General features: G+C 35.4%; 2 protein-coding genes across 4 annotated transcripts; one reads left to right on the top strand and one right to left on the bottom strand.

Moving 5' to 3' along the window:
- The first annotated feature begins 8,776 nt into the window (after positions 1-8,776).
- Positions 8,777-15,484, top strand: LOC18434023 (protein CLAVATA3 INSENSITIVE RECEPTOR KINASE 5). The gene is made up of 11 exons (XM_006844098.4): positions 8,777-9,052; positions 9,248-9,380; positions 10,075-10,146; positions 10,251-10,394; positions 10,490-10,561; positions 10,800-10,859; positions 11,008-11,105; positions 11,976-12,125; positions 12,348-12,689; positions 13,894-14,273; positions 14,722-15,484. The coding sequence occupies exons 1-11, from the start codon at positions 8,959-8,961 to the stop codon at positions 15,037-15,039; spliced, it is 1,863 nt and encodes a 620-aa protein (XP_006844161.1). The 5' UTR covers positions 8,777-8,958; the 3' UTR covers positions 15,040-15,484.
- A 5,237-nt stretch (positions 15,485-20,721) lies between these two features.
- LOC18434024 (inorganic pyrophosphatase TTM2) lies at positions 20,722-42,760 on the bottom strand. Of its 3 annotated transcripts, none has more exons than XM_088848834.1 (12): positions 42,625-42,760; positions 32,462-32,823; positions 31,714-31,828; positions 31,138-31,333; positions 30,936-31,049; positions 30,644-30,817; positions 26,880-27,074; positions 24,713-24,835; positions 24,474-24,595; positions 24,199-24,329; positions 21,304-21,572; positions 20,722-21,219 (listed from the first exon to the last, which is right to left on the bottom strand). In XM_088848834.1, the coding sequence occupies exons 2-12, from the start codon at positions 32,799-32,801 to the stop codon at positions 21,004-21,006; spliced, it is 1,995 nt and encodes a 664-aa protein (XP_088704960.1). In that variant the 5' UTR covers positions 32,802-32,823; positions 42,625-42,760; the 3' UTR covers positions 20,722-21,003. The 3 variants fall into 3 exon arrangements, 2 of the variants coding, with proteins under 2 accessions (XP_088704960.1, XP_088704959.1); XM_088848833.1 differs by lacking the exon at positions 42,625-42,760 and adding an exon at positions 35,596-35,967; XR_016042072.1 differs by lacking the exons at positions 20,722-21,219; positions 21,304-21,572; positions 42,625-42,760 and adding an exon at positions 35,596-35,967 and having other exon boundaries at positions 24,230-24,329; positions 24,713-24,873.
- Between the last annotated feature and the right edge of the window lie 21,404 nt (positions 42,761-64,164).

Raw genomic sequence — 64,164 nt, 5'->3', positions numbered from 1 at the left:
TGCTAGCATTTCTGCTACTGTCCAATTTAATCATCAAAAAGATTACTCGTGTTCTTCCCTAGTTTGGCATCGGACGGTTGAAAACATGCTAGCGTAGTTGTATTAAAGTTAAATTCTAATACAATTTACAAAGTTTACAAACCCATGTTTGATATTTAGTAATTGCTAGATCTAGGTGGTAGAATTTAAAAAATGAGAAAATAGACTAATTTAAGGATAAATTAGAAAAAGAAGAAAAATGAAAATCGGAACATGAGGTCAATGTTACGTGGAATGTGATGGTTAAGAAAGTGGCAAAACAAGTTTTAGGAGAAATTGAAAGAAAAAGATACTTCGATAAGGAAACTTGGTGGTGGAGTGAAGATGTTTATAAGGTCATTAGTGAGAAAGGATTATGTTATAAAACTTGGCAATGTAATAGAAATAATCAAGACTTAGAATAATATAAAAAAACTAAAAAAAAAGCTAAACAAATAGTAAGTAACGATAAACTTAAAGCATATGATGATCTATACAGTAAAGGAACAAGGAAAGGTGAAAAGATGGGAGAGAAAAAGTGAAACGATCTAGACCATATTATATGCATTAAGAGTGAATCAAAGGGACTTGATGATAGATGAAGTGTTCAACAAAATGTGGGGAGTTTATTTTCAAAAATTATTAAATGACAAACACAATAAGAGTATAGCTTTAGAAAGAACCATTGGCATTAATGAGGGCGGAGGTCATAGATATAGTCGTAGGATTTGGATATTGAAAGTGAAAGAAGCTTTGAAGAGGATGAAGATATGAAAGGCTTTAGGACCAAATAGTATGCTAATAGAGATTTGGAAATGCATGGGGGAGATTGATTGACCGAGTTGTTCAACAAGGTGTAGATAATAAAGAAAATGCTAAATGAATGGAGGAAAAATATTATGGTACCTATTTATAAGAATAAATGAGACGTATTTGTACGAACTATCGAGGGATCTAACTTATAAGCCACATTATAAAATTATTGGAGAGATTGATTGAGCAACGAGTAAGGCATGAAATAAGTGTATCAGAAACTAATTTGGTTTTATGCCAAGGAGGTTAACAACTGAAGCTATTCTCCACTTAGACAACTAATTAAGAAGTTAAGGCAAAGGGAAAAGACTTCCATATGGCCTTTATTAATCTAGAGAAAGCTTTTGATAGAGTACCTCGAGATTTGATTCAGTAGGTATTGAAAAGAACGGAGTCTCCAGACATTATATCGACTTGGTGAGATGCATGTACGAGGGGGCACTAACTAGTGTGTGAACAATGAATGGAGAGACGAATTAGTTTTCCATGACAATATGTCTACATCGTGGTCAACATTGAACTCATACCTGTTTGTCTTAATTATGAACGCCTTAACTAGGTACTTACATGATGAGATAATATGGTATATGTTGTTCCCATAAGACATAATTTTGATCAAGGATACTTGAAACGACATTAACTCAAAGTTAGAACTTTGGATGGATACTCTAGAATCTAAAAGTTTTAAAATTAGTTAGACTAGACAAAGTATATGGAATAAAAGTTTAGTAACAATATGAGAAGAGATGATGTAGTTAAGATTGACCGACAAGAAATATAAAAAAAGCCACACTTTCAATATCTTGGGTCAATAATCCAGGAAAATGAAGAGATTGAGGAAGATGTCACACATAGAATTAAATGTGGATGGGGGAAGTGTAGATGTGCAATTAGAGTTTTATGTAATCGTTGCATATCAATGAGAAGGGCAAATTCTACAGGATAGCTGTGAGATCAGCTTTACTTTATGTAGCAGAATGTTGGGCAATCAAGGAACAATATACTCATGGAATGAGTGTAGCTGAGATGAAGATCTTGAGACGGGTGAGTGGCAAAACAATAGAGATAGAATTCAAAATAAATATATTTGTAGGATTGAGAATTTACCCTATTTAGATCCGAAACTCAAATTTCAAACCCTATCCGGATCCCTATGTGGATCCAAGATTCGAATCCGACAGGTCGGATCAAAATCCAAAATTTGGTTCCAAATTGTAATTTCGATCGGATTTGGGTCCAGGTGGATCCGATTCAGATTTGGCCCAGTTATTAAAATATTATATATTATTTTATATATACATATATGTTATATAATACTTTTTGTAATATATTATTTTATATATATGATACAATATATAAAATATTTTTTTTGGATCCTATTGGGTCCGGATCCCATGTATACTTTTTGGATCCAGATACGGATCTCAATATTCTGGATCTGATCGGGATCAGATCTGGATCCAAATCTCATATATACTTTTCGGATCCGAATCTAGATCCCAATAGACCCAATGCAAAACATGTCAGGAGGTGCAAGGTAGTTCAAGTGGAAGGCTCAAAATAGGTAAGGGGTAGGTAGGCCTAAAAAGACATAATTTGAAGTAGTATGAAAGGATATGGTGACTTATGGCCTCAATAAGTTTATAGCCGTTAAAGAGCAAAATGACGGGTCAAGATTCGTCTAGCTGACCCTAATTAGTTGAGAAAAAGCTCTAATGGTAATGATAATAAGGAGGGGAGATACTTAGGACCAATTTAATTGATCCGGACATGATTCGACCTATTTTCAAGCCTATACATTCTGGAGAATTTAGGTGTGATATCAATAAATGATAAGATGAGAGAAAGCAAACTTAGGTAGGTTAGCCATGTGCAGCGTAGACCCAATACGACACATGTTAGGAGGTGGGAGTTAGTTCAAGTTGAAAGTTAAAAAAGAACAACAAGTAGGCCTAATAGGATATGGTTGGAAGTAGTGACCAATGATATTGGGACTTATGGCTTCAATGAGTATATGACCCTTATAGAGCAGAATGAAGGACCGAGATTCATCTAGCTGACCCAAATTAGTTGAGAAAAAAATTCTGATGATGATGATGAGGGGAGATAGTTCGGACCAATTTGGGTTGACAAGTAATAATATTTGGAATACAATATCTTATCTAAAATGTATAGGGATTATATACAATAAGATCATTTACCTTTGGAACCATCCCATGTGAAATCCGATAGCTTGGGTGTGTTACAAAGTTAGAAAAAAATTCTTTTGAACTTTATGCTTGGTCAATGAAATAAATGCAGCCACCCAATTTCACATCCAATAGTTAAGATTTATTGTGACCGCCTCGTACCAAAGGTAAATGGTCTCATTATATACTTTCCCAAATTGGTATACTATGTATATTATCTTGTTGGTGGTTTAGTATCCGTCTTGTATTATGCATAATATCATTTAATTATTTAACTTTTTTGGTTATTTTTAAGCATTTTTAGCAATTTCTGGTAAGAAATATGATTTCAAGCAAATCATTTTGGATAAAATAAAAATAAATTTTTAAAAGAAAAAACAAACATACGAAATTACTTACAAGTTTATCTCAGATAACTATACGATGCCAACAAACACTTTGTTATGAGGATCAGCTTTGTTAAAACACTGAGAGTATAACAAGTACATCTAAACATGCCTTTAGTTTTCGCCTCATGATTCATCATGAAGGAGAGTGGGTTCTGACCATAACATGTGTGCAATGCATTTGGCAAATTGGGTCATGCACTCCAAGCACTATGCTCCATTGCCAGGTCTTGGATGTGAATTATGATTGAGAGAGAGTACAGCTATCTAGTCCTATGAATGGAGGGACAAAGGTGGTGGATAGAGTCATAGAGGCAAGCCATGTTTGGTGCAACATCCCAATCAGTTGCAATTGAGGCAGGTTTACTAATAAGTTTGCTTAGAAAGCTACTGAGCATAAAAAACCTGGGTTCAGGCCATATAGCAACAAGTTAGATAGAATCATGATCTTTATCACTGTAAGATATTCATTGCTATTGAACAATAAATAAAAATAAGAATAAATCTAAAGAGCCATAATGATGCTACTTTGCTAGATATGAATGTACAGGGTTTTCCTCAAATTATGGCGCCAACGGCGGGGGCGGGAAAGAGAGGGAAGTGGTTAAATATTAGAGAGAGGAAGTGTTTCAAATATGTGAGAGAGAGGGAGCTAGAGAGAGAGATGAGTAGTTCAAATGAGTATGAGAGAGAGGTTAAATATTACAGAGAGGAACTGTTTCAAATATGTGTGTGAGAGAGACAGAGCTAGAGCAGTACTACTCGGGGCGAGTACTCAGCTCATGCCCGATCTGAGTACTCGGCCCTAGTTTGAGTAACTTTCCCGGAGTAGGGCCGATTAGAATAGCAGCCAAAAAAAGGTTAACAAAATTATAAAAAACACAAAACTAAATCCAAAAAAATAAAAAATGTATGTTTAAAACAAGGTTAAAAAAAACACATCAAAATGAGGTTAAAAAATAGATTCTAAAAAATCAATTTTTGACGGGGGTGTTTTCAAAACAATCCAAAAAATATGAAAAAATATTAAAATAATTTTTTATGGCTAAAACACATTCTAATCTTTACCAAAATGATGAAAAAAATAAAAAAAATGAATTCCTTATTTTTTTTTGTTTTTTTTACTTTTTTTTTAATATCCTAAATAGAGCACCCAGCTCAGGGGAAACTCAAGCTCACCAGAGTGTTGAGCCTGGTGAGCCCGAGTACTCAGGAATCAGACCGAGTAGTCAAACAAAACACTAAGCTAGAGAGTGAGAGATGAGTGGTTCAAATATGAGAGAGAGAGAGAGAGAGAGAGAGAGCCATAAACGGTTAGAATGCGGGTGTCGGCCAACTATAGTAAATTTTCTCCTAAAATCATTAGTGAGAATCATGCGGTCATGCAAAGTTGTCGTATCGTTGCTCCTTTTGCACAGGGTGTGAAGCAACAGATGAGGGGGCCTCAATGGGCGACAAAGGGGGGGCCAATGCTTTTTCATCCTTTGATGCTTGGAGTATCATGTGTCTTGTCCAGCAATACTAATGCAAATTCAACTGCTTTATCTCTTTCTCTCTCTCTCTCTTGATAAGAATCATTTCCCACTCATTTGTTATCCACTAGTGCATGTGTGCATAGAAGAACTTAGAAGAACCATGGTCAAAAATGTTGCAACATCTTTTGACTCCTTTTAGGGTATCCATAACCATTAGCCCTCCACAACATTGAAGAGAAAACTAATCATCTAGAGACATAAGAGGGACATGAAGATTAAAAACTACTTTTATGGTACACGTACACATCATTTTGATGAGAACCATTTTCACAATAATTATCCACAAAAAAGAAAAAAAAAAAAAACCATCTTGCACATTCTTGTACACGTGAAGCGGGGCCGTTGAACTATCCAAAAAAAAAAAAAACCTGGAAAAAAAAGATGAAAAAAAGAAAAAAGAACGTAAGGCATCGCGGTTCCAAAAAATAAATGACTTGGTGACAAGCCCTTGTGTACCCAATACCCTTAGCCCTTATGGCCAAGTATTGAATCAAATGTCAAGGTAAGTGATATATTAGAGGGAGTAGGAAGGGTAATAAATATAAGATAAAGAGTCCTACAAAGAACTTCTTAATAACCTTCAACAGCTCTATTACAGCCCCTTATAAGATGGACCTTGTGGTATGGGAGTACTCTCTCAGTTAACTTCTCCCTCGGGAAATGAGGATGGGGCATCAGTGGTTGGAGAGAGGATGTGTTGACGAATATTGTGGGTTGCAAGATATTGAGTTTTTTATTTTATAAGAATATAGTTGTAATGAGCTTTGTTTACTAAAAAACAAGAATTGTAATTCTATAAATCTCTAATAAATCAGAGTAATCTCCATAAATGAGATATTGATTTACCTTCCGTAGACGTAAGCACAATTGTCATACCACGTGTACGTCTTATTGATCTTTTTCTCTTTCTCCCTCTCGTCACCATTTATCTTATTGCAAATTCTACATGATGCTTCAACATAATGTCTCACCCTCCACTCCCACCGTCAACATATCAAAAGAAAAAAAAGTGGGGAATCCTCCCATCACTCCCTACTTTTGATCAAATAGTTGTTCACATAGCAGTCGCTCCCATCACTCCTAAAAGTAGGGAATCCAGTGGATAAGAACAATTGTAGGAACATTATGATTGCCATGACTGCAGATATAGAAGAAGGCCTTCGAAGAGAATGGAAACTCAGTCCATACACTTAAAGCAAAGATTCTAGCAACAATCATATCAAGAGTGAAGGTTTGGAAGAAGCACCGGGAGGAGTACGGTAACTCAGACTTCCTTACCCACTTCAAAACTGTAGTCAAATCTTCCCTACTATTGCGAACAAGGTCAGATAGATGGGAGGCATTGCCGGTGATTCGATAAAGCTAAACTTGATAGGATCAACCAACATAATCCCGAAGTAATACCAGACATGATTAGGTTGCTAATCGTGAAAAAGACTAGAAAAGTGTCATCTAATCGACAAAATGGAGCAGCATATACCCGGCAAATTTTATCCTATCGTAAACAAAATTACATTATTATTTAAAACAAATACACTCGTGCAAAATTTAGATGTAACACCAATATGCGATAAGATAATAGGGAATAGATTTACGTGGGCTGGCCACGTGTGGTCCACACCCAGTATAGCACATGGTAGGAGGTGCGAGTTTTTTTTAAGTAGAAGGCTAAAAAAGGGTCAGGGATATGCCCAAAAGAACATAGTTGGAAGTAGTAAGGAAATATATGGGAACTCATGGCTTCAGTGAGAGTATGATCATTAATAGAACAGAAAGATGTATTAGGATTTATGTAGGCGACCCCAACTAGTTGAAAAAAAGCTTTGATGATGATGACAAGGCAAAATTAAATTAACTAAATACATTAAATCTCCTTCAATCGTGTTTAAGGGAAAAAATACTCCACAATGCGGTCGAGGAAGGTATCTCTACGGCAAACTAGCACGAGGTAACTAAGAGAGAACTGTCGGTGATCACTCTAATTTTGTATGGTTCTTGACAATATGGTGATACATAAAAGCATGTATGATAAGATTGTCTATTTTTTTATAAGAAGGACATAATTCCTATTAGCTGTTAGATTTGAAATCGTAAGGTTGGAGATAAAGCTCAAAATTTAGTTAGTTTTTTTTTTGAATTTTCTTTATGTCATATGTCATTATCATTATCATCCGAGCCTTATCCCAACTAAATATGGTATTACATGAATCTTGTTTTAACATCTTGCTCTATCAATGATTATACCTTCAATAAATCCATCAATAGCCATATCTTTTCTCGCTACTTCTATCTATGTCTTTTTGAGCATTCGTTTTACCTTTTTAGAGCCTTTTACTTAAATCAAACCACAAACTACACCTCCTAAGTGGTGTTGTATTAATTTATATTTTTTTGAACCTTCACTTTACCCTTTTAGATCCTTACATTTGAACGAAACCACACCTCCTAAATGATGTTCTATTTAGCCCATGCTGCTGCAACTTATATCACATGTCCAGCAGCCTACTTTCACATCTGGTGGTCAAGAGTGGTAGTGACTTCCATCAAATATTAATGGTCTTGTACTATACAATGCATGCACATCAATTTTATCTAATCAACCAAGATATAACTACTTTCATGCCACTCTTACTCTTAATTTGAGAACAATTTTGGTGAGAAAATAGACTAAAGCTGCTTTTTGGCGCACGTACTCAGTCTGATAGGAACCAGTAAGCACACGTACAGAGAGACACACGCGCAGAGAGAGAGAGATGGTGGTGGGGGAGGGGCATCCATGTGGTGGGGTTTAGGAATAAAAGTTAGAGAGGAAGGGGGGGGGGGTATCTTTGAAAGTGGGGTTTAAAACAGGAATGAAAGATGGCGTTAAAGCAAATCATAAATAAAGATGAGACGGCACCTAAGTAGTGATGTTCCATATGGATCTAATAAAGCACTAAAGCACAAATCACATAAATAGTAAAAGGGAAACAGACATTTTGTGTGAGAGAGAAGCAAGCAGTATTGAGGGGTGCTCTTTTACTGGGGTTAAAAGCAAATTTAAGATTGCATTTAAGGTAAAGATAAAAGTGAAGAACAAAGTATTGAGGTGTAGAGAGATAGAGGGCTAAAAAAATACAGAAGCAAGGGATCCCTGATCAAAGTATTTAACGAAGTCCAAAGCATAATAAATCGTTAATAACAATGTGTTTAGCTTAAGCTGATGCCAAATGTGGAGGTAGTTATAAACCCACCTAAATTTAGAGGGAGCCATAAGCACATTTAGAGAGAGAATCAGTACAGTGCCCAAAGGAGTAGCTACACACATTTAGAGGGTGTTACATGCAAACTAACATGAAGATTTAGAGAGAGAAAGAGAAAGAGAGAGAGAGTTGGTGTCAGGGGGTGCAGCTTTTGCTTTTCAATTCCTCTGTTTTAAAGAGTATTCAATTGGGTGGGATTCATGCTGACTCCTCATGCTTTGTTGAGGTGTTGGTATCAATAAAGCGAAGGAATAAAGAAAACCAAACAAAGATCTCATGAGATGGAACACAAATCTCTAGACCATCTAGGGATTCCCATTCATACTTTTAACAAAAATTTATACTTAAAAAAAAACTCAAAATTGGGACTCTAATGAATGGCCAAACGCAGGGAATGTTGGATTCCATAATCCCTTTCCCTTTATCTATTTCTTTTTTAAAACAAAAATTTTAATTCAAACACAGTTTTCAATGAGAAATGGATGATTGAGCCAACAAGGAATTTCATCTTTTTCTCTCATTATTCTCTCTCTCTCTCTATGGCTCGATATTTCCATTTCCCTTGAAGAAATGATTTTGCTCCTGAGCCAAGTGGGTTTCCATGATGAAAGCATGAGCCCCCCCTCTTCTTTTGTTTTGTGAATGACATCTGTGTGAAAAACCCATCAAGAATTTGAGACCAACCCATCACCCAACCCACCATTAAAACTCTTAAACAAGCTCTGACTGCTGCCCTGAAACTAACAAGCCTTTCTCTATCTGCAAGTCTACCAATATGAAGAGAGAAGGTCTCTTCTTTTGGGTGGTTTTCTTCTTTTCATGGGCTTCTTCCACTGCTTTGCTCTCTCCCAAAGGTGTTAATTTTGAAGGTAATTGAATGTCTTTGGCTTCTGCAACTTGGGTTGCTTTCATTTCTTACAAACTTTGATTAGCACTCTGTTTTTTGGGATATTTATTCCTAGCTTTCAAGCGTAAATATTTGAATTGCTTTCTCTTGTTGGAAGTGGATTTCTCTTCAGTTTCCTTTTCCGTTTACTGATATTTTTTTTTTTTTATGTATTTAGTGCAAGCTTTGATGGGTATAAAACAAGCTCTTAAGGATCCTTTGAGTGTTCTGGAGAACTGGGATGGTGACTCTGTTGATCCTTGTAGCTGGGCCATGATCACTTGCTCTCCTGAAAATTTGGTTATAGGACTGTAAGTTTCTTTCAAAACTCTCTCTTTTCCTGCTAATCCTTTATGAAAATATTTTGTTATTCAAGATGTCTGGAAACAGTCTCCATATGAAAGTCCATAATACTATCTAGGACTGTTAAAAATCTCTCTCTTTCTCTCTCGCTCATTCTTTCTTATTCAAATTAAATGGAGATGGATCTTTTCCTTCAAAATAACTGGATACAGTTTCCAAATTGTTATGGCACCTGAAGGAACTTTCATAATAACTGGATACAGTTTCCAAATTAATGCTATGGCACCTGAATGAACTCTACTACTGTTGGAAATTACTCTCTCTCTCTCTCTTCCAAATAAATAGAAATAAATCTCTTTCCTTGTATTAATTATGATGTGATGCTGAAGAGTAGTCCACTGAACTGAAAGTACACTGCAAAAATGGAAAGAACCATTTTTCTTAAGAAACAAGTTGAATTCTTCTGTAACTGAACTTACGTGCCCCATAAAAATCTTAAAGTTACTCAGATTTCCTTATTTATTCTGTCCATTAAAGAATAGTAGTATGGGCAGCTCCTGATAAACTTCTCAGATTCACTGTAAGAATTAAATGGAATGAACCATTGATGAAGGTCTAAAGAGAGAGAGACTGTTTTTGGATCACAGTGATTGAAAATGTTCCTTTTTGCTTCAAATATTTACGATATTGTAATGTTTGCAGGGGAACCCCTGGCCAAAGCCTATCTGGTACTCTCTCTCCAAGCATTGGCAACTTGACCAATCTTCAGATAGTGTAAGTCCAAGAAGCAAAGTGTATTGCTTTCATTTTTTCTTCTTCCTTTTAAGAAATCTCTGTAATTTTGGTAATAAGATAATCTTCTCTTTTTTTATTTGCAGTTTGTTGCAGAACAACAACATATCAGGATCAATTCCTCACGAAATTGGAAGGCTATCTATGCTTAAAACCCTGGATCTTTCGAATAATCTCTTTGATGATTCGATCCCAAATTCAATAGGCAATTTGAAGAGCCTTGAATATTTGTAAGTAACAGAGAAAATTGTTATCTTTCTAATTTTGAATTTTACTTTCTATATTCATAAATCTAAATTTGGTTATGAATTTGAATGGAGATCAGGAGGCTCAACAACAACAGTTTATCGGGACCTTTCCCTTCGTCTCTGGCCAACATTTCGGAGCTTGCTTTTCTGTAATTCTCTTTACCCTCCCTCTCTTCTCTAAGCTTTTCTTCTGAGAACTTCACAGTTTTGATTGTACTCTCTCTCTCTCTTCTTCTGTGAAAACTTCACACTGTTGATTTACTCTCTCTCTCTCTATGCTTTTCTTCTGTAAAAACTTCAGTCTCAATTTTAATATCTCTCTCTCCCCCCTAATTGCATGATGGAACTTGCCAGTTGGTTAACGTCTTTCTTGATGTTGAGATGCAGGGACTTATCTTACAATAATTTAAGTGGACCAGTGCCCAAATTTCCAGCTAGAACATTCAAGTAAAGTCTCTTTAGCCTGCTTTTTGTCTTTTTTCCTGTTCTAGGTTTCTTTGTCTCTTTCATTGGGTTATTCTTCAAATCTCTAACAAGAATCAGAGTATTGAATTCTGTTTTTAATGTTTTAATTATTCTTCGCCATTTTTTGCAGCATTGTTGGAAATCCTCTGATATGTGGAAATGGAGCAGAGAAAGATTGTTCGGGATCAATTTCTCTTCCTCTCTCTTTCTCAGTGAATGCAACACAGAGTGAGTATCTTGATCTTTTTGTTTCATAAAATTTCATGGTCAGCTTAAATTCTTGCTTTCTCTTTCTTGTTTCTTTCTTATAGTTTATATCTGATCTCCTTAACTCAATTCCAACCTTCAATTACTGTACAATCTTCGGATCTTTGGCCACCATTTGTTTACCTTCCTCCTATCTGAAAACTATGAATATTTCCTTATGACTCCCATCTGTTTACATTATTTTGGGTTTTGTTTGAACTTCGCTACTGAGCTTTGTGGTTTCCTATACCTGTGCTCCATGTAAGTTAGTGTTCGCAAAATTAAACCGGAACAGTTAACTGGACATGGGGCCAAAAAATTGTTGAAAAAAATAAAAAAAAAATGCAAAAAAAAATCTACTAATATATGAAAAGCATATGTATAATGGTTAAAAAAAAATGCATTCAAAGGAAGTTGAAAATTAATGAAAAAAATGGAATTTAAAAGTGAGTATCAATGACCAAAACAATTTTTAATATTTACCATAATGTATATAATATTAAAAAATATTTTGCAAATCAAATTCCTTATTTTTGGGATTTTATATGCATTTTTTTAAATTTTTATTTTTAAAATACCAGCGGATCACCAAAACGGCCCGAAACCGAAACCGGCAAGGGCCCAGTTCCGATCTAACCAGGCGGTTACCGGTTAGATCGCCTGGTTTTTCTAACAATGGTGTAAGCTTCCAAAATCCTGTATTTTATTTGTAAGTTTTATTCAATAGCATCATGTACCTTTTTCACAAGCAATTCCACTTCACTGTTTTTTTTTCCTTGTGCTCTTCTTGTTTTACAATTATGTTGTGGATCAAATGCATCAAGTGCTAATTTTGTTATCTCTCTCCTGCAGGTAATCAACCCTCAGACAGACCCAAAAGCCACAGGGTGGCACTTGCATTTGGCTTGAGTCTTGGTGGTATCTGTCTCCTAATCTTAGGATTTGGGCTTCTCCTATGGTGGAGACACAGGCATAACCAGCAGATCTTCTTCGACGTCAATGGTACACACATAATCAGCTTGTCTCCGTGAGAGAGAGTGCACTTCTTAGTTCTTCCCGCGTACACCAAAACCTCAGTTCTTTCTCCAGAAAATAAAATAAAATAAAATAAAATAAAAAGACCTACTTCTCAGTTCCTGTGTAGTTTCATCATAGAAGCAAAAAAGCAATTCAATGATCTCCATTTGAACTAACTTGGCCTCACTATATCTGGAAATTCTTCAGACCAACATGACGAAGAGGTCTGCCTTGGCAACCTGAAGAAATTCCAATTCAGAGAGCTCCAAGCTGCCACAAATAATTTCAGCTCCAAAAACATTCTTGGAAAAGGTGGATTTGGCATTGTGTACAAAGGCTATCTTCAAGATGGCTCAGTGGTAGCTGTGAAAAGGCTTAAAGATGGCAATGCAATTGGAGGAGAGATTCAATTTCAGACAGAGGTTGAGATGATAAGCTTAGCTGTTCACCGGAACCTCCTAAGGCTTCGTGGGTTTTGCATGACCTCCAGTGAGAGGCTCCTGGTTTATCCCTACATGTCGAATGGAAGTGTTGCATCTCGACTCAGAGGTGAGATTTTTCGAGTGTCACACTTGTTCTTCTCGTTTCTTGAAGTTCATCTAATTGAAAGGTTGGTTTGATGGAGGTAGTAAGTTTTCAGCGACGTTTTTGGACTCGCCCGAGTCCACTCTGACTAGGGCGAGTAACTCGCCTTGCTCTACTGGCGTGGTGAGAGTTGGGGGCATATTGCGCGGCAACTTGCCTGGCTCCATAAAATTGCAAAAAGAATACAAAAGCTAAAAATAAAAGAAAATTAGAAAACACGAATATGTTAGTTAGTGATATATGGTTATTTGATTTTGATAGTTTTTAAGATGATCTAGTAAATTTATATTTTTTTTCCTTTTTTCTAATTTTTTCTGAAAAATTCAATGTATACATAAGTTTTTCAATAGTCTATCCTTTATAGATTTTGTTCATCTTCTTTATTATTCTAATGCAATCTATTGCCTCTTTTAACTTTTATTTTATTTTTAACAATTCTCAAACAATTATTTTATTTTATTGATTTTTTACAATTTTTTGCATGAGCATGACTCAGCCAGGTTACTCACCTTGGCCAAGGGGCGTGTCCCTTGGCCGAGCCGATTTCCTAAACATTAACATTTTAGAGTTTAAAAGTGAGAGTAGATGAACTCAATCCCAAAGAACTGAAACAAATTGTATCACCTTTATTCTTCTTTGAAGATAAGTTAGAATTAAAAGGTTTTCTCTAGTAGACATTATTTTCAATCCCAAAAGGGAAAGCATAACGTATACCATTGATTCATTGTATATGGTACATGAGATGGGGATGCGCCATCTGTTCTCAATGATCAATGATGGAGATTAACCAGATGAATGTTCTGGAGGCTTGCTACTGCAATATTGCATCCATCATTGCCAATGGATGTTACACATCCAATTGATGTTCTGTATACCATACACCATTGGTGGCTGTTATACTTTCCATCACATAGATAGTATTCTTTGTCTGCAAGAGCATTGTGGTCTCATTTGTGCTCAAATAATTGCCTTAATGAATTTCAGGTGTTCTTAATATTTTAATTGTTACAACATTGTATCTAATGTTTGATTCACTGTATTTGTGGATTTTGTTTTTTTTGGGTGGCGGAAGGGGTGTGTGTGTGTGAGAGAGAGAGATGCATGAACAATAGTAGGCTCCTCTCATCTTCATGGGCAACTCATCAATCACTCACTCTTTTCAAAACAGCAAAACCTGCATTAGACTGGGGTACAAGAAAGAGAATAGCCCTTGGAGCTGCAAGAGGACTACTCTACCTACATGAACAGTGCGATCCAAAGATTATCCACAGAGATGTGAAGGCTGCGAACATACTCCTTGACGACTACTGTGAAGCCGTGGTCGGTGACTTTGGACTTGCAAAGCTCTTAGACCATAGAGATTCTCATGTGACCACAGCAGTTAGGGGAACAGTTGGTCACATAGCCCCTGAGTACCTCTCCACAGGCCAGTCCTCTGAGAAAACAGATGTCTTTGGCTTTGGAATCCTTCTTCTTGAGTTAATCACAGGGCAAAAAGCACTCGAATTTGGAAAGGCAGCGAATCAGAAAGGAGCCATGCTTGATTGGGTGAGAAGAATTTGCAGTTTAAAAATTTATTATTTTTTCTATAATAAGTTTATGAGTTAAGATGATTGAACTACTTTTGTTTGGAATTTATATTTATATTTACATTTAAGCATGACTTAGTTTTTTAAAACAATTCCCAAAAATTTAAAGGCTGGTTCTTTGTACACATTCTTTTGTTGAAAATCTCACTGTTATCTTTGCAAGATCTTAGGAAATGGAGATTTTGACATTATTATTATTTTCCATTCAAACTTTTCATTATCAACGTTTCCTTATTTTATTTTTTTCCCCCTCTGTTCATCTTTATTCAAATGAAGATGTATGACATTTACTGCTTTCCAAACACTTTTCCCCTTTTGCCTTGTTTTTCTTTCTTCAGTTTTATAACATAGCCCTTCAAATGAAGGAGAAAACAAGAAATGCAAAGCTAATATAAGTTTTGTAACAGGTGAAGAAAATCCACCAAGAGAAGAAGCTCGATCTACTGGTCGACAAGGATTTAAAAATCAATTATGATCGTATAGAGCTTGAAGAGATGGTCCAAGTGGCTCTTTTGTGTACCCAATATCTACCTGGCCATAGACCCAAAATGTCAGAGGTTGTGAGAATGTTAGAAGGAGATGGACTTGCTGAGAGATGGGAGGCATCTCAAAGATCTGATACCTCAAAATTCAGAGGCTCCGATCTCTCTTCAGAGCGCTACTCTGATCTCACCGATGACTCCTCTTTACTTGCTCAAGCAATGGAGCTCTCCGGCCCAAGATGAATACTTTCAAATGCATTAGTTTTGATTTCCTAGCTGAAAAGTGCATCTATATTCATAGTTCTTTGAATTGTTGGAGTTTTGGTGTAAGTGTATAGAGAGAGAGAGAGAGAGAGAGAGAGAGAGAGAGAGAGAGAGAGAGAGAGAGAGAGGAGTGCATGCAGTAGTGAGAGGACTGACCTGATGAAAATTACTTCTTACTGTACATAATTTGGTTGAGACTGATTTATATGAGAGAGAGAGAGAGAGGTACATGAGCTTGTAAGGGAGTGTGTTGAGTTCAGGTTGAAGCTCTGAAAATTGGGGCAGGTTGATCTGCTGAGGCTAGTTGGTGTTGTGCTATATTTCTTGCTTGGGTTTGTAAGAATAAATGTGATGATGGAAGCAGGTGGTCATTTGTTTCCCTTTATTGTGATGGTGATGTTGAATCATAATTTCAATTTGAAGCCATGCATCTTCTGTTTGAGTTGCTTTGGATCTCCTTTCTCTCTCTCAGCTACATTTTATTTCCACAAGTGGCAGATAGTAAAAGTTCGAATAACTTGAGTTTGTGTAGCGCAACTTGCTCTTGGCTTGGTAACACATGTCAACATTCTTACGATAGGCTTGCCTAGTTGAGAGCTGTATTTGAATTATAGGCTCTCTATTTGAATTATAGACACTCCTTACTCCTTATTCATACTCCTTACTCCTTATTCGTACGAGGAATGTCTATATTTCAGATATGGGATATCTGCCGTTCTGGACCTCAATGCATTTACTAGGAATCAATGCAGTATTACCTAAGTACCTTAATTTTAGGTTGGTATCGTGTGTCGACACTATCAAGATTAACAACCTTATTTTTCCATGCCATGCTATATGAGAGCTCAAAGGATAAAAAATACTTATATTTTAGACATGGGGTGTTGTCCAGGCTACCCAAAAAGGCTCCACCCTGAAATGAGTAAAAATGATGAACTCTACCATTGGGCTTATGTAATTAAATATCGATATGTTTATTGTAGGTAGAAATTGAAAATAAAAGAAGCTTTTTCAGACAAAATTAAAACAAAAAACAAAAACAAAAAAAAACAATTTATGCAATATTCTTCAAAAATTTCAAATTTCACTCATTGAAGTTAAACACGATAACTCCATATATATGTAATAACTTTCAAAATTAAGCTTGTAGCTGGTAATACATTAAGAGATTTACGTATTTATATTTAACACCAATTGTATAATATTTTTCTTTTCCTTTTATTTTTAACTGTTTAGGCTAGGATTTGTGAGTTGTAGCCTGTAACCCATGTGGTGAGCACGAGAACAAGAGCAATTCAAAATTAAATTATAATTATTCTACTTAGTTAAAATATAAGTCACTCAAGTTTTATAAGACAAAATTATGGAGCAAAACATAAAACAACAGATAATATGTATATGTTAGTAATATACTAATATGTCAGAGAATATGCCAAAACATTATCTGAGGATGAGATCTACAAATATTAATTTAAATTTTTATTGTGGCCGAGCAGTTTTTATCTTCTTTTTTTAAAAAAAATTGAAATTTTTTGTAAATTTCATATTATATATATACATCAAAAAATATAGTGCATTTAAAAATTTTATGAAAAACTAACTGTACAAATGTGTCTGCTGTGCACTAAATGTTAAAAACTTGGAACACCTACTGATCATGAGTTCATGACACCCGATGTCAGTGTTCAGTGTCCATATAACCCGCGTTCCTTATGGATTTGACCTAATTTCCATTTTATCGAATCTTTTTAAAATGACGCACCCCAGCCTCCAAGCCAAGAGTAAAACTGTCGCAAAAAAAATAGAAATAAGTAAATAACTATGAAGCTTTTAGGGGTGACATGGACCCCGCACCCAACCCGCTACCCAAGGACTAGACCCAATCTGGATGGGGTATAGATCTAAAAATTGGATTCGGTGCATCGGGTTTGCGTCCAAATCTTGAACCCAAACACTATTTAGATCAGGAATATTTTTCAATATCAATTTATAAAATATATTTAAATATAATTAAATACATAGATATTTTAATTTTTGGGTTGGATCCGGTTGGGTCTGGGTTTAGATATGGTTGGACCCAACCCGACCCAACATGATTGGTTGTCACACCTAGTAGCTTTGGACTTGTAGAGCACCTTTAAGTAGGGCTAGTGACAGGCCAGGAATGCCCTAGTCCTAGCACGACCCTTGTCCCCTAAGGTCGGCCCAAGCTCGACTAGCCCCAACCAGGCCATGGAGGCCCTCGCCCACCAAATAATTTAAGAAAAAATAGTGCCGCTGGGCCAACCAGGCCCAGCTCTCAACCACATTTTGTAGCCCAAACCCAACTTGTTTGGGCCCCAACCAAACCAATGGGCCCATTGCCAACCCTAACTAAGTGTCCAATAAGTGTACTAGGAACTACCTAAGCGCCCAATAAGTGTACCAGGCACTTTTCATTTTCTCGAGGGAAAAGTTTATATAGAGCCGAGGCTCTAAACAAAATTTGACTTGAACAGGTTGTTTTGATGCTCAAATATCTTCAAATTGATCATTTCGGCATCAAGAGGTGGACAAGAGAAAAAAAATGGGTTGCAAGTTATTGAAAATAGTGTATTTTGTAACGTATTTTTGGACCGTTAATTTTCAAGATTTTCAAATTTTCATAGATATGTCGATTGACACTATTTTTGAAGCTTTAAACTTTATAAATGACAACAAAAATATATTTTAAAGATATCACAAAGATTTTCAATATTAAAGCCATATTTCCCGATACTATTTGAAGGTAGGCTCTAATTTGATTTCTTAGAGCCTAGGCTCTATGCAAACCGCACCCTTTTCTCATAGGCTTTTGAAAAAGCCAAAGGCTTATAGAAAGGTACAAATACCATGTGGCACATATCCATCAGCAATTCCTTCAAATAGTGCTTCTTATGTTTCCCATCAACCCACAAGGACTCCTGACCCAAAAAAACGACACACAAGGACTTAGTAGAATAATATGGTACATGTACCTTAATATACATCCATTTAATGAGATATTTATCAAAATATATCTTAAGAAATTCATGTTTAACATTTTATCATTATTTTGTCTTACTTTCAAAAAGGGTGGCGAGAGCTGGGTTTAATCTTCAACATTTCTCTTCTCTCTCTCTCTCTCTCTCTCGATTGTGGGGACTATGATAATACAATTGCAGTTGTTTAAAAAATCATTGGGTTCTATTTTTCTATTTTTGAAGTGCAAAAAATGGTTTGTGTGAAATCTTAGTTGCTAGGTTGATTAGGTCACATTTTCAAAATTTAAGGTCCTAAAAACATTGCATTTTACGTGATATAATATTTTCAGTTTATAATAAAATCAAGGAAAATGGTTTGATAGGGCTGCAGCCCTTTCAAAATAAGTAGTGCCTCACCTCATAACTCATCGAAAATTGCAGTTCATGCATTAAAAACCTTCACATCTATCATCTCGACTTGAACATTATAATTGTGAAAAATTAGGATTTCAAACTATAAAAAAAATGTATATTGTAACAAATTATCTAGACCATCTATTTCGCCTTAAAAATAAGTGTTCATATATTGTCAAGATCTATACTGTTTTTTGAGTTTCAAATTTTTATAATCAGTGTTGAAAATTGATTTTAGAGCCATTGTAAATATTTATATTGCTGCAAGTACCTTCCAGGATTTGAGGTGAGGCTTTATTTTGTTATCATAAAGCCTAAGCCTTATAAAAAGCTCATCCTTTCGGCAAACTACTTTCTTGGGATATTGGTATTTTTCAATACGAAAATCTCCTCCAACATATATAATGCTTAAGAGGGACCAAAACTTAAATCGACTTGATCATAATTAACATATATTACAATAATCTCATCGTAATGCGACTGAAGTGTACATTCCAAATTATGTTGGAGACCCTTGTTAACCCCAAATTTTAATTTAAAATGACAATCTTTTGATCCAAATGAAAAATCTCAAAAAATAATAAATAAATATACAAACACATCATGAAAAGCAGTTTTAAATATCATAAATTTGATGAGATGAATAGATCCGAGTTTCATGGAGTTTTTTTACCCATATTTTTATAGATGGGCTTATCATGATCAGATTAACAATTTTGCTAGTAAGAACTTGATTTGAAGTTCTTAAAGACCTAGATCTCAATATCCACTACAAACAATAGTTCAGATCATAGTTAGCACGTTATTTATTAAAATATTATTTTTTCAAAAACCTTTGATTTTTTTTGTAAATCAATTAAGAACTCCAATTTTTCCAAAAGTTCTTCAAATATCGCTTTCTTTTTTATGGAACCAATATAAGCACCAATTTTATTGCATTTCAAAGAACATTCATATTAATCAAATTAAATCAAGAATCTTGATTTGACAAAGATAAATTATATTTATATATAAAAAAATCACTAACTTATTCCCCATTCTCAAAATAGTTATTTGCCCCAATTAACAATGTTAAAAAAGAAAATTTAATTTTGAATTTGTAAAGGCCTAGATAAGAGATAGTCGAGATTCATTTATGGAGAGCACTCATATTGACCATATCTATGGTGAAAATTGTATTTTATTTATTTTTGCATTGATTATTGAGAAGAAAAAAGTGTTTGCAAACTTTAGGACCATACAAATGCCACAAACATGATTTTCTAAAAATATGGTTTTATTTTATTACAATGACACGGTGATATGAAATCATTCCTCCAATACATATTCTATATTCCGTATGTGTGCTCTGAATTTTTGCCTCCGACATTTAGAGCAAAATAATTTAATATCATTTTATGGTCTGTATTTTCCCCAATTGATTCACTATTGGAGATCGAAACCCCAAAGGTAGTATAATATAGTTTCCCAATGATTTGACATTCCATATCCTAAAGATAAAAAAAAAAAAAAAAAAAAACGTTCAACTAAAAAGTTTAAAAGATAAAAATTACACATGAGAGTGTGCCCCTAAATTTCTATATCAGTTAGATACGTGCTTCGAAATAATGTCAATTTTTTTTCAAATCGCCCAATAATTAAAGATAATTTGATAATGTTAACCCAAAGATGCCTTGACCGAATGATAATTTGAGGCAAAATTACTCCTGGCTTCCGAACACCAACCAAGGGTAATTTGAAATCTTTTGAATATTCTTTTTTTAGGGCATCATCCTCATCATCATATCATTTTCCCAATTATTTGAAATCTACACGAATCCAAACTACCATTTTGCTCTATTACAAGTCATACATTTGAAACCATAAATCCTCATATCTTTTTGAATTACTTTTAACCACGTCTTATTGGGCTTACCTCTTATCATTTTCTGTCCTTCCACTTAAACTAACTCGCACCTAATCGATGTACTTGATCGGTGCCACAAGTGACCGAACCACCTAAATCTACTCTCTCATCTTATCGCCTATTGGTGCGATACCTAAATTCTCTCAAATTGATTCATATAAAAATGTAAAAACAACATGCTCAAAGTGTAATTTGTGAACTTTTAACGCCTTGGGTGATATTGTATTTTCCCAATAGATTCCCTCCTACAAGGAATGCATCACTTCCACCGTCTATTTCCACTTAGATGAACGTTAGTTCAACCGACCAAACAAACAAACTTATAAATATATGAGAACCAGGAAACAATCTTATTCAGAGTTTCAGACCACCAATATCATTTTTATTCAGCTTATGAAGAATTCCTCAATTTAAATATACAAAAACCTCGAAATTTTCTTTTGAATCTCAAAAAGCCCTCCTCATGGATGGATCCAATGCAATTGAAAAATACTTCAGGTCCACAACTCGGGCATTCGCGGTCGGGAAAAAAGATAATTAAAAGGAAATAGAAAGAGAACAGGACCCAAAAAAAAATATTATGGTACATCTTCCAAGAGGCTTAACCCATTAAAAAGAAAACCTCTTGCTCAAACTCTTGTATCAACTCCAATTTGTGCGAAACATGAAAATGCTGATACCTCCTATTGCCAATGCCAATAGCAAAGGGCTCCCAACTAATCCAGCATTACTCAATCTGCTAAAACCATCCGATCTGCTTGGACGAGAAGCTTTTCGCGCAATATTTTCATGGACAAGGCTACTGAGATTGTCTAACTGGTGCATAATCTGGCGTTGGCTACGTGCCATTGCTGTGATCTGAAACAAGCAAAGGATTGTGGATCGACAAATTTTTTTAACATAAAGTAAATGAAAACAAGGGAAAGAATATCCATCGTGTACCTCATCCACTAATGAAAATTCCCTTGATAATTGGTTTGATGAAGAAGATGTGTGGAGTAAAGATCCGGTCATGTTGCCATTGCCATATCCTGAACTGTAGAAAGATGGCGGTGCAGAGCCATTGCAGATCTCGGTTTGTAAAGCCAAGTTCTGTTGGCTCCCTAAGGATTTGGTGACAGTTAACTTTGAACTGAGTTCTTCGATTCGAGATGTAAACTCATCAAGCCGCTCATGTAAGGTGGATATCTGCTCTGACAGTTGAGTCATAACTCCCTGAAATGAATTGGAAGAAGATCAATCCAGCTGTACTAACAAACCTGCAAAGTTACTCCCAAAGCACTGAAAAATAGAGCCTTATTCTTTTGGAAATCAAGGAAAACTATATTTTTGAAGTAAAAATTGTTGAAACCTCACAGAAATTTTCAGATAAATATATTTTACATAATGGTTATCAAGATATTTTTTACCCCATCTTTTTGAAAGACTCAGCTAATAGAAATTTTAAGTCAGAAAAAGTATGGAAAATAGGAAATATCCAATCTTCCAAAAACTTTCAAGTTTCTTTTCCATTTCTACTGTCACACTTTTTTATCTTTGATGCCCCATAGATTTCATGTGAAAATGTCCAAAGAAAAAGCAGACTTTTGGAAACCCATGGAATTACTTTGCATGGTAGTCCCAAAGAGTGAACTTCTTGACTATCACCTCAGCCTAAAAAAGTAAAAAGTCACTAGCATTTAATTTTAGAAGAACTAGATGTTCACATGAGAAGAGAATCCTGAACCAGAGAGTAAGTTCCTCAACCAGGGAGGAAGTTAACATACAAATTTTCAGTTGAGAGTAGCCGAAATGAAGATGACTTACCAGAAAGGTGGCAACTGAGTTTGCATTTAAAAGAATAAGCATAGAATTCCACCTTTCTGGTAAGGTGGCAACTTGGGCTTGTCATAAAAAAATGTGAAATATTCTTTCAGTTATTGGCTCTTTTAAATTTTGAGTTTTTATTTCTGCTCTGATGATAACGATGATGACTTCCGATCTCCCACCTCCGCATGGGGTTTTTAAGAGGGATAAATGACTAATTTACCACTCTTTCTATTAAAATGGATTAGAATACGAACTTGGTATCTCTCTCTACATGAGCCTACAAAACTAAAGCTCCCTCTCAAAAGTAAATCTCTCTCCCTCTCTCTATCTCTGTGCATCAAACCCTAGTCTCTCACGCTCTCTGCATTAAACCCTAGTCTCTCAATGACTCATCTTCAAAACTCAAAAAATTGATCATGCATACTTAAAACACAACCAAATGGGGAAAAGGAAAGAGGTTACAGGTTGGTTTCAAGCATAAGATTGATCATGCGTACTTAAAACACAGAGAAACAAGCTTCTTTAAGGAATCATTAGAGGACCAGATAAATAGTACCTTTGCAGACTTAGGGCACTAAGACAAGGGAGTGAAGATGAGGCTTTACGCCATTGAGAACTTATGGAAGAGAGATTCAAACCACCAAGACTGAGCTCCTCTTAGTTATTGAGGCTTTGAATCAGAGTTTAGAGGTCCATGTTCACATGCTTTAATAAGTTCGAAGAGAAGAATGCAACAAAGAGGTTGAGAGGTCAATATGAACCAGCGAGGTCAATCATGAAATTTCCTTCAGGATTTCACCCCAAAAACCAGAATTGGAGAGGTTTAGATAAACTAAAATTGTCAGCTGAGGGAGGTACAAAAGACAGAGAAGCTATTTAAGCTTAGACCAAGGTTTTAAGGTGTGTTAAATTGAAGAGAGAGAAATTATCAGAAATTGGCAATTGTCATGAGCTGCTCAGGTTAAGTTTTTGGACAAAAGCAGTGAGACTGTTGCAGGTGATGCCTTCCCATTTGCAACAATATGAGTTGGGTATCCATGACTGAAGCCTTAGAGGAGTGGAAATTAACCTTTTTTTGAAATGGAGACGTACAATGTTCTAAGTGCTTGGGCTTGGGGTTGGGATCTAACTAGAGAGAGAATGAAGAAGCACAAGGGCCATCTCAGGGAGGATAGTTGATTCATTGGAAGCCACGGAGTGATTGAGCCCACTAGGAACATTGAGGGAAGGTTGTTTTGAGAGAGAGAGAGATGCAATTTCCTACCTTTGGGAAGTTGGAAATGGTTCCGTTTGAGTCTTGAGATAGAGGTGGTATGGGAATCTGGTCTACCCATGGCCACTGATTTGGCACGGTGGGAGTGTGAGGAAAATTGGAAGAGAAAATAGTTGGAAACTTGGAATGTAAAAATGAAGAGTACAGTACTAGAGGGAGGGAGAGAGAGAGAGAGAGGGTTTTGAGTTTAGACTTTTAAAAGAGAGGGACCTGACTTTAAGGAAAAAGGACCAAAAAACCACAACTAGCCTCTTTTAATGGAAGCCAATTTGCAACTACCCAAAAAAAAAAAGCAAATTTACCCCTCCAAAAACCCTACTTGGAGATGGGGGTGTCAAAGTTAAAAACTAAAATTTCAGAGGGCCAATGTCTTTCCATAAAACATCTTATATGTTTTTCTCTTCAAAATCCCTTAAAAAAATGATAAAATAGAATATAGTACGATTTCAATTTCCTTTCCTAAAATTTCAAATATTTTTAAATAGAAATTAATTATTTAACAAAAGAGATAATATTCATATTTAACATTTTTTTGAAAAAGTTATCATACATGAGAAATTTATCGAAGAACGTTGAAAATCCTTATTTCATTATGGTAAAATTCGTCAAAAAAAATTAATTGTATATATGCAAGTTTACAATTAATTTCATGAATTGGCGCTTCATACAACGCATGCGCCATTCATGTGTGTAACGAAGTGAAAATACTTTTTCTTCTAAACATAAGTTTTGAGAAGAAAGGAAGGCTCTGGAACTTGCCTGATTTGCAACTGCTGATGCAGGTGATTGAGGAGTTCTTGATTCAAACCTTTTATTGCTGACTTGGAGTTTAGTTAGATTGGAAAGATTCTTATCACGTTGAGTTGAATAGGAGTGCGACATACCACTGTAAAGACATAATCAATATATGTTTACTACATAGTCCTAGGGGCAGGGGGACGGGAGGCGGGGGGAGAGAGAGAGAGAGAGAGAGAGAGAGAGATGAATCCATAATAGTTGGTTCAAGATTCATAATTAGGTTGGCTTGAACCTCTTAAGATGCTTGGTTCTCATAGCCACTCGATCTGCAGAGGCTCGGGAAAGTGCTTCTTTGGGGCTTGAAGCCATATCATCGTTGATACTTAGCTTTGTCTTCAGATCATCTGGCAATGCCTGAGGTTCAAACAAGGTCAGTTTAGACACAATACATGATATCTACAGTACCAACAAAAAAGATAATCATGAATTCAGTTTACAAAATATGAACACCAGGAAGAGATCACCCAATACCATGACTTCATTAATGAGCTTTTCAAGCTGAATCTGCTCTATGTAGGTGCGTGCAATATATGATCCATCCAGCCCTAATCGATGTGCTACATCTTTTACAACTACACGATCTCTTCCTTGCACCTTTTGCCAGATTCAAAAAATGAAAAAATAAACATTGCCTGTGAGAAATGATTGCTTTATATATCAGTTAAATGCCTGCTATAATGTAATTAAGCATAATACAACCAAAGATATGTGGGCATCCAAAAGTAGTGACAAGTAAAAAGGGAGGAAGCCTTGGTGCTTCTATTGCTAAGATGGTAATCAATTTATCATTGCACTGATTCGGACACTTTCCAAAGAAGATTTCAAGATGGATTTGACTATTTACAAATGTAACTTGAAAAATCAATTGATTTATTAGCCAGTATTGGAAAACTCAGAACTCAGTGGCCCACTCATTCATTGCCCAAACTGAATTAACTTGCTGAGTCAAGCAGTCAACTTGGAAAAACCTGACGAGTTTTTCACATTCGCATCAAAACTTTTCTAAGAACAAAGGGGCAACGATGGGAATCGAGCCCAACTTGTCAGCCACATCATCCCCCTATGCCACTACATCTGAACAGAACATCAAACAACCAAATAAACAAGAAAATTATATTTAATGAATAAAACTCGAGACATATCCTGAGTTTCAATTATAAAACTCACCAAATGAAGGAGCTGAGTTAAATTGGCAAGATTTTCCATCTCAGAAGTTGAAATAAATTTTATTAATTGCAGAGCAGTGCCCAGAGTATTGGATGAGGAAACTTGTCATTGCAAGAATAAATGGTTAAGACATCATGGTCGGCTGGTTACAACAAGCTCGTTAGCTTGTTAATGAACAGTGTGATTGTGCATGCTTCAGGCTGACTTGTTTGCCTTACTTTCACCTATTGAGGTTGACTGTTATTCACTCAATTGGTTCTCTCTCGTGGTCTATCCCTCGTCTCTCTTCCCAGAGGTTGTGCTTAACCACCACAAGCCTGGTGTAGGACCATAAATGATAGTCCCAGTGGGATGAAGTAATCCTCTTCAATTCTACTCATGAAACAGGCGGCAGAAATTTCCCAAGGACATGCAACAAAGGTCAAGATGCCTACTCGGAAACAATGAGAAATTTAAGGGTAAATAAAAAGAAAACAGAAACATATCATCTATCCCAGATTCTATGGTCAGAGGCAGAATTACAAGCTACATGATATAGCCATGCCCTCTAAAGCAGTAAACATTTTTAAGTTTTTCAACCATCCTCCTCTCTTAGTTGAATAATATAAAGAGACAAATAAGTATGATTAAGTTTAACGTAAAACTCTAGACTTCTACCAAGTTTCATTTATAAAACTCGCCTAACGAACAAGTTGAGCTAACTTGGGCAAGTTTTTCCATCTCAAAAGTTGAACAAGTTTTTTTAATTGCACATTGGATGGGGAAGGTTGTTAATAAATGGTTAAGACAGAAGGCATCATGGGGGCTGGTTAAGATAAGCTCATTAGCTTGGTTAATGAGCAGCTCAGTAGCATGATTGTGCATGCTTCAGGCTGACTTGTTTGCCTGGCTTTCATCTATTGAGGTTGACTGTTATTCACTCAATTGGCAGTCTATCCCTCTTCTCTCTCATGGTCTATCCCTTTTCTCTCTCTTTCTTCCTGGAAGTTGTGCTTAACCACCACAAGCCCAGTGTAGGGCCTTAAATGAGAGTCGACAGTGGGATGAATTAATCCTCTTCCATTCTACTCATGAAATGGGTGGCAGAAATTTCCCAAGGACATCCAACAAAGGTCAACATATATACTTGAAAACAATGAGAATAAAAAAGAAAAAAAAAATGAATAGCTAACGTATCATCTATCCCAGATCCTATGGTCAGAAGCAGAAATACAAGCCACATGATATGGTCAAACCCTCCAAAGCAGTAAACATCTTTTAAGTTTTTCAACTATCCTCCTTGCATAGTTGAATAATACAAAGAAACAAATAAGTATGATGTTTGAAAATTCAGAATGTAGATATGTATAAGAATAGTGCACAACCATAGAAAGAAATCACATCATTATTATCTATACTTTACTAAAAAGGATACTTACGGCAACTAAAAATATGAAGAAATAAGATTTGAACAAGATGCTGGAATAAATACCTGAACGTAATGGCGATTCAGCTGCTCTAACCAATCTATTTTGATACATGCTCTATCATCAATGAAAACATGACTGCTTCTTTTTAAAATGGTTGCAATGGTATAACCCAAGGCCATAAGTCCACCAAGAAGACGCACACTGACTTCAAATGTGATTCTTGGGGAAATAATGAATGGACTGTCTGTAACCCATTCCTGAAATAAATGAAAAAATGGATGAGCTCACAAGTTATGCATGTAATTGGATCAAAGATTTCAGACATGCCAAGAAACAATTAAGAGGTCAATCAGTGCACTAGAGACTGGCATGGCAGCCAGATACATAATTGCTCAAAGGTAGTCCAGGCTCTAGACCATAGAGCATTTTGTAAATACTTGCTTCGTAGTCGGATACCAATCAACCAAATGTTCTTTAAAACATAAAATTCAAATATAAGAGAACCAATAAATTACTCAACAAATAAAAGCAGCATAAAAGATTCAACATTCGTAGCCCATCAATAGCTAAATGCCTATGCGTGGAAGTCGTGTACTTCAATTTTAGTTATTCATACTGTTCATCATACACCAATTAAGACTAGAAGAAAATAATGTGCCATTTATGCAGATAATACATGCTGGTGATAGTAAAATTTCACACACCTACTAGTTCATAGAAACCAATGAACAACCAAACAATAATTCGTTAACTCATTTTTCATTATCATAACAATTTCAAGCCACATTTGCATTATTATCGAAGATAATACTCTCAGACGAAGAAAAACCTAGGACCGAGTTCACTGGCCTTCTCCATCCTTCGTATTTGATAGTAGACAACTAGAAATAATTCCAGAGGGGCGGATTCCATAAATCCCATTACTAGAATAAAACCTAGATCCACAAAAGTTACAATGAGATATAATGAAAACTCAACATTTTCTAAAAAGATGATAGTGTTTTTGAGGCTTCAAGTAACCCTCTAGAGACCACTTCATTCCAGTAGTCAAACGGCACATTATTTAGCCTCAACCTATGGGCTTGCACAATAGAATTTTTCAAGCGTAATATATATCTCCTGATCCTGTATCCAGAGTTGAGGAATTCCTATCCGTGTAGCCACCCCTAAAACATCTTTTCCATCAGACTAACTCTAAATACCCTCACATTTCCAAACTTACATAACATATCTATCCTCATCCCAAACTTAAACACAAGGTTAGTGCCCAACATCCTCCAAGCAAACCATAAACCATAAACTTGCTGGTAAAGGAAAACATTATTTAAAACTACACCTGGCAAGGGGCTTGGCCGATGTGGCCCAAGCCCTGCCAGAGACCCTAGATGTTTGGCTCAGGCCCAGAGAGGATAAAGGGCCTTGGCCTGGCCCTTCTGGTGGCTAGATGGCATGACCTGGCCTTCTTATTGGTTTAGGCTGGGCCGGGCCAACTGATCCCAATTTTTTTTAGGGTATTGTAATAATCATCATCATCATCCAAGCCTTGTCCCAATTTATTTGGGGTCGGCTTCTAGGGTACTAAAAAATACATGAAAATGTAAAATGTCGGTAGAAAGGGACTCGAACTCAAGAAATAGTGACTAGCATGAATATAAACTAAGCGATAAAGCCAAATCCATTCGTTGTGTAGTGTTTTATTGAAAAAATATAGTGTTTTATTGAAAAAATATTCAATAGATTTAAAGTTCCACACATGGATGCATTATAATGTATTCCTCTCTCCTACAAATAACTTTTGATCTCTCTCTCTCTCTCTCTCTCTCTCTCTCTCTCTCTCTCTCTGCCACTCTCTCTCTCAACCAATAAACCAAAACTCTCTCTCTCTCTCTTAATCTCTAACCTGCAAACCTCTCTCTCTATCTCTCTCCCTCTCCCCCCCCCAAAAAAAAATACACACACACACACACACACACAAAAAGAAAAAACAAAGCCAACCGTACTACTACTCTCTTTACAATGTCAACTATATTACTCTCCCTCCCCTATGCAATGTCAAACCTACTACTCTCTCTACACACAAACCTGCGCTGTTTTTCTCTTCCCCGAAGGCTCTCTCTCTCAATAATCATTGTACTAATCTCTCTTTAAGAAAACCCGAATTGTTACTCTCTCTCTACACAAAGCCAAACCTACTAGTAGAGAGAGATGTTCATGGGTTAGAGGGAAGAGAGAGAGAGGGTTGTGGGTGAGTGAGAAAGAGCTATTATTGTGGCAAGGGGGGAGAGCTACATTCAATGGATATGGGTGTGGAGCGTTAACATGGGTACGAAGAGTTGGATTCTTCGGCAACACAAAAATGCAAGAATCCAGAGCACATAATAGCCATACAAGAATTGATGGAAAATCAAAGAATCTGGCAAAGTTAGTGAAAAAATCACAGATATTTGACTGTCGTACAGCCCGACGATACTTTTTTGAAACAATAGATGTAGAGGATACTAGTTTTTACGAACTCGAGGTTTGAGATGTGTAGCCGTTCTTTATGCCTAGGGTTTAAATAAAAAAAAATATACAGGAAATAAATTTCGAAGTATAATATTATATTACAAGTTTCTTTTGGGAGAAGAATCATGTCAAATTCCACGTGTATGTGTTTATCAGGAATTCTTTCTTTAGGATTCTTTGGAACGGAGAATCCAGCCTTGTCCATGCCCATGCACATGCCCAGTGTCTAGCTGTGTTTGACACATGCAGGAGCCTAGGGTGAATAATACATGCAACATAGAGAGAGAGAGAGAGAGAGAGAGAGAGAGAGAAAACAAGTTTTAAATATATTATCTTTTCAATGGTTTATGAAATAGAGGTACATATGGAAAATCATATCCATTATATATTTTAAAAGTAAAATAATTTACAACTAATAGGTTGGCGCTTTAGTGTTTAGTGTCATGCACATTAATTAGGATTAATCAAGTTCAAACCCCGTCTAACCCACTATTTAAAATACAAAAAAATAATAAAGGCACTTGCCAGGCTTTTGGGTCGCACCAGGCCATGGACCCTAGTCCAAACCCAGCCTAGATTCACAACCGGGCTTGGCCTGACGGCCAGCTTTAGAGGCCCATGAGTTGGTTTCATTAGGCCAGGCTAATGCGGTCAGGCCAGCCCATGGCCAACCCTACTTGTGACCATTAGCAAATGCTCATTTGCAAAAAATCCCATAAACCTAAAAACCATCCAATCAATATGGAGAGTAAGATGAAAAGAACACATCAAATCAAATTAATGAAGGAATAGTAACCGGTGAGGTGGGGGCCTCAGCCGACAAGGTGTGGTGGCCCTTTCATTCTCCATATTTTGGCCAATTGAGGACCCAAAAATTTGCAAATCCATTCCGTTGACCACTCTAAAAATGATTCATCTTGAATGTCATCTCAACATCAATCTAGATTGTCCATATCAACAGACAATAGATCAGTCAATTTGCACCATTTTAGGAGCTCCAAATCCGTTTTTATAGGGTGGAAATGGATTTGCAAGGGTTTGGAATGGTTTTTAGGTCCTCAATCAATCAAATATATGGATTATGAGTGAAGCCTCATGGTGTTTGCATTACTTAGAATTATGTAAGACTACTTAAAGGGAGCGTTCACACTCAACATAAAAAATAATTTTAAAAAAAGACTTTAATTACTAAACATTATTTAAAACTACTAGTTAAGTTCATATCAAAACTCAACAGACCCAAAGCCATCCAATCTAAAAGCGCATGATTTGAACTCAATAGACAACAAACACATGAATCAATTTGTTATGAGGAACAAACCTCAAACATGAGATTGTATTTCCCATCTCTATTCCGCATCCTTAGATATGATTGGCATGCTTCCGGATCTTCACCTGGTGGCAGTAGATATATATCGTAAGTCTCCTCCGTAGATTCTGTATGCGCTTCTGAAATAACTGCCTTGATTTGATCCACAATCACAGCCCTCGCTGACTACAATAAGAAGAGGCACTTAGTTGCAAAATATCATAACATTTGAGCAGGACCCATTAACCTTCAAAATATACATTCAACTGAGTAATACTCGATTGATAAAAGATGAGAGCTTAACCTTTAAAATATAAGTGGGATTCTGGAATCCTGAAAATGGGTTGAATTTGTTGGTAATTTTAATATGGGCTGTTTGAAGATCTGGTTCAATGAAAGCTTTGTACATTGGATAAACCTGCAAATAAATAGAATACATGATTATTTATAACTCATGGCTCTTGTATTAACTGGAAAAAGCAAATCTAATAGAGGAGGAGAAAAACCGTTTCTGATATCTGATGAATAATTTCTTCTGGCTCTTGCCCAGCACGGTGTATGTCTCTTAAAACCCTTTTTACAAGATCGAAATGTACCCCACCTGTCACTGATACCCGAAGATCAAGCACAGGCCTTAGCCTTTCGCTTAAAGCATAGATTCCTTCAAGAATTACAATCCGTGAACTGGGAACTTCTATTGTCCTGTCAGAATTACAAAAGAAATGGCACATAAGCACAAGAGGCTTGTAAAATTATAATAAAGTGAAGTAAGAAAAGAGTGCCTAGAAATCTCCCACAAAGCGAGACTCACTCAGGGGCTCCACAAATTTGAAATCTCAAAACAGTGCTTGGACCGGTCATTCCTACTGAATGAATTTTTTACCCCGGCTCTGGTAGGACAATAAAGGTGATTTTTAGCAAAACGACTAAAAATGTATCTGGTACAGGCACTGTTTTGATATTTCAAGTTTCTGGAGCACCTGCATGATTATTGATTGTTTTTCCCAGAAGCAACTTAATGGTCAATAAAACAAGTACAACATCACTATCACTTATAAACAAAAGGTCATGAAATGTCTAACCTGTATCCAGTGCGGGTGCTTGACTTGAAATCATAAATTGGTACCTGAACAGGTTTACCCACTTTCAGACCTTGAATATTTTCAAGTAAAGTGTCGTAGTCTGTCAAACGTGGATCTGTTTAAACATAAACAAAAATGTCAGTGATATCATTTGGGAAAAATGATAAAGATAAAATATTACAACGTGATAGGCAAATCCAGATTGCATCGAGTCCAATCTCTATGCGTAGCCATGACCAACTTCATGGAAAACTTTCCTGTGATGGTCTCAGGTAGATATTTTATTTGTCACAGAACTCAAATCCCAATATGGTCTCTCTCTCTCTCTCTCTCTCTCTCTCTCTCTCTCTCTCTCTCTCTCTCTCTCTCTCTCTCTCTCTCTCTCACTCACACACACACACAAAGAGCACATATCCGGGTAGACATGACCAAAATAGTCATGCTTTGCGTGTAAATTTTCAGTTCATTTTTTTTATTGTTAGCACAGTTTCAGTTCAATAATTAAAGAGTATCACATAATAAAACTACCATGCTGTATATATATTAATTTTCTTATATCCTTCCAGATGAACATGGTCATAAACAACCTCATATTATGACAAATAATCATAATGTTTGACCATGCAGAAATGTAATAGAGGAGATTTTTTTAAATTGGCAAATATACTAGAGAAATTACAGACAATTACAGTGGGTATTGGTTGAAGGGATTGTACTAACTTGTACTCGTAGAAGAAATCAGACATACCGTCAAAGTTGCCATCAATAATGCGACTGGAATCATTGTAGTTGTCCATTGATATGACAGCAATGCTTGGCATAAAATTCAGTACTTTTTCAGTGAATACTGTCTTTCCAGCTCCAGAAGGACCAGCAACTCCAACAACTATAATCCCATCATTCTTCTGAGCCAACAATTGACATGCACGGATGACTATAAAGAAACCTTTTTCAAAGGATAGCGGTTCCGGAATTGGTACAATTTCATAGCGATCACAATCCTTTCTTTTTACCAACTGCACTTGATCTCGTAAAAGACCAGGCTTTCGTTGAGTAGGAGATTCCTCACCACCATTGTCTTGAGCCATCAAAAAACAATGTGTACTTTTTCTGCATTTAATAATATAAAAAACTCAATTTTTAAGCTCATTCCCAGCAAAAGAATACCAAAACAAGTATGCCCGTTTTAATTATCCAAAAGAACAAAAAATGAATACAGTCATTTACCACAAACTTAAGTTACAGGACGTGTGAGGAACCAAAATAACATAGACTACAAAAACATGCAAGAAAATCTTTGTAGCATAGATCATCTTGTGTGGAATAGTAACTTCAGCGGGACATATGGTAGAACAGGAATCACGTAAATTGAAAATTAAGAGACAGAGCACTATACTGGTACGAAACCTAAGATTGCTAAGATGCGTATGCAAGAAGGCCAAAGACCTGAATTAGCAGACAAACAAATAGATCCACAATTGTAGAGGACTACATATCTGCTAGGGCAATGCATCAACAATCATTAATTTGGAACGAGGCTAAAGTCCTGTCTCCTTCAAGCCATATGCTCTATCAACATTAGTGTGTTAACAATATATGTTATGTGAATTTTATGCAACATCACTTATGGATAAACCACTTCACTTAAACATGAGCTATCCATTTCAGATGAGCGTTCTCGTCAACTACATGCTAATTGCTTGTGCTTCAGCCTATGCACTTATTCAAATGCAGTCACCTTCAAAAATTCCTCTTAGAGAGTGATTTTGGACTTCAACTTCAAAGTCAATAATCACAATCACTACAATCATGAATTTAAAATAGATTTTAGATCTTTTTTTTTTTGTGGGAAACTGTTAACATACTTATGACCTTAAAATTTATACCTTAGCAATAGACTATTTTAAACTTTCTTATTGCATGTTGTTCATCTTCATTTAATTTTATGTATATTTTTTGGCTGCATGAGGGTGAGGTGCACACAACCTCATTCAGCTTAATCTTGATTTCTTAAAAAAATAAAATTCATATATTATTGTGCAACCCCTGCTGTCAAATTCGATTGTATGGTTGGGAGCCCATGAGCAAGTACTGTAGCAATATATGTTTCTCACTAACACATGCATAACACACATTCAAAGTTCATAGAGCATGAGGTTGAGGAACCTTGTTTAGGGATGCTCAAAATTATTGGTCCCCTTTTGCCAATGTTTCTGAGACACACACACACACACACATTCAAAGTTCGTTGAGCATGAAGGTCGAAAGGGGAACCTTATTTAGGGATGCTCGAAATTATTGGTCCCTTTTTGTCGATGTTTCTAAGGTATTATATCTCAAAACCTTGATCTGACATACTAATCTAACTGTCTCATGGGTAAAGATGAATCATTTAGTGGCAAAATATGAGAAAGATATGAATAAGAATTCCACATAATATCACACATGGTCGGATATAACTGAATAAATCTTGGACATTAGTGGCAGGGAAGATGTACTATTCATCCACTTTAAAAGATGATTTCTAAAGCTGAAATCCTAGCTTGTAAGAAACTGGAATGAACTTTCCCTCATGATTGGAGATTCTCATTCTTTAAAGTGGATTATCCCTTCATACTGGTGCCTATTTTATACAGCCTTCTTTGGTTCAAGTAAAATTTCATTGCTCATAGATATATGCATAGACAAAGTTGCACAAAATAGAATATAAATAAGAGCAATGAAGATGGATGCAACAAACAAAGCGCTAAAAGAAAACGGCTACTAAGGAACTCACACAAAATGTGGAAAGGCTCAATACACAAAAGCCTCTCCAGTCATCCCTTCCTTTGCCAAGGAATCCTCTAATTACTATACAGTTTTATACATCTGATTTAATCAATAGCATAATACCAATTAAAACAAAGAGTAAGCTTGAGCAAAGTAACCTCCCAACTATTTATATAGTCGCAGACTTATTGAATGAGAAAACCCCCGGTTGCAATCCACGAGCCCCACATAAAAAGGGAGCCGCCCAAGTAGGTAATATTCCATTTCTTCTATTTGAAAGAACTAAAATATTTTTGAATAATGCTTCAATAATCTCATCTTACCTTCTAACTTCTAAAATAGTTTTGACTACTGTCAATTAGCAATTACCATGGACTCTCCTACAATAGTGGCATAAATAGAAAGCCGATCCTTTGCCAACTTAACGGACTTGAGATTAACATCACCACCAACTTCTCCATTAGTCGCTGTCATCGTCATCGTCAAAGCCATAATTGAGGTCGGCTTTTCCCATAAACTTTTCCCAATTAATTGAGGTCGGGATACACGAATTCTGATCTGCCACTCTGATACCATACAGGTCTGCCACTCTGCTACCATACAGTTCACTTATCCTTCCTCACTATATTTAGCCATATCCTTTGGGGCCAATGCACTTTTTTAGCCTACTGAACTCGCACTTCCTAAGAGGTATTGTACAACTTCTCCATGAGTATGATAAAATTTCTACGCTAAAAACTTTATACAATCAAACAGTTCACTGGTTACTAAAAATTGTATCCTTCTCTCTATCTGTTTGTATAAGTTTTTCTTTCTTCCTTTATTTTTTTTTTTTGACCAATTGTTTGACAAATAGATGAAAACCCAATTTTTATTTTAAAGATCCAATGCCCAAATACCTAATAAAAAATCACCCACATACAGCTTCAATGAAACAGTGAACCGCATACTGCACACGAACAAAGTAAGACCAAGATCTAAAAATGAATATCCAAGCAGATCTATTGGTCACGTAAAATGGTGATGAGAGAGAAAACAGTAATTAATAATAGGGGAAATAAAATACCAAAAATAAAAATAAGGGTCATGAAGGGCACTGATCATCACACTGACCTTAATTGTTTGTGCGCAGATGGGGGAGACCCAGCTTCTTGTGAAGCTCTGGTTTTTTAGAAGGAAAAGGAGACGACCCTCTGATGAGTGGTGGGTTCTTTGCTAGGACAGGATTGGTGGGTGATTGCGTAAAGAGAGAGAAAGTGCAGTCTTCTGATAAATTTAGAAAGAGAGAGATTGCAGTCTTCTGATAAATTTAGAAAGAGAGAAAGATTGCAGTCTTCTGATAAATTTAGACAGAGAGAGAGAGAGAGGTTAGCAACTCGTCAAAAAAATAATTGGTTTTGATTGTTTGAGAACTGTCGGGACTTAGATTTCGCTGAGAAGCTCTTCTTTGGAGAGAAACAGAATGGAGAATCTTCGATTTCTCACTAGAAGAAATAAAAAAAAAAGGATACCCACAATAATTTTGTTAAGGTTTCTCTCTCTAAAAAGGTGATGTTTCTCAAACAAAAAAGGAAACCCACAATAATGTTGTTAAGGTTTCTCACTCTAAAATGGTAATGTTTCTCTCTCTAATTCCAAAGCCCTCTCTCTCCTTCCTTTATACACGTACATCCTTTTGTTCAGGTTTCTCTCTCTAAAACAGTTAATGTTTCTCTCTCTTGCTCCGAATCCCTTCCCCCTTCCCTTCTACACGTACGATATATCTCGCAAAAGTCTCGAGCGATCAAAGTGAAACTAAATCGTAACTAAATATAAAACTTACGGACTAGACATATATATGAGGGAAAAATATTTTGTAAAGCCGAGGCTCTAAACAATCAATTTAGAGCACACCTCAAGAAATTCATAAAAAGAGGTCGTTTTGATGCCCAAATATCCTCAAATTGATCATCTCGGCCTCGATATGCATGGACATGAAAAAAATATATATATTTCAAGTTTTGAGAATAGTGCATCTTGTAATGCATTTTTTGACCGTTAATTTTTAGGATTTTCAAGTTTTTATAGATCTGCTCGATCTATCCTGTCTTTTAAATTTTAAATTTTATAATTAGATAATATATTTTAAGGTTATCATAAAGATTTCCAATATTAAAATTATATTTATTGATACTATTCAAAAGTGTGTTTTACTTTGATTGTTTAGAGCCTCAGCTCTATAAACTGCACCCATATATAATAATTTAATGGATGAGGCTTCTAAATGGCCAAGGTTTTTTTTTATATGCATCGTTTTGAATGGCAATATGGCTAATGCTTTGTAGAAACAAAATAAAACCTCACTTCAAATCATTGTTCAAAAAGTACAATAAAAATCTCTACAATGGCTTTAAAATCAATTTTCAAAACCAACAATATAATCTGAAACTAAAAGAATTGTACTTTTATGGATATGTAAATATTTATTTCTAAGGCAAAATTAACGGTCTAAGTAATTTGTTATACTGATTAATGATCTTATAGGACCCTCTCTCACCCATGTTTGTAAGAATCCAAATGATCATCGTTAAAATTGATACGGATCTCTGTAAAAGTTATCACATAGGTGGGGGACTTGATTTATCTATAGATCCGTGCCAAATTTAATTGTGATCATTTGGATCTTATACGCAAAGGTGAGAAGATCCTATATGATTATTTCTCTTTTATAATATATATTGTTTTTACAGTTTGAAATGGTAATAATTTTTACATTTATAATGTTTAATTCGAGAGGATGGATGTAAAGGTCTTTTAACACTTCACTTAACAATTTTGACCAAGTATGAGATGAGGGTTTGATAGCGCTACACCCCTACCAAACCCTTTCCCTGTAAAATAAGGATAAAGAAAGGTGAAGAGGACTATCCTTAATAGTTTTCTCTCTCCTCAAGTATTGGAATTGATCGAGACAAATAACTACTTATGAATTCAGCCGCTGTATGGTACTCCTGTGAGAGAGTGACCGAGATAAATATTAGTTTATGAATTCAGCTGGTGCATGGTACTCTTGTGAGAGTATTCTATACGCTTGCATCTTCACTCAAACAAGACCCGACTCGACTAAGTTTTACATGGGCTCGTACCAAGGTTTAGAAATTAAAAAAATAAAAAAATTATGTTAAACATTGTATAGTATACTTTTTTATTGGGTCTGGTTGACCCGTACCTGGCCCAACCTAATAGTGTCCATGCTAGCCCTAAATCCAAGTCATATGGATCTGGACCGGACCCGCCAAGGTCCACAACATGGACCCCGACCCAGATCTCGTTTGGGTCGAACTGTCGAGTCAGTAGGTCAACCACACACGATTGCCCCCCTTGCCCTTGAGAGCAACATTTTAAAACCGAAATCAGGTTCTAGATTACACACTTAATGGGCTGATTTAGATAAGTTGCATTGGACAATCTGGATTGGTTGAATTATCATTAGAGCTTTTTCTCAACTATTTGAAGTCGGCTACACGAATCTTATTCTGCTATGTTAAAGGTCATACCCTTAGTGAGGTTGTCATAGCTTTTCTCACTACTTCATATAAACCAACCCACACCTCCTAACAAATATTATATTGGATCTACGTTGCACATGGTCAAGCCACCTAAGTATATTTTTTCTCATCTTATCACCTATTAGAGTGACACTTAAGTTCTCTCAAATATATTCATTTCGAATTCTATCTCTTTTTGTATTTTCACTCATCCATCTCAACATTATTATCTCAGCTACACATATCATACGGATATGTTGTTGCTTAACTGCTAAACATTATGCTCCACAAAGCAAAGTTGGTCTTACAATGATCCAAAGAAGAAAAAAACGGAAGAATCAGTTCATTGAACCATAGATCAAAATTTATACTATTTAAATCATCAAACAAACAGTTTTTCAAACAATTTTGTTTGATAAATCATAAATGGAAAAAGTTTATATAAGGATGCTACCTCATAATATAGAACTACAGATGCCCCTCAAAAATCCATCGAAAAATGTAGTTTTAATGTTGAAAAACCCTTTGATTGATCATCTTGACATTGAGATGTATGACTATGAAAAATAAAAAGATTTTAAGTCTTAGATACAGTGCATTTTACAACATATTATCTACACCATCCATTTTTAAGATTTTCATATGTTTATATATCTACTTGATTTTAACCATTTTTTAATTTTAAAAATTTATAATTAGATGTAAAAATAGATTTTGAGATAATCCTAAGAACATTTTACATCAAAATTATATACCATGATAAATTTTGAAGGTGCACTGTACCTCTACACCTGCGGATGCATCCGTATGCAAAACTGCACCCATCATAAATTAGAGAGAGTTGGGCATAAATCAAAATCAACTATCGCAATATGAATTAGCAGTTATTAAAAACCATACTTAAGAGCACCTTATCTTATATAAAATTTTGGGATCTACTTTAGAATCGCCATATAAATTAGTTTTAAACAAAATTTTCATTTTCATTTTTTAAACACGTAAATATAGTCATCTAAAAGTTGCATGGTCTCTCTTCACAATCTTCATACATTCTTTTTTAGGCAGAACAAGAGTTCATATGTTTTTTTTCTGGGATTGTCTACAAATAAACCATTAATCTTTTGTACATGGATATCACAATCATTCTCATTTATTAGATGACAAATTGGATGGCTTGTGGGTCATAAAATCCAAGATTTTTTTTTTTTTTTTGAAGTTTGTATCTATTCAAATGACATTTTTACAACCACCCATTTGGAAATTTAAGAGACAAAAATGATTATAACTTCAGTACAAAAGATAAAAATCTCTTTGTAGACAATCCATTTTTTTTTTTTTTCTTTTTTTGTGTTTTTCTCTTGAAGTTACGTCCCTCCCTTCAGACAAATTTAGAGCTTTTAATAGTTACTAGAAACGGCCTAAGGGAGTGAATGCTTTATATGCTCATGCACAAGCATGAGATCATTTGCTTTATTTATTTATATTTTAGAGCATGTTGGATAGACTTAAAAAGAATTAAAGAGAAAAGTAATTTGCATACTGATAAAATAATATAAAAATACGAATTTGGTCAAGTTGGATGAAAAAGACACGGAAGATCGGTTGACCAACTTTTTTTTAATTTTTTAAAATTACCTTTCAATTCAAAGATGCCCGTTTTTTTTTTTTTTATTAGTAGGAGCTCAATTTCATAACAGTCGGAAGATGGGGACCTCAGACTGCTCTTTGTTCTTTTTTTGTAGAAGAAAAGAACGATTCGAGTATGGGGACCTCGGACTGCACTCTAGACTAAGCCAAGTGGCCACTATTAAAAAAAGAAAGAACCTAAAAAGAATAATTAAAAAGTAGTGTGTGGATGGCATCTTAGTACCCAAAGGCAATTTTGTAAAATATAAAAAATCACAAGTTATCGACTTTCCACATAATTTTTTTAAAAAATTAGCTTCCTTTTTGCATCCGTACATAAATTACTCTAAAGAGAAATTCACCTTTACAATTGAAATTCAAAAACGTTCTTTATGTAAAAACTCGAAAGCTCTTAATAAGAAAGTGATGGCCCCGGAGACTAGACTCTCCCTCTCTCTACGTTGAAGTGACGGCCGATTCCTTATGAAGATGGAAAGCTCCACTCCCACAAAATGCAAAGAAGAAAAAGAGAGCATATGCTTGAAAAGAGGATGTCAAATAAAGATATATTTATGATTTTTTTTGGATAATTCTATGGAAGGATATGCCCTATTATTGTTTTTTAAATAGATTAGGAGTTAGTTTTTCGAAAGTATTAGTCAAGTAATGCTAGTGGAGGGAATGGAAACCACAACGTAATGATTAGGGTGTGGGGTGCTATCGTCACGACCCCAATCCCTTTTCCATATTCATGAATTTCATAGTCAACTTGATGAGCTTTGACAAACATTTGGAAACTTTGGAACTGATATCAAGGAAAGTGGATGATCAATGACAAACTATAAAAAATGGAGTGAAAATAAGTTTACTATAGATCAGTATTTAAAAAATCAGATTGATCGACCAAACTGGTATTCTAAGAATTCAGTTGGAATCAGGGAAGCAATGATCTGGATAAGAGAGTTTGAATCCCTGAAATAAATTTCTATAAAAAATTTCCAAAATAGAAACAGAAATAAATAAATAATGAGAATAGATAAAGAGTTGAGGAAAGGGTAGGGGAGAGAGAAAGAGGGAAGAAAATTTATGTTAAGGGGCCTCTTGGGTCATCAAAAATTAATTTCTAGGATATGTTTTCCTAGGAATGAGGCATCTCTATTTATTTCTAATAATTGACACCTGAATTGGGAGAGAAATCTTCTGACCATCCTCGTTTTCGCCTCATTTTGGGAAAAAAATGTTCCAACTAAATAGGTGAAAATTTTATTCTCTGAAAATGAATTTTTTTCACCCCATTATCTCTCTATCTTCCAAACTTCACGCCCTTTCTCTCTTCCTCCCGAACCCTCAATCATCTCTCTTCTTCGAATGTTAAGGAATTGTTTTTCTAGATAGTATAAGTTTGGCCTTACAAGGATCATATTCATTGAAAGGTCAATGGCCCTCGAGAAAATGAGAAATCAAAATTTAGTTAGGGCCCGTTTAGTTTCATGGATTCAGATTTATGGGAGTCACATTTCAAAGAAAAAAATCGAAAAATCATATGGGTTTGTCAAATCTATATCAACAGTAGTTTTATGCATGCAATCTTTTTGGAATAATTCAAATAGGTGAAATATTAAACCGTTGATAGATAAGGTGTACTTTGATAGATTTTTTGTTTTATGTAGAAATGTGAGCTTATTAATAAATCTGTTTTTTAGATGGATTTTTGGACTTAATTTTTAAAGACATGTAATCTCTAACATAGAGATCATGAATATGAAAAAAATAAGTAAATTTTAAAAACTAAAAATAATAATTTTAGTAAACAAACATTTGTACTGTTAGTTTCGATTATTTTTAGATGAAACACCTACTTGCAACTATCTTTAAGATGGATGCTTTACCTTTTTTAGACTGTATATATAGTCATGCGGTCTAGCCCGCATGAAACAATTTTCCTTAGGCGATTGGACAACCAATAAATATCTGGTTGTTTACCGATGCTTAATGACGGCAAAATGTGTTGATTTCCTTGTAGGATGACCGCATATATGATTTGTACTTTATCTCTTTTGCTCGAAAGTAAAAATATTAGGATATTATAGGAGGATCGCATATATTGTTTTTTTGTTATTTATTTCATGGTTCAAAAAACATATAATTATGCGATAAAGTTATTCAATTATGAGGATAAATTCAATAATATATAAAACTATATTTATTTAAAATATTTTTTAATGATAAATATGTTTCAGTGATTAATATTAAATATCACGTGCAACGCATATGCATATTACTGGTAAGATATAAAAAAAAAAGTTTATACAAGGGTGGGGTGAGGCCCTAAATAATCAAATTAAAGCTCGTCTAGAAAACTCACTAGAAGGTATTGTTTCGATGCTCAAAAATACTTAAATTGGTAATCCCGACTTCAAGAAGTATGGATATATGTAAAAATATATTTAAAATCTTGGAAATAGTGCATCTATTAACGCATTTTCTAGACCCTTGATTTTCAAGATTTTCAAGTGTTAATAGTTTTACTCAATCCACACTGTTTTTTAAGCATTAAATTTTATAGTTAGAGATGAAAATAAATTTTTTGACCAACACAAAAATTTATGGTAGTAAAACAACATCTTTCAACGTTATTTAAAGGTGCGACTTACTTTGATTGTTTAAAGCCTACGCCTTATAAAAACCACATTAGAAGGTATTCTCTCTCTCACGTTCTGTCTCTCTGTTAGGGAGAACCAGAGCAGAGAAAGAACTAGAGAGAGAGAGGGGGCCAGTGCCCTAACCTAGAGAGAGAGAAGCAGAGCAGAGAGAGGGTGATCCAGAGCCATGAAAGAGAGAGGGCCAATGCCCTAATTGAGAGAGAAAGAGAGAGACCACCAGAGTATAGAGAGAGGGCTAGCACCTTAATCGAGAGCAAATAGTGGAAGAGAGAGGGAGGGAGATCCAGAGCCGAGAAAAAGAAATAGAGCAGAGAGAAAGATCATACCTGATGTTGAAGCATAAGCCTTCCTGGTTCTCTAGATATGGTGCATGTGAGTGAGATTGATAGATATGGATCTGGTGCAGCAGCGGTGAGGGAACGAGAGACGGATATGGTGCAGGTGAGTGAGACTGATAGAGATGGACCTGGTTCAAAGCCCAAAAATATATATATATATATATATATTCTAAACTTCACAATCTTTCACATTAAAAAAGGTCGAAGAGCGAATTGTGAAGGGTGAATTTATTAATTTTATAGTCTATTTTTTTTTTAAAAAATTACTTTTGTGGGGGCAATTTTATAAATATTACTACAAGACAAAGGGTACTCTTGGCATATTCATAAGAGATAAAATTGAAATTTTAACTAATTGAGAAAAGTACTCTACAAATAATGTTTTAGGACACTAACTTCCAAAATATCATTGTATTTTTGTGAAAATTTCAAATTTATTCTTGTTTAATGATAAATTTACCTATTTAAATAATTTTTTAATAAAAAAGTAATGATTGCTTTGATAAAAAAGTAATAATGAATACACCCATAACGACCCCTTATAAATTGAATCTTTGTATTTTGAGGGGTTGTTAATTTTAGGCAAACATATATATATATATATATATATATATATATATATATATATATATATATATATATATACCACTTTGCGCCAGGATCTACAGCACTGTCTTTTGATTAGGTTTTATCTATTCTGATTGATTGTTTTTAGGTTTAAGTCTATGGAGACTTGATTATTGCGGATAACAGAGTTATAATAAATAAGTAAACAGCAAGCTGTTATATTGGATTAATGATTGTAAAATTCTGTAGTAATTTAAACAGAATAGTATGATTCCTATGAGAGGAATTATAGAGATGTCAATTACAATCCATTGAGCATAACTAATATCACCTAGTTTAATATTAAATAAGATTTTAAACTGCATGGAATTTTTTCAGAAAATCACACTAGCATTTTATTATCATTTACAGGGAAGATTACAAGAAAATATTACAGAGGAAATAAAAACAGGAAAGCAGGAAATAAAACTAGAAATGCATAAACGGAAAAGGGAGCATAAGACTTACTGGGTGCATATACAGTAACTGGAAAAGAGTTTCCAGTGGGGAGGACAGTAAGAAGGCAAATTATTGATATTGCAATCACACATTAAGAGTGAGGAGAGAGAGAACCTGGTCCAGCTATGAGGGCAATGATAGCTGTGAATGGGAACAATTGCAGGGTTCGGATGCAGGTGTAGATCAGAGGTGCACAGATGCAGAGCAGAGGTGCAGAGGTTCAGGTGGTCTGAGGTGCAGAGGTTCAGGTGGTCTGAGGTCTGAGGTTACAGGCGGTCTGAGGTTACAGGTGGTCTGAGGTTACAGGTGGTCTGAGGTTACAGGTGGTCTGAGGTTACAGGTGGTCTGAGGTTGAAGTTTTCAGGTGTCTGAGGTTATCGGAAAGTTTTCAGAGGTTTGAGGTCATCGGAAAGTTTTCAGATAGGTTGAGAGGCTTCAGGTAGGTTGAGAGGCTTCAGGTAGGCTGAGAGGCTTCAGGTAGGCTGAGAGGCTTCCGGTAAGGGAAAGGTTTGGCTCTGGAAGAGGAGAGGAGTGAGGCCCTACCTCGAATGAAGGAGGTGCTTCCTTCTTATAGGAGTCTTGGGAGATTCCTTTGGCTTTACAGCTGGCCATTAGGTGAGAAGAGGACAAGATGGCTTTGTCGGTGGAGGAAAACAGCTGGCAAAAGGAGAGGAGGACAAGATAGCTTTGTCGGTGGAGGAAAGCAGCTGGCAAAAAGACAAATGAAGCAGATGCTTTTGTCGGCCAGTGGGGTATGATGGAAAAACAGCTGGCAGCTAAAAAGGAGAGAGAGAATATGTGGACAAAAGAGGAGGGAATCTTTGGTGCATATGGACAAAAGAGAGGGGCCCAGATGTTTATGGCAAAACGACAAAAGGAAGTGTCGGTGGTATGACAAAAGTGCTAGTGGACAAAACATGAGCATAGGAGGATGCTGTAAAAAGTAAAATAAAGGTAAAGTAAAAAGTAAAGTAAACTATTTCGGCTCTGTTGGCCTTATTACAATGAGTGTCCTTCTTTTGGTGGTAGGACCCATATTATCTTTCTTTTTGCAAGGTGATGATTATGGTCTCTGGCTAAACTCATCTGGATCATCTTCTTCTGGATCTGTCTCGTCTGGATCTGTTTCTTCTGGATCCTCTTGACTGAGCTGAAGATACCTATTGGTGTGGAGTGGAGAGGACTGAACTGTTTCTTCGGAAGATGTCGGTTTTCTTCCTGCTTCAGCAAATATCTCTTTCATTTGTTTTTCAAGTTCGTCCTTGGAAGCATGGGGGTTGGTTTGAAGCATGTTCCTTAAATAAGTAGGAAAGTCAAATGAAGTGTTTGGAGTATTTGGGTTTTTCTGGTATATAGGTGATTCAGGAGGTATTCTCTTTGGGGTGGCTTTAGTGAGATCCATTTGGAAGATATCCCACCATTTGACAGAGATAGTCTTTCCCAAACGAGGGATATAAGTATAATCATTTGAAGTATTAGGGGAGATAGTATAATCCCATTTCATAATCCAAGGGATTTGGTATAGGGCCATGAAGTAAAGGTGAGTATCAACTGTATTATTGGTATTATTGTATTGTATAAATTGTTCCTGCAAATCCTTGAAGGCAGGAGGTAAAATCATAGCAGTTGATCCCCACACAAAAAACCAGTTTTGAAACCAGGTGGGGAATCTTTCGAAAATTGGTAGCCGGAACTGTAAATACCAGCTATGAGTATTGTTGGGGTTTTGGTAGTAGAAAAATTTATGCCAAGCTTCTATATACTCAGCGTATTTGAAATATTTGTAAGAAAAATCAGAATTTTGTAATTTCTTCCCATGTGCGGGATTAGAACCCCACTCAGTATAAGGAAGAAGCTTTTTTATTTGCACCTTTGAATAGGCTATGATTCTGGTGTTTTGTTGGAAATAATGGACAACAGAGATGGATCCTGTTTCCATTAGAATTGCTTCATAATATTCTCTGGTCTTAACCCCATTGATAGGATTAAGATGATTTAATAGATATAATGGTGCGAGCTTGCTTGGGTCCATATGAACCTGCTGATGTTCTATGGAAATATCTATTAGGAAGGCTCTTTCAATGTATTCAGATCTGGGAGTATTGGTTGGAAGAGTGGACTTGGATTGGGCAGGTGAAAAAGTAGGAGTTGAAGTACGAGCCTCTGGGTAGGTGATTTGATGTACTGGTGATTGAGATGGTGAGCGAATATTCAGGGGTAAGGGTTCCCCTTCATATGGGACTAAAGAATTCATGGGTTGTTTTCCCCGACGAGTATTGCTTCGGGAACCCATATTTAAGGATGAAAGATCCTTATCAGAGATATTATCTTTGAATAATTGAAGTGCAAGTGAAAGTGGTTCTTCGTCGTTGGCGTCAGTGTGGCCGCCCCTGCAAAAATTCTCGGGTGAGAAAATCGGGTAAAGAGTTGGAAGACCCGGGGAGATGTTCAATTGAGAAATCAAAGGCAGAAAGTATGGCCTGCCATCTAGCAAATATTTGGTTAGAAATCAAATTTTTAACATCTTTTTGCAAAATATCTTTGGCTGCTTTGCAGTCTGTACGTATAAGAAAAGGTTGATTTAAAATATCACTTTGGAATTTGGTAACACAATGAACAATGGCTAATAATTCTTTTTTCACCATTGAATAATTTAATTGAGTAGAATTCCAAGCCTTTGAAGTATATCGTATTAATTGTTCTTTGGTATCTACTTGTTGTTTGAGTATACCACCAAGTCCTTTATCAGAGGCATCACATTCGATTATTTTGAAAGCAGTGGGATGAGGAAGAGAAAGGCATTCAAGGGTTTTTACCTTACTCTTTATTACCTTTATTGCTTGAGTATGGATATCAGACCAAGGAGGAGGATTCTTCTTGAGTCTATCATATAATGGTTTAGAATCCAAAGCAAGGTTAGGATAAAAATCACTTACGTAATTAAGGCATCCTAAAAACCTTTGTAATTCGGTTTTATCAAGAATCTTATCAGGAAATTTATCAGCAAAAGCTATAGATCTATCTATTGGAATAATGGTGCCATGATGTATCATATGTCCTAAGAATCTGATATTGGTTTTGAAAAGTGTAATCTTTTTGGCAGAAACCACTAAGCCTGCTTGGCTAACCGCATGGATAAATGTATTTATGTGTTTAATGTGTTGATCGATTGATTCAGAGAATATTAGAACATCATCAATATAAACGATCATAAAAGGGTAGTAAGAGTTGAAAACATCATTCATTATTTTTTGAAATTCTGATGGTGCATTTTTTAATCCAAAAGGCATTACATTCCATTCGTATTGTCCAAAGGGAACATTGAATGCAGTCTTGTATTTATCTTGTTCCTGGATTTGGATTTGCCAATATCCTGATTTCATATCAAATTTTGAAAATATGCAAGCTTGGGCAACTCTGTCTAATAAATCTTTTTTATTAGGTATTGGATATCTAATCCATTGTAATACTTTATTTAATGGTTTATAGTTTATTACCAACCTAGGAACTCCTCTTTCTTTTTCAGCATTTTTGTTAACATAAAAAGCTGCACAGCTCCAAGGTGAAGAACTTGGTCTAATGAGCTTTCTTTGTAGGAGTTCTGCTATTTCATTTTTACACATTTCTAATAAAACAGTATTCATTTGTATTGGTCTAGCTTTTGTAGGGATTTGACTTTCAGTGAAAGTTGGTTCATATGGCAAACTAATACTATGTTTTTTCCTATCCCAAAAAGCATTAGGATGTTCGCTACATATTGAGGTTTCTATTTGTTTTTGTATAGCTTGAATCTTTTGTTGGATTGAAGGCATTTGTAATTGTTCTTCAATTACTTTATATTTAATTTCTTGTTTCAGAGTGCAAAGAAATTTTTCTTTGCCTTGTAATTGGCTTTTGACATTATTTAATTCTTTTAGTTTTGGTTTATGTATGAAATTAAACTGTATTGGAATATTTTGAATTGTTGATGAAATTCCTTTTTCATCAATAGTTAGAGGATAAAGCAATGTTAGGAATGGGACTCCTAGAATTACTGATTGGCTTAATCCCTTAACCATGATAAATGGTGTATCAATACATTGGTGATTATTACATACAGAGGCATTGGATAATTTATATTTGATAAATAATCTACTACCATCTGCTGTATTTAATATTTGAGTAGTTTTGTCAAAATATTTGGAAGGTACAAGTCCTTCGTTTATACAATTGAGATCAGCTCCTGAATCGATAAGAGCTGATGTTTCAAAACTATAATTTTTAGCAACAATGATTTTGACTTTGACAAACCATTTTTGTACTACTATTTTATTTATTAAATTAACTGAAGGAATTGGAACTGTTGGTATTTCACTAGTCTCTATGGGACCAGTGGTTTCTATTGGGTTATCTGTTATCAAATCATTGAATTCTATTTCATCTGTCTCAGAATCTTGTTGAGACATTTGTTGTAATTCTAATATTTGAATTCTTCCTTTTAATTGTACTATTTCGGATTTTATTTCTTTGATCTCTTTTTTGAGATCAGATATTGTAGGTTCTTTTTGAGAAGTATGTTGATCACTTACTCTTTTGATAATAGCAGAGAAATTATATTCATCTGGATTTTTGATAATGGGTGATTTTGATTTGTTTTTGGTAATATTGATGAATTGGGTGATGATAGCTCTTTTTTCTTCGGGATCAGTTATTTTATCTATAATGTCTAATATAAAATTATCTTCCTGTGTGAGTGTGTGAACATTATGTTGAGGTAAAGGACAACTACAATCTTCTGATGATTCTGTAGTAGTCTCAGTATTGGTAGAAGAACTATCTGAACCTATAAAATCAAGATCATTACTATCTATTTCTTCAGTATAAGAACTACTAGAAGTAGAGGAGGAAGAATCATATGATATTATACTTTTTAATTTTGCTTTAATTGAATCATCTATATTTAATGAGTCTATTTTCTTTTTTAATTTACATTGGTGTTTATAATGTCCTACTTTACCACACTTATAGCATACTGGGAGTTTACTTTTCCTCTTTGTATTGGGAGAAAATTTTTTGATTAGTTTTCTTTTTGATTTTTTATAATATTCCTTATCCTTATTTTTCTTTTTGGCTTTAATATATTTTTCTTTCTTGTATTTTTTCTTTTTCTTTTTGACATAGTCAGGCATATTTTTTCTATCTAAGTAATATCCAAATTGTTCACAAAAGTCTCCAAGTTCTTTTTTCTTGGTGAGCTTTTGTTTGTCTATTTGTCTCTTTAATTTCATATCAGTACAGAGGGCTAAGCCTTCTGCACATATTTCTGCGGAGAGTTCCCCGAGTGTATATGATGAATATACTATTATTCCATTGTGTTTTTTGCGAAGTCTTTCTTTGACTTTTTCCGCAAATAAATATGGAAGACCAGCTATGAATTTTTCCTTCCAATGGTCTAGCTGGCAATCTTCACGTATTAAAAGCCTTGAAAAGAATACATCTTTATACCATTTATAATGAGAAAGGGTAGGACAGCGTAAATTAGATAGCAAGTCTTCTGATCTTGCTGCAAGCAATGAAGTACTGCCTACAAAATGTAAGGTAATTGTGTATATCAAGGTATTAACAGCATCGCTTTCTGTATATATAACTTCTTGGTTTTGTTCATTTCTTCCAGTCCATTGTCTAGTATTGTTTAAAATCCTTTGTTTGGTGTCATCATCCACATAGAAATCCCACCATCCTCTTAACCATCCTGTAAATCCATTTACTATTGCTTTGGCAACTTCTTGATCATGGTTGCCTGCCATTTTATTTGCAGAGGCATACATGGTCATATGTCTCATGACATCTAGTATTTTTAGTTCAGATAGACCATCTATCTGCCAATTGACTATAGATCTTCCAGAATAAGATACTGCCTGTTGAATTGAATCTTCTTCCATTTGAATGTCAACAGGAGTAGGTCTCTTATGATAGGGTAAGGCTGTTATGGGTTTCCAGTATTTCCCATAAGCTATTTTATTAATGGAATCCATTAGAGGTGTAGTATCCATAAAAGCTTTTTCTTGATTTTGGATTGTATCTTCTATTATAGGTTCTTCTTCTGTGAGCATCATAGTTTCATGCTCCGGTATGACAGCTTTACCTTTGTCAGATGACTCAGGTATCTGTGAAGTGATGGTAGATGGAGGAATATGGATTTGAGGTGAAGGTACTCCTTTTAAATCTAGTTGGGATAATTTGGAGATTAATTGATCCATAAGGGATTTATTATTTTCTCCAATGTGGAATTTATTCTTATTTAACTCAGGTGGTGGTTTAAATAATACTGATTTAGGAATGGGAGATATAGTAGGTTTTTCCTTGGATACTATTCTTTCTATTCTTTCAGTTTGCTTTCCAAGGGATTGTAGATATAGGTTTGTATAATTATTTTGTTCTACAATATGGGGTATGTACTCTTGTTTTTTATTGATTTCTTTAGGTATGGCTTTATATGGTGTAGCCACTATATCATAGAAGGAGGCAGAATGTACAGGCTCATTTTTCTTTGGAATGCCTGTTTTGAGGATAACACTTTTCTCCGGTGGATGAATACTAGCAGTTGTAGTACCATCAGTACTTATATATGTTTTTTCTTCTATGGTTTGAATTTTTTGAATTTTTTCAAAAGAGGGAATGGTAATATTTTTTTCTAAACATAGATCTTTTAACCAATGAAAAAATCCTATATTTAGTCTTTCTTTATGTAAAAATTTATTATATTTTTTATGTAGTAATTCCATTAATCTAGGTGGTTGGAATCTCTGTAAATACCATTCTCGAATATTTTTATGTTCTTCTGATAAATAATCTTTTTTAATAAAAGCTTTATTTATTTTTCTTTGTTTCCTTTCTAGCTTGGAGGCTAGATAGGCTGCTATATATTCTTCTGAATATTGAGTCGGATCATCTTCTTCAAGTTGTAAAGTACAAACTTGAAAGTCATATAATTCTTCTATACTGGGTTCAGTATTAGAAGTTGTAGGATGAGATGATGTATATGTTGGGATTACAATATTATCTCTGGTTCTATGTGTTCCTTGGAATTGTATTCCTGAATTGGATGAACTTATTTGACTATTGGATGAAGATGGATGACTATGACTAGGAGGAGGTGGTAATATAATAACATTTGGGTTGTGAGAAATTGATTTTCTACTTGGTATATTTTGTTTAGAATTTCTCTTCCTGTTTATCTCAATATCATCTTGTGTTCGTGTATTTGTATTTTGGAATTGTATTTCTACATTTCCATCTGTATGTTCTATGATATGATTAGGAATGAACTGTTGAGGAATTTCTCGTGGTTGGTTGGCATTTTGTAATGCCCATGATTGAGGTAGAATTATATCTGACCATTTTATAGTCTTTGGGACTATCATATTGGATTTGTCTATATTTGTTTGGAACAAAATTGTTTGATCTTTTTGATCAAGTTTCAAGGTATTGGGACTTAATGTATTCATAACTTTATAGTATATTCGATAAACTATGGCAAGATTTTGTGATCCATGGATCATATTAAAACCATGTGTTTTAAGATTTATTGTTAATATATCTAAGATATTGAGGAGAATATACAAAATTGGAATATTCCCAAGGTACCAATACATGATGTTTATAACAAAGGATCATTCAAACTTAAGATGGGTTATGCCATCAAGACTGTAGAAGAAAGTCTATCAGTCACACAAAATCAAGAAGACTTTCACCTACTCTCTAAAAAAGTAATAAAAAAACATAAAGAACATAATTACAAATACTTACACATTGGTCTAATTCAAATAGCCGTGAAACCTTTGACCCGACCAGGGTTGAACACTTCTGTGCTTGTATGCCTAAGAGATACAAGACACAATATTTTCACAGACTCTCTACTAGGCATGGTAGAATCCAGCCTCTGTAGCGGGCCAATATATTTTAACTGTTTTCCTAACTTTTCTGTTTCCTGGCCATTAGGTGAGAAGAGGACAAGATGGTAAAAATGAAATAGCAGAACTCCTACAAAGAAAGCTCATTAGACCAAGTTCTTCACCTTGGAGCTGTGCAGCTTTTTATGTTAACAAAAATGCTGAAAAAGAAAGAGGAGTTCCTAGGTTGGTAATAAACTATAAACCATTAAATAAAGTATTACAATGGATTAGATATCCAATACCTAATAAAAAAGATTTATTAGACAGAGTTGCCCAAGCTTGCATATTTTCAAAATTTGATATGAAATCAGGATATTGGCAAATCCAAATCCAGGAACAAGATAAATACAAGACTGCATTCAATGTTCCCTTTGGACAATACGAATGGAATGTAATGCCTTTTGGATTAAAAAATGCACCATCAGAATTTCAAAAAATAATGAATGATGTTTTCAACTCTTACTACCCTTTTATGATCGTTTATATTGATGATGTTCTAATACACTGACGCCAACGACGAAGAACCACTTTCACTTGCACTTCAATTATTCAAAGATAATATCTCTGATAAGGATCTTTCATCCTTAAATATGGGTTCCCGAAGCAATACTCGTCGGGGAAAACAACCCATGAATTCTTTAGTCCCATATGAAGGGGAACCCTTACCCCTGAATATTCGCTCACCATCTCAATCACCAGTACATCAAATCACCTACCCAGAGGCTCGTACTTCAACTCCTACTTTTTCACCTGCCCAATCCAAGTCCACTCTTCCAACCAATACTCCCAGATCTGAATACATTGAAAGAGCCTTCCTAATAGATATTTCCATAGAACATCAGCAGGTTCATATGGACCCAAGCAAGCTCGCACCATTATATCTATTAAATCATCTTAATCCTATCAATGGGGTTAAGACCAGAGAATATTATGAAGCAATTCTAATGGAAACAGGATCCATCTCTGTTGTCCATTATTTCCAACAAAACACCAGAATCATAGCCTATTCAAAGGTGCAAATAAAAAAGCTTCTTCCTTATACTGAGTGGGGTTCTAATCCCGCACATGGGAAGAAATTACAAAATTCTGATTTTTCTTACAAATATTTCAAATACGCTGAGTATATAGAAGCTTGGCATAAATTTTTCTACTACCAAAACCCCAACAATACTCATAGCTGGTATTTACAGTTCCGGCTACCAATTTTCGAAAGATTCCCCACCTGGTTTCAAAACTGGTTTTTTGTGTGGGGATCAACTGCTATGATTTTACCTCCTGCCTTCAAGGATTTGCAGGAACAATTTATACAATACAATAATACCAATAATACAGTTGATACTCACCTTTACTTCATGGCCCTATACCAAATCCCTTGGATTATGAAATGGGATTATACTATCTCCCCTAATACTTCAAATGATTATACTTATATCCCTCGTTTGGGAAAGACTATCTCTGTCAAATGGTGGGATATCTTCCAAATGGATCTCACTAAAGCCACCCCAAAGAGAATACCTCCTGAATCACCTATATACCAGAAAAACCCAAATACTCCAAACACTTCATTTGACTTTCCTACTTATTTAAGGAACATGCTTCAAACCAACCCCCATGCTTCCAAGGACGAACTTGAAAAACAAATGAAAGAGATATTTGCTGAAGCAGGAAGAAAACCGACATCTTCCGAAGAAACAGTTCAGTCCTCTCCACTCCACACCAATAGGTATCTTCAGCTCAGTCAAGAGGATCCAGAAGAAACAGATCCAGACGAGACAGATCCAGAAGAAGATGATCCAGATGAGTTTAGCCAGAGACCATAATCATCACCTTGCAAAAAGAAAGATAATATGGGTCCTACCACCAAAAGAAGGACACTCATTGTAATAAGGCCAACAGAGCCGAAATAGTTTACTTTACTTTTTACTTTACCTTTATTTTACTTTTTACAGCATCCTCCTATGCTCATGTTTTGTCCACTAGCACTTTTGTCATACCACCGACACTTCCTTTTGTCGTTTTGCCATAAACATCTGGGCCCCTCTCTTTTGTCCATATGCACCAAAGATTCCCTCCTCTTTTGTCCACATATTCTCTCTCTCCTTTTTAGCTGCCAGCTGTTTTTCCATCATACCCCACTGGCCGACAAAAGCATCTGCTTCATTTGTCTTTTTGCCAGCTGCTTTCCTCCACCGACAAAGCTATCTTGTCCTCCTCTCCTTTTGCCAGCTGTTTTCCTCCACCGACAAAGCCATCTTGTCCTCTTCTCACCTAATGGCCAGCTGTAAAGCCAAAGGAATCTCCCAAGACTCCTATAAGAAGGAAGCACCTCCTTCATTCGAGGTAGGGCCTCACTCCTCTCCTCTTCCAGAGCCAAACCTTTCCCTTACCGGAAGCCTCTCAGCCTACCTGAAGCCTCTCAGCCTACCTGAAGCCTCTCAACCTACCTGAAGCCTCTCAACCTATCTGAAAACTTTCCGATGACCTCAAACCTCTGAAAACTTTCCGATAACCTCAGACACCTGAAAACTTCAACCTCAGACCACCTGTAACCTCAGACCACCTGTAACCTCAGACCACCTGTAACCTCAGACCACCTGTAACCTCAGACCGCCTGTAACCTCAGACCTCAGACCACCTGAACCTCTGCACCTCAGACCACCTGAACCTCTGCACCTCTGCTCTGCATCTGTGCACCTCTGATCTACACCTGCATCCGAACCCTGCAATTGTTCCCATTCACAGCTATCATTGCCCTCATAGCTGGACCAGGTTCTCTCTCTCCTCACTCTTAATGTGTGATTGCAATATCAATAATTTGCCTTCTTACTGTCCTCCCCACTGGAAACTCTTTTCCAGTTACTGTATATGCACCCAGTAAGTCTTATGCTCCCTTTTCCGTTTATGCATTTCTAGTTTTATTTCCTGCTTTCCTGTTTTTATTTCCTCTGTAATATTTTCTTGTAATCTTCCCTGTAAATGATAATAAAATGCTAGTGTGATTTTCTGAAAAAATTCCATGCAGTTTAAAATCTTATTTAATATTAAACTAGGTGATATTAGTTATGCTCAATGGATTGTAATTGACATCTCTATAATTCCTCTCATAGGAATCATACTATTCTGTTTAAATTACTACAGAATTTTACAATCATTAATCCAATATAACAGCTTGCTGTTTACTTATTTATTATAACTCTGTTATCCGCAATAATCAAGTCTCCATAGACTTAAACCTAAAAACAATCAATCAGAATAGATAAAACCTAATCAAAAGACAGTGCTGTAGATCCTGGCGCAAAGTGGTATCAGAGCCATACAGTGATACACTGTCTGACAAATCAAACAGTAAGAACTATTCCACAGTGGAACTGTGCAAACAGTTATAACTGTAGAATTTGTACAACTGTTCTTCTTACCTCATAAGTGAGATAAAGAGACATTTTACTATAGGAAATTAAGTGAGATTGACCACCAAGAAAGTTGGTCCGAGAGTTAAGACAAGAGACAAGTGAACGCCAACGCGAAAAGTACCGCCAAGGCCAGGAGAGCCGCTTAGGGAAAAAAGCTAAGGCCACTGAATGTCCAGATTGTCATTATCCGCAACCTACGGATGGCAAATCTCATAAGAAATCTTACTAGTAAAACTGTACCTTCATCTTCCAAACTTAGAGTTAAAAATAAAGAACAGATAATCATAAATGATATTGAGGAGAATATACAAAATTGGAATATTCCCAAGGTACCAATACATGATGTTTATAACAAAGGATCATTCAAACTTAAGATGGGTTATGCCATCAAGACTGTAGAAGAAAGTCTATCAGTCACACAAAATCAAGAAGACTTTCACCTACTCTCTAAAAAAGTAATAGAAAAACATAAAGAACATAATTACAAATACTTACACATTGGTCTAATTCAAATAGCCGTGAAACCTTTGACCCGACCAGGGTTGAACACTTCTGTGCTTGTATGCCTAAGAGATACAAGACACAATATTTTCACAGACTCTCTACTAGGCATGGTAGAATCCAGCCTCTGTAGCGGGCCAATATATTTTAACTGTTTTCCTAACTTTTCTGTTTCTTTAACAGACCCCAATATCTTAGATATATTAACAATAAATCTTAAAACACATGGTTTTAATATGATCCATGGATCACAAAATCTTGCCATAGTTTATCGAATATACTATAAAGTTATGAATACATTAAGTCCCAATACCTTGAAACTTGATCAAAAAGATCAAACAATTTTGTTCCAAACAAATATAGACAAATCCAATATAATAGTCCCAAAGACTATAAAATGGTCAGATATAATTCTACCTCAATCATGGGCATTACAAAATGCCAACCAACCACGAGAAATTCCTCAACAGTTCATTCCTAATCATATCATAGAACATACAGATGGAAATGTAGAAATACAATTCCAAAATACAAATACACGAACACAAGATGATATTGAGATAAACAGGAAGAGAAATTCTAAACAAAATATACCAAGTAGAAAATCAATTTCTCACAACCCAAATGTTATTATATTACCACCTCCTCCTAGTCATAGTCATCCATCTTCATCCAATAGTCAAATAAGTTCATCCAATTCAGGAATACAATTCCAAGGAACACATAGAACCAGAGATAATATTGTAATCCCAACATATACATCATCTCATCCTACAACTTCTAATACTGAACCCAGTATAGAAGAATTATATGACTTTCAAGTTTGTACTTTACAACTTGAAGAAGATGATCCGACTCAATATTCAGAAGAATATATAGCAGCCTATCTAGCCTCCAAGCTAGAAAGGAAACAAAGAAAAATAAATAAAGCTTTTATTAAAAAAGATTATTTATCAGAAGAACATAAAAATATTCGAGAATGGTATTTACAGAGATTCCAACCACCTAGATTAATGGAATTACTACATAAAAAATATAATAAATTTTTACATAAAGAAAGACTAAATATAGGATTTTTTCATTGGTTAAAAGATCTATGTTTAGAAAAAAATATTACCATTCCCTCTTTTGAAAAAATTCAAAAAATTCAAACCATAGAAGAAAAAACATATATAAGTACTGATGCTAGTATTCATCCACCGGAGAAAAGTATTATCCTCAAAACAGGCATTCCAAAGAAAAATGAGCCTGTACATTCTGCCTCCTTCTATGATATAGTGGCTACACCATATAAAGCCATACCTAAAGAAATCAATAAAAAACAAGAGTACATACCCCATATTGTAGAACAAAATAATTATACAAACCTATATCTACAATCCCTTGGAAAGCAAACTGAAAGAATAGAAAGAATAGTATCCAAGGAAAAACCTACTATATCTCCCATTCCTAAATCAGTATTATTTAAACCACCACCTGAGTTAAATAAGAATAAATTCCACATTGGAGAAAATAATAAATCCCTTATGGATCAATTAATCTCCAAATTATCCCAACTAGATTTAAAAGGAGTACCTTCACCTCAAATCCATATTCCTCCATCTACCATCACTTCACAGATACCTGAGTCATCTGACAAAGGTAAAGCTGTCATACCGGAGCATGAAACTATGATGCTCACAGAAGAAGAACCTATAATAGAAGATACAATCCAAAATCAAGAAAAAGCTTTTATGGATACTACACCTCTAATGGATTCCATTAATAAAATAGCTTATGGGAAATACTGGAAACCCATAACAGCCTTACCCTATCATAAGAGACCTACTCCTGTTGACATTCAAATGGAAGAAGATTCAATTCAACAGGCAGTATCTTATTCTGGAAGATCTATAGTCAATTGGCAGATAGATGGTCTATCTGAACTAAAAATACTAGATGTCATGAGACATATGACCATGTATGCCTCTGCAAATAAAATGGCAGGCAACCATGATCAAGAAGTTGCCAAAGCAATAGTAAATGGATTTACAGGATGGTTAAGAGGATGGTGGGATTTCTATGTGGATGATGACACCAAACAAAGGATTTTAAACAATACTAGACAATGGACTGGAAGAAATGAACAAAACCAAGAAGTTATATATACAGAAAGCGATGCTGTTAATACCTTGATATACACAATTACCTTACATTTTGTAGGCAGTACTTCATTGCTTGCAGCAAGATCAGAAGACTTGCTATCTAATTTACGCTGTCCTACCCTTTCTCATTATAAATGGTATAAAGATGTATTCTTTTCAAGGCTTTTAATACGTGAAGATTGCCAGATAGACCATTGGAAGGAAAAATTCATAGCTGGTCTTCCATATTTATTTGCGGAAAAAGTCAAAGAAAGACTTCGCAAAAAACACAATGGAATAATAGTATATTCATCATATACACTCGGGGAACTCTCCGCAGAAATATGTGCAGAAGGCTTAGCCCTCTGTACTGATATGAAATTAAAGAGACAAATAGACAAACAAAAGCTCACCAAGAAAAAAGAACTTGGAGACTTTTGTGAACAATTTGGATGGTGCGAGCTTGCTTGGGTCCATATGAACCTGCTGATGTTAATGATTGTAAAATTCTGTAGTAATTTAAACAGAATAGTATGATTCCTATGAGAGGAATTATAGAGATGTCAATTACAATCCATTGAGCATAACTAATATCACCTAGTTTAATATTAAATAAGATTTTAAACTGCATGGAATTTTTTCAGAAAATCACACTAGCATTTTATTATCATTTACAGGGAAGATTACAAGAAAATATTACAGAGGAAATAAAAACAGGAAAGCAGGAAATAAAACTAGAAATGCATAAACGGAAAAGGGAGCATAAGACTTACTGGGTGCATATACAGTAACTGGAAAAGAGTTTCCAGTGGGGAGGACAGTAAGAAGGCAAATTATTGATATTGCAATCACACATTAAGAGTGAGGAGAGAGAGAACCTGGTCCAGCTATGAGGGCAATGATAGCTGTGAATGGGAACAATTGCAGGGTTCGGATGCAGGTGTAGATCAGAGGTGCACAGATGCAGAGCAGAGGTGCAGAGGTTCAGGTGGTCTGAGGTGCAGAGGTTCAGGTGGTCTGAGGTCTGAGGTTACAGGCGGTCTGAGGTTACAGGTGGTCTGAGGTTACAGGTGGTCTGAGGTTACAGGTGGTCTGAGGTTACAGGTGGTCTGAGGTTGAAGTTTTCAGGTGTCTGAGGTTATCGGAAAGTTTTCAGAGGTTTGAGGTCATCGGAAAGTTTTCAGATAGGTTGAGAGGCTTCAGGTAGGCTGAGAGGCTTCAGGTAGGCTGAGAGGCTTCCGGTAAGGGAAAGGTTTGGCTCTGGAAGAGGAGAGGAGTGAGGCCCTACCTCGAATGAAGGAGGTGCTTCCTTCTTATAGGAGTCTTGGGAGATTCCTTTGGCTTTACAGCTGGCCATTAGGTGAGAAGAGGACAAGATGGCTTTGTCGGTGGAGGAAAACAGCTGGCAAAAGGAGAGGAGGACAAGATAGCTTTGTCGGTGGAGGAAAGCAGCTGGCAAAAAGACAAATGAAGCAGATGCTTTTGTCGGCCAGTGGGGTATGATGGAAAAACAGCTGGCAGCTAAAAAGGAGAGAGAGAATATGTGGACAAAAGAGGAGGGAATCTTTGGTGCATATGGACAAAAGAGAGGGGCCCAGATGTTTATGGCAAAACGACAAAAGGAAGTGTCGGTGGTATGACAAAAGTGCTAGTGGACAAAACATGAGCATAGGAGGATGCTGTAAAAAGTAAAATAAAGGTAAAGTAAAAAGTAAAGTAAACTATTTCGGCTCTGTTGGCCTTATTACAATGAGTGTCCTTCTTTTGGTGGTAGGACCCATATTATCTTTCTTTTTGCAAGGTGATGATTATGGTCTCTGGCTAAACTCATCTGGATCATCTTCTTCTGGATCTGTCTCGTCTGGATCTGTTTCTTCTGGATCCTCTTGACTGAGCTGAAGATACCTATTGGTGTGGAGTGGAGAGGACTGAACTGTTTCTTCGGAAGATGTCGGTTTTCTTCCTGCTTCAGCAAATATCTCTTTCATTTGTTTTTCAAGTTCGTCCTTGGAAGCATGGGGGTTGGTTTGAAGCATGTTCCTTAAATAAGTAGGAAAGTCAAATGAAGTGTTTGGAGTATTTGGGTTTTTCTGGTATATAGGTGATTCAGGAGGTATTCTCTTTGGGGTGGCTTTAGTGAGATCCATTTGGAAGATATCCCACCATTTGACAGAGATAGTCTTTCCCAAACGAGGGATATAAGTATAATCATTTGAAGTATTAGGGGAGATAGTATAATCCCATTTCATAATCCAAGGGATTTGGTATAGGGCCATGAAGTAAAGGTGAGTATCAACTGTATTATTGGTATTATTGTATTGTATAAATTGTTCCTGCAAATCCTTGAAGGCAGGAGGTAAAATCATAGCAGTTGATCCCCACACAAAAAACCAGTTTTGAAACCAGGTGGGGAATCTTTCGAAAATTGGTAGCCGGAACTGTAAATACCAGCTATGAGTATTGTTGGGGTTTTGGTAGTAGAAAAATTTATGCCAAGCTTCTATATACTCAGCGTATTTGAAATATTTGTAAGAAAAATCAGAATTTTGTAATTTCTTCCCATGTGCGGGATTAGAACCCCACTCAGTATAAGGAAGAAGCTTTTTTATTTGCACCTTTGAATAGGCTATGATTCTGGTGTTTTGTTGGAAATAATGGACAACAGAGATGGATCCTGTTTCCATTAGAATTGCTTCATAATATTCTCTGGTCTTAACCCCATTGATAGGATTAAGATGATTTAATAGATATAATGGTGCGAGCTTGCTTGGGTCCATATGAACCTGCTGATGTTCTATGGAAATATCTATTAGGAAGGCTCTTTCAATGTATTCAGATCTGGGAGTATTGGTTGGAAGAGTGGACTTGGATTGGGCAGGTGAAAAAGTAGGAGTTGAAGTACGAGCCTCTGGGTAGGTGATTTGATGTACTGGTGATTGAGATGGTGAGCGAATATTCAGGGGTAAGGGTTCCCCTTCATATGGGACTAAAGAATTCATGGGTTGTTTTCCCCGACGAGTATTGCTTCGGGAACCCATATTTAAGGATGAAAGATCCTTATCAGAGATATTATCTTTGAATAATTGAAGTGCAAGTGAAAGTGGTTCTTCGTCGTTGGCGTCAGTGTGGCCGCCCCTGCAAAAATTCTCGGGTGAGAAAATCGGGTAAAGAGTTGGAAGACCCGGGGAGATGTTCAATTGAGAAATCAAAGGCAGAAAGTATGGCCTGCCATCTAGCAAATATTTGTTTAGAAATCAAATTTTTAACATCTTTTTGCAAAATATCTTTGGCTGCTTTGCAGTCTGTACGTATAAGAAAAGGTTGATTTAAAATATCACTTTGGAATTTGGTAACACAATGAACAATGGCTAATAATTCTTTTTTCACCATTGAATAATTTAATTGAGTAGAATTCCAAGCCTTTGAAGTATATCGTATTAATTGTTCTTTGGTATCTACTTGTTGTTTGAGTATACCACCAAGTCCTTTATCAGAGGCATCACATTCGATTATTTTGAAAGCAGTGGGATGAGGAAGAGAAAGGCATTCAAGGGTTTTTACCTTACTCTTTATTACCTTTATTGCTTGAGTATGGATATCAGACCAAGGAGGAGGATTCTTCTTGAGTCTATCATATAATGGTTTAGAATCCAAAGCAAGGTTAGGATAAAAATCACTTACGTAATTAAGGCATCTTAAAAACCTTTGTAATTCGGTTTTATCAAGAATCTTATCAGGAAATTTATCAGCAAAAGCTATAGATCTATCTATTGGAATAATGGTGCCATGATGTATCATATGTCCTAAGAATCTGATATTGGTTTTGAAAAGTGTAATCTTTTTGGCAGAAACCACTAAGCCTGCTTGGCTAACCGCATGGATAAATGTATTTATGTGTTTAATGTGTTGATCGATTGATTCAGAGAATATTAGAACATCATCAATATAAACGATCATAAAAGGGTAGTAAGAGTTGAAAACATCATTCATTATTTTTTTAAAATTCTGATGGTGCATTTTTTAATCCAAAAGGCATTACATTCCATTCGTATTGTCCAAAGGGAACATTGAATGCAGTCTTGTATTTATCTTGTTCCTGGATTTGGATTTGCCAATATCCTGATTTCATATCAAATTTTGAAAATATGCAAGCTTGGGCAACTCTGTCTAATAAATCTTTTTTATTAGGTATTGGATATCTAATCCATTGTAATACTTTATTTAATGGTTTATAGTTTATTACCAACCTAGGAACTCCTCTTTCTTTTTCAGCATTTTTGTTAACATAAAAAGCTGCACAGCTCCAAGGTGAAGAACTTGGTCTAATGAGCTTTCTTTGTAGGAGTTCTGCTATTTCATTTTTACACATTTCTAATAAAACAGTATTCATTTGTATTGGTCTAGCTTTTGTAGGGATTTGACTTTCAGTGAAAGTTGGTTCATATGGCAAACTAATACTATGTTTTTTCCTATCCCAAAAAGCATTAGGATGTTCGCTACATATTGAGGTTTCTATTTGTTTTTGTATAGCTTGAATCTTTTGTTGGATTGAAGGCATTTGTAATTGTTCTTCAATTACTTTATATTTAATTTCTTGTTTCAGAGTGCAAAGAAATTTTTCTTTGCCTTGTAATTGGCTTTTGACATTATTTAATTCTTTTAGTTTTGGTTTATGTATGAAATTAAACTGTATTGGAATATTTTGAATTGTTGATGAAATTCCTTTTTCATCAATAGTTAGAGGATAAAGCAATGTTAGGAATGGGACTCCTAGAATTACTGATTGGCTTAATCCCTTAACCATGATAAATGGTGTATCAATACATTGGTGATTATTACATACAGAGGCATTGGATAATTTATATTTGATAAATAATCTACTACCATCTGCTGTATTTAATATTTGAGTAGTTTTGTCAAAATATTTGGAAGGTACAAGTCCTTCGTTTATACAATTGAGATCAGCTCCTGAATCGATAAGAGCTGATGTTTCAAAACTATAATTTTTAGCAACAATGATTTTGACTTTGACAAACCATTTTTGTACTACTATTTTATTTATTAAATTAACTGAAGGAATTGGAACTGTTGGTATTTCACTAGTCTCTATGGGACCAGTGGTTTCTATTGGGTTATCTGTTATCAAATCATTGAATTCTATTTCATCTGTCTCAGAATCTTGTTGAGACATTTGTTGTAATTCTAATATTTGAATTCTTCCTTTTAATTGTACTATTTCGGATTTTATTTCTTTGATCTCTTTTTTGAGATCAGATATTGTAGGTTCTTTTTGAGAAGTATGTTGATCACTTACTCTTTTGATAATAGCAGAGAAATTATATTCATCTGGATTTTTGATAATGGGTGATTTTGATTTGTTTTTGGTAATATTGATGAATTGGGTGATGATAGCTCTTTTTTCTTCGGGATCAGTTATTTTATCTATAATGTCTAATATAAAATTATCTTCCTGTGTGAGTGTGTGAACATTATGTTGAGGTAAAGGACAACTACAATCTTCTGATGATTCTGTAGTAGTCTCAGTATTGGTAGAAGAACTATCTGAACCTATAAAATCAAGATCATTACTATCTATTTCTTCAGTATAAGAACTACTAGAAGTAGAGGAGGAAGAATCATATGATATTATACTTTTTAATTTTGCTTTAATTGAATCATCTATATTTAATGAGTCTATTTTCTTTTTTAATTTACATTGGTGTTTATAATGTCCTACTTTACCACACTTATAGCATACTGGGAGTTTACTTTTCCTCTTTGTATTGGGAGAAAATTTTTTGATTAGTTTTCTTTTTGATTTTTTATAATATTCCTTATCCTTATTTTTCTTTTTGGCTTTAATATATTTTTCTTTCTTGTATTTTTTCTTTTTCTTTTTGACATAGTCAGGCATATTTTTTCTATCTAAGTAATATCCAAATTGTTCACAAAAGTCTCCAAGTTCTTTTTTCTTGGTGAGCTTTTGTTTGTCTATTTGTCTCTTTAATTTCATATCAGTACAGAGGGCTAAGCCTTCTGCACATATTTCTGCGGAGAGTTCCCCGAGTGTATATGATGAATATACTATTATTCCATTGTGTTTTTTGCGAAGTCTTTCTTTGACTTTTTCCGCAAATAAATATGGAAGACCAGCTATGAATTTTTCCTTCCAATGGTCTAGCTGGCAATCTTCACGTATTAAAAGCCTTGAAAAGAATACATCTTTATACCATTTATAATGAGAAAGGGTAGGACAGCGTAAATTAGATAGCAAGTCTTCTGATCTTGCTGCAAGCAATGAAGTACTGCCTACAAAATGTAAGGTAATTGTGTATATCAAGGTATTAACAGCATCGCTTTCTGTATATATAACTTCTTGGTTTTGTTCATTTCTTCCAGTCCATTGTCTAGTATTGTTTAAAATCCTTTGTTTGGTGTCATCATCCACATAGAAATCCCACCATCCTCTTAACCATCCTGTAAATCCATTTACTA

This window comes from Amborella trichopoda, chromosome 10, assembly GCF_054954075.1.
Source record: "Amborella trichopoda isolate Santa Cruz 75 chromosome 10, AtrichopodaSantaCruz75HAP2 v2.0, whole genome shotgun sequence".
Lineage (NCBI taxonomy): Eukaryota > Viridiplantae > Streptophyta > Magnoliopsida > Amborellales > Amborellaceae > Amborella > Amborella trichopoda.
The sequence above is the reverse complement of the archived record's forward strand: the minus strand, read 5'-3'. Positions and strand labels throughout refer to the sequence as shown.

Excerpts from the sequence above, each read along its gene's own strand:
- LOC18434023 (XM_006844098.4), top strand. The coding sequence starts at position 8,959 with ATGAAGAGAGAAGGTCTCTTCTTTTGGGTGGTTTTCTTCTTTTCATGG. Across the intron at positions 9,381-10,074 it reads GAAAATTTGGTTATAGGACT|GGGAACCCCTGGCCAAAGCC; the intron begins GTAAGTTTCTTT and ends TAATGTTTGCAG. Across the intron at positions 10,395-10,489 it reads TTGAAGAGCCTTGAATATTT|GAGGCTCAACAACAACAGTT; the intron begins GTAAGTAACAGA and ends AATGGAGATCAG.
- LOC18434024 (XM_088848834.1), bottom strand. The coding sequence starts at position 32,801 with ATGGCTCAAGACAATGGTGGTGAGGAATCTCCTACTCAACGAAAGCCT. Across the intron at positions 24,836-26,879 it reads TGAATCGCCATTACGTTCAG|GTGCAAGGAAGAGATCGTGT; the intron begins GTATTTATTCCA and ends ATCTGGCAAAAG. Across the intron at positions 21,573-24,198 it reads AGCAGTTGCAAATCAGGCAA|TTATGACTCAACTGTCAGAG; the intron begins GTTCCAGAGCCT and ends CATTTCAGGGAG.